Source organism: Abramis brama (assembly GCF_963993115.1).
Source record: "Abramis brama genome assembly, chromosome: 25".
Taxonomy (NCBI): domain Eukaryota; kingdom Metazoa; phylum Chordata; class Actinopteri; order Cypriniformes; family Leuciscidae; genus Abramis; species Abramis brama.
This window is the reverse complement of record NC_139987.1, coordinates 7,259,498-7,331,586: the sequence shown is the minus strand read 5'-3', so window position 1 is coordinate 7,331,586 and position 72,089 is coordinate 7,259,498. Positions and strand designations below refer to the sequence as shown.

Here is a 72,089-nt window from a genome sequence, read left to right as displayed (position 1 = left end):
AGAGTAACGTGTAGCATTGTTGAATAAAATTAATTTGTAATTGTGTATTTGATGTATGTGTTGGCGCGGTAGCCGTTTGAATAATCTCACTCGTTTTTTTTTTTTCATGCTTGCTAATGCTAACGTCGCCGCCTGAAGAATCAGACATTTAAGCGGGCCGATTCGAAAGTTTTATTCATGACTCGTGGAAGCATAATAATATACTCGCATTGTATTAAGATTTTTCGAGATCTTACTAGTTAATTTATTTACCATTTATTGTACTTGTGATTTTTAAAAGGTTTTTTTTTCTGTTTATTTTGTGTTACAGGAAACTTCCACCCAAGCAGACGTTGAGGCCCAGATTTCCCTGCCAAGCACTCCAAGGCTCATCATGCTCGGTAAGATCCCAGCACTAGACATACACAGATCCCAATTTTAAGTGTATAAGTATATTAAGTGTTAAGTATATTTGTATCGATTCACTGTGTGTGAACAAAGTTTTACGTGTCCAAAGTGTTAAAGTGGCGTAATAATATCCAGAATGGACGCGTATAAGAGACATGAGACTGAACGCACTGAAAAGCCTTTGCACTGCTCATATGCTGAGAGAGAGATTAGACAATAGAGCTGCACGATTCATCTTCAAAGACTGTGATCTCGGTCATCGAGACCTTTCAATTCGTCTGTCTATTAAACTTTGACAAAATCATATCGCAACATTAAAATCTGTGTTGGCTATTCCGTTGACCCAGAGAGAGAAACGTTAGTCATGAAACAGCTTCACAAACAGTCTTTTAAATAAATATCATACATTAGAATTTATCCAGAGGTAAGCACTTATTTGTTGTTGATATATTTTTGACTAGGAATAGGAACAAATATTTGAGTAGTCATTCTTTAACCACCTACCCGACTAGTAAAATAATTCTCAAAGTGTTTATTTGGGTTTATATGAACTGTTGTGTAATTGTTAAACATCAAACTTTTATTTTTTATTATTAACTTTTCTACCATTTGCATGGTGAGTTAAAATAAAAGTTTGATGTTTAACAATTATTTAAAAATATATTCCATTTTAAATATTTATTTAAAAGACTGTTTGTGAAGCTGTTTCATGACTAACGTTTCTCTCTCCGGGTCAATGGCAGCGCCAACACAGATTTGAATGTTGTGATATGATTTTGTCAAAGTTTAATAGACGAATTGAAAGGTCTCGATGACCGAGATCACAGTCTTTGAAGATGAATCGTGCAGCTCTATTGTCTAATCTCTCTCTCAGCATATGAGCAGTGCAAAGGCTTTTCAGTGCGTTCAGTCTCATGTCTCTTATACGCGTCCATTCTGGATATTACGCCACTTTAACACTCATAGATAACGACAAATTTCATCATCTCTTGGAACGAAAGTGGCTAACTTCTGTCAACCTCATCTACAAGCAAAAATAAAGCAATTGAATTTAAGAAAAATTTGAATAAATCCATCTGTCTTGCTTATAAACTTTTCAATTAATAATTAATTTCTTCCACTGCAGGGTAGAAGACTCCAGCCCAGGACGTTGACTAGTTCAGGCCTCGTTTTTGAATGAAAATACAGTTCTGGGAGAAAAACAACATTCAGGGACCAAATTCTACTGTTTGAAATCCTGCTGTTTTTAAATCATTTAATTTGTCTTTTATACACTCTAATTTTAACCAAACATTTTAATACATTTGAACAGGATTGATTTGTATGTTCAGAAAAGTGTTGTTGTATACAAAACGAAATTAAATGTTAAAGGGATACTCTACCGAAAAATGAAAATTCTGTCATCATATACTCACCCTCATGTTGTTTCAAACCTGTATGAATTTCTTTCTTCTGCTGAACAGAAAGGAAGATATTTAGAAGAATGTCAGTAACCAGACAGTTTTAGATACCATTGACTTCCATAATAGGAAAAAAATATACTATGGAAGTCAATGGTATCTAAAACTGTCTGGTTACTGACATTCTTCTAAATATCTTCCTTTCTGTTCAGCAAAGGAAAGAAATTCATACAGGTTTGAAACAACATGAGGGTGAGTATATGATGACAGAATTTTCATTTTTCGGTAGAGTATCCCTTTAACAGAAAAATGTTTACCTATTGAAAAAAATGTTTTTTTGCTATTTATTTTATGAATTTTGAAATTTAAAGTGTGAAAAGTTGTCAATAAATGGCATTTTTGTGAAAAAAAAGTGTCTTCATTTTACAGTACACAAAATTAATGCAGTAATCCCTATTACAGTAGTAAAATATGTGAGGTGATGAAACACAGTACTGTGATTATTACTGTAAAAAAGTTTACAGTATTTTTAAAGTTACTGCAATTAAGTTTACAGTAAGTTTCTTGGACGGACGGACGGACGTATTGTAGTTCCTTCCTTCCTTCCTTCCTTCCTTCCTCATCTGGTAATTCTGTTCCCTGGTTTTGTTATGTTAATTTTGTTATTAAACTATTTCTGCATTTGGATCCAACTCTTCTTTTGTTTTTTTAGTTCACCCAGCGTTACAATGAAATGATTGCCTGACCTCTGATGATCATAAATATTCTCTTTATAGACTCTTGGTGTGAATAGGCACATCTCAATCCTTCCTGTCTTGGCAACTTGAATGTCACATGATTCACTTCAGTTTGATCATGAGTTTATTTCTGACTTATTTATTTCCGTTTATTTTCCGACAGGCTGATGAAATGCAAAGCACTGTAGCCTAAACAATCTGAAGCTAGAACAACCGCAGCATTAACCATTAACACAGTGTTATAATGAATGACATTAAGAGATCAGAGATAACTGAAGTTATATATGATGATGTGATGTTGATGACTGAGACTGTGGAAATGGACAGAGGAGAAAGAGTGGAGATGATGGTGGATATCTATGAAAGCGCAGATACTGAGAGACATCATGATCTGAGGACAAACACAGAGAGACATCAGCCACTTCAACACACTGGTAATGTAATTCATCTGATACATATTATAACAGAGAGACAGAAGTATTGTAGTATCTCTTGTGTTTTTCTCAGTTACTTTGGTTTATTTTTTTAAACCGTCTTAACATTCTCCAAACTCAATTGTCACAACTGTTTTATGGGACATCATGTCTGCAAAATGTAGTTACTCACCTAAAACATTTCATTATTTTTTTTTTGTCATGAAGTGAGATGTGAAACATGCCGTAAATATTTATAGAAATGACTCGTATGTCTGACAGATTTTGATAACTGAATGGCTCACATGATGAAAGACTGTTTAGATGTGTTGAATAGTATGACAATTTTACAGAGAATCAACTCGTCAGTTTTGATCAGCAGGCCATGTGTGTATTAAGATATTATGTAGTACTTACTCTTTTGCACCAAAACACTTGTACTAAAACAGGTGGAATTTGCTTAAATAAAAAAGTTCAATTTTGGTTGAACAAGAAATGAATTGTTCAGAGATCTGAAGTTATTGTTTTGAGAGATCTTGTTTGAGAATTGAGCCAAAGCGATTGAGAAAAAAATGTAAGAGTAAAGTTCATTATAATGAAGTATAGAAGTGTGATGACTAATTTAATCTTGTCTGTCGTCTTCAGGAAGTGTCTCAGTGAAGAACAGAAAGCACAGAGCAGTTGAAGTGTGTTTGTGTCTGCTGTGTGTTCTTCTGCTGACTGCTGTAATGATGCTCTGTGTGTATTTCACCACCGAGAGAAACCAGTTACGAACCCACATCAATAATCTGACTGAGGAAAGACATCAAATACTTACCAAATATGAGCAGATACTGAACTACAGTAATAATCTGACTGAGGAAAGAGAGCAGATAAAAAACAAGAATGATGAACTCCAACGTGTCCTTTACGAACAAGGTAATTTTGTGTTTTCCTCATTAAATCATTAAAATTTATCTTTTTTTCTATCATTCCACTCCAATAAAAATAAGCATCGACATAAACATCAAGTGTCTGTTCATCAATTCGGCTTTAATAAATTTGATCGTGGACAAAGCTAAACTGTGTAAACTAATATCTAAACTGGTGTATTAATAGATCAGCGTGCTGACAACTTCAAATGGATTTACTACAACTTCTGTTTTTATTATTTTTCATCTGAGTATAAGATGTGGAGTGACAGCAGACGAGACTGTCAACAGAGAGGAGCAGATCTAGCAGATTTTTAGGCTATGTGTTGGTGGGTATTATCACAAAAGAAAAAAAGTAGAAGGAAAAATAAGGAATATTTATTGGGGGAAAATATGATGTCTTTAAAGGAACTGTCAATTTGTATAATTGTGTTAAATGTGTTTGAATTGAAAGACATAATAAAGTACATTTTATATATATATATATATATATATATATATATATATATATATATATATGCTAAAATATTTGTTATTTGGACATTAGATGTGCCTTATTTAGAATTTTAAACCTACAAGTGTATTTTTATGATAGCAATAACTGTAAAGGGACTATTGTAATGGGGTAAATCAAATGTAGGCTAATATACTGTCAATTACTAAGCTCAGATTCATCTTACCAGTTAAAATTCATACTGTGCTTTTGTAATTATTTATTTTTAATTTTGTGATTTTAACTTCTGCTTTACAAAGCTTTTTTTTAGATTGTGTTCTAATGTTCTTCTAATCATAAACATGTACTACAGCTGCCAAACAAAACCAGAGAGAAATGTATTCATAAATCTTTAAAACAATCTAATTAAATATTGGGCACAAAACATTCAGCCAGTAAAAAAAGAAAACCTGTAGTATATATATTGTATTTAGGCCTATCTATCTATATATCTATATACAGTATATATATATATATATATATATATATATATATATATGTCTATATTGTCTAATTGATCACTGTAGCCTTATTTAAGTTGATTTTCTGTATACTGTGCATTTATTTTTGGACTAATAATGGTTAATAAAGTCCAGTAATGGTGAGAGAGTGTCAGTGGTAATGTCGGTCAGTGTTAGAGGATCTGTGTAACAGCTGAGGCTTAGCCTGACAGTTAGCCTGCCCTGGACCAGGCTAGTTTCCCAGCATAAGTTGCCAGGGTAACTGAGTTTGAACTATTTTAAGTTTGCTTTATGAAACAGAAATCACCGACAATAAGTGTGACTAACCAAAATAAGCCTGGCTTGTATTCTAATCTTGTTTTATGGAACAACCCTCTGCTCCCGACCAGGTTAGGTTCACAGAGTAAGTTACCATGGTAACTGATGCACTGATGAGTTACCTCTCTTTCAGAAACGGGCTTGACTTACTCTGCTTTCTCAGGTTTGACATACCTCCCATTCTGAAACAGAAAACCCAGAGTTTCCCTCATATCAGGGTTAACATACTCAGAGTTTTCACTTAACCTCCTTTCTGAAACAGGCCCCTGGTTGCAGTGGTTATGTTATGTTTATTTTGTTTATTTTGTTATTAAACTATTTCTGCATTTGAATCCAACTCTTCTTTTGTTTTTTAGTTCACCCAGCATTACAATGATATGATTGCCTGACCTCTTATGATCATAAATGTTCTGTTTATAGACTCTTGGTGTGAATAGGCACATCTCAATCCTTCCTGTCTTGGCAACTTGAATGTCACGTGATTCACACCAGTTTGATCATGAGTTTATTTCTGACTGATTTATTTCCGTTTATTTTCTGACAGGCTGATGAAATGCAAAGCATTGTAGCCTAAACAATCTGAAGCTAGAACAACTGCAGCATTAACCATTAACACAGTGTTATAATGAATGACATTAAGAGATCAGAGATAACTGAAGTTATATATGATGATGTGATGTTGATGACTGAGACTGTGGAAATGGACAGAGGAGAAAGAGTGGAGATGATGGTGGATATCTATGAAAGCGCAGATACTGAGAGACATCATGATCTGAGGACAAACACAGAGAGACATCAGCCACTTCAACACACTGGTAATGTAATTCATCTGATACATATTATAACAGAGAGACAGAAGTATTGTAGTATCTCTTGTGTTTTTCTCAGTTACTTTGGTTTATTTTGTTTAAACCGTCTTAACATTCTCCAAACTCAATTGTCACAACTGTTTTATGGGACATCATGTCTGCAAAATGTAGTTACTCACCCAAAACATTTCATTATTTATTTTTTTTGTCATCAAGTGAGATGTGAAACATGCCATGTCGTAAATATTTTTTAGAAATAACACGTATGTCTGACAGATTTTGATGAATGGCTGAATGGCTCACACGATGAAAGACTGTTTAGATGTGTTGAATAGTATGACAATTTTACAGAGAATCAACTCGTCAGTTTTCATCAGCAGGCCATGTGTGTATTAAGATATTATGTAGTACTTACTCTTTTGCACCAAAACACTTGTACTAAAACAGGTGGAATTTGCTTAAATAAAAAAGTTCAATTTTGGTTGAACAAGAAATGAATTGTTCAGAGATCTGAACTTATTTGCGAGATCTCATTTGAGAATTGAGACAAAGCGATTGAGCAAAACTGTAATATATATTCATAATAATATAGTAGAAGTGTGACGACTAATTTAATCTTGTCTGTCGTCTTCAGGAAGTGTCTCAGTGAAGAACAGAAAGCACAGAGCAGTTGAAGTGTGTTTGTGTCTGCTGTGTGTTCTTCTGCTGACTGCTGTAATGATGCTCTGTGTGTATTTCACCACCGAGAGAAACCAGTTACGAACCCACATCAATAATCTGACTGAGGAAAGACATCAAATACTTACCAAATATGAGCAGATACTGAACTACAGTAATAATCTGACTGAGGAAAGAGAGCAGATAAAAAACAAGAATGATGAACTCCAACGTGTCCTTTACGAACAAGGTAATTTTGTGTTTTCCTCATTTAATCATTATAAATTTAACTTTTTTCTAACATTCCACATCAATAAAAATAAGCATTGACTTTTCATTAAATAAATTTCAGCACGGACAAAGCTAAACTGTGTAAACTAATATCTAAACTGGTGTATTAATAGATCAGCGTGCTGACAACTTCAAATGGATTTACTACAACTTCAGTTTTTATTATATTTCATCTGAGTATAAGATATGGAGTCACAGCAGACGAGACTGTCAACAGAGAGGAGCAGATCTAGTGATCATAAACAGCAAAGAGGAACAAGTGAGTGAGAAAGAAAACGATTTTGTGTTTGTTTGTGCACATTGACACATGGGTTGGTCTGTTTTAACAGATGAGAGAAAGGTGTATTACTGTTATTGTAATTATTACTACTACATATAATATATTACTGTTCTATCACAACAGGAGTTTTTGCAGAAGGTTGCAGGTAATGATCAGTTTTGGATTGGTCTGAGTAAAACAGAGGGAGTGTGGAAATGGATCGATGGCTCCACAATAACAAATGAGTAAGAAATCACTGAATTTAACTGATCATTAGCCAGAATTTCTCTACTGTAAATATGTTATCATACTCATAACTGACTCTACTGGAAATCAAACAGTCTTCTTTGTTGTTTCAGGTATTGGAGATTTCAGAATCAGTATGTATATAGTGATTATTGTGCTGTAATTATTTCATCAGGTTGGGAATATATGTCATGTTATAATTCAATAAAATGGATCTGCAAGAGAACAATTTTAAAACCACTCATTAGATAAAATATATAAGAACTCACAGAGAAATAAACCCATCATGTTTTTGGAAATCAGTGGTTCTGCTTTGTAATTGTAATTATATCATTGAACAGTTCAAGTTATTTTGAAATGAAATATTTTTACGTGATTCATCAGCTTTTTAAATATGCAGCTTAATTGGAAATCCGAGTGCTATGTTATATAACTAAATCATAATAGCAATTAAGATAAATGGATCCACTCATTAAAGTCTGTGGATATTGCTCATGAGAAAGGGTCAGTGGTCTGGTGTCTCGTCCAGAAGAGGGTCTTCAGCAGTTTTTCCTCCCTGTTGGTGATATCAAGAGCAATCAAAGCCAGCAGACAAACTGATGGACCCTCGTTCTCCTCTGTGACTCTAGTGATGGATGGATCTCCACGGATGTGTATTTAACTTTCCTCATCAAAGCCTCAGACTCTTTACCACTGAAACTCAATTACAGAAGCTTTCATCTACTTCCTTTTCCACAAACAGTGAAATCAGCGATATCATGTAGCCCAAAACGTAGGCCTACATGATGCAGAGGGATGCATAATGTGACAAACTTAGTAAATAAATAAAGCTAACAATATATAAAACTAGATCTAATGTGTTTTTGTTCATCTATTAGATTTCATGTATGTTTAAAGCAGATGCTACAGTTCAGCTAAAATTATGCATCCAGTGGATCAGCACAATAAAATACAGATTCAATGTAAAGCTCTTTATGTCCTGTAATTTTATCTGTGTGAATCACATGTTGTGCTGCAGAAATAGTGTGAACAACACTATCAACTGATCTCTTGAGTAAACTAATGTGTCATTAACACAAAGCACTGAGCTAACGGCCTCTTGAAAAGCAAAACAACACACTAAAGGAGATGAGCCATTTATTTCACAATATATTCTCTGAGTAATAAACATTATTATATCACATTCACTGATGGGCAGGTCCTGCCTCAGAAGCAAAAGCCAACAGAACACATTTGATGCAACACAATTAATCTGTAAATAACACTATATAGTATATGCATGTGCAGTCTGTCCACATTTAACACCATAGTTGAAATTCATCTTTTGAATTCAGTTCTTGCCAGTGTTGTATTTGAGACCGGTCTAAAGTTCTTGGTCTTCTCCCGGTCTCGACAGCATTTGTACTCGGTCTTGTCTCGGTCTCAGACTAAGAGGACTCAGGATTTTATCTCAAGACCAGTAAAGGCCAGGATATCACTAAATTGCTGGTGTATTGTCTGATTTATTTGTTAACATCATTAATGTAATTTTATGTAAAACTTACTGCTTAAAATGCAATCAATAACTTATTTCCAATGTGATTATCTTTTGTTACTCTGGTGTCGGGTTCAAAATCAACGCAGGATTGTCAAAAAAAAGAAAAGAAAAAAAAAGCCAAAAATGAATACGAACACCCTCAAAATTCAAAGATCGCAAAAAAAGGTATTTGTATGAGATTTTTACATTACAACATATAATAAAGCAATATCACAAGAGCAAAAGAGCTATTTTTACAAATATGAGCACGATTGCACATGTGATATCCCCACATGTGAGACCCAGAAAAAACGCATACCTTCACTCTAGGGGTCAAACAACTAAACATCAAGTCAGGAATCTCGGTGTGACACTAGAGTCAGACCTTAGTTTCAGTAGTCATGTCAAAGCAATAACTAAACCAGCATACTGTCATCTGAAAAATATTGCAAGAATTAGATGCTTTGTTTCCAGACAAGACTTAGAGAAACTTGTTCATGCTTTCATCACTAGCAGGGTGGATTATTGTAATGGACTCCTCACTGGCCTTCCCAAAAAGACCATAAGACAGTTGCAGCTCATACAGAACGCTGCCGCCAGGATTCTGAGCAGAACCAGAAAATACGAACATATCACACCAGTCCTCAGGTCTTTACACTGGCTCCCAGTTAAATTTAGGAATGATTTTAAAGTATTATTACTAGTATATATATCATTCAATGGCCTAGGACCTCAATATATTGCAGATATGCTCACTGAATATAAACCCAACAGATCACTCAGATCATTAGGATCATATCAGCTAGAAATACCAAGGGTTCACTCTAAGCATGGTGAGTCTGCTTTTAGCTATTATGCCGGAACCAGCTTCCAGAGGAGATCAGACGTGCTCCTACAGTAGTCACTTTCAAATCCAGACTCAAAACACATCTGTTTAGCTATGCATTTACTGAATGAGCACTGTGCCGCTGTTTGTCTGACTGTTTGTACTGTACTGTATTTTATTTTATTTTTCTAAACTGTTTTAATTATTCTTATTTCTTTTTATTATTTTAATTTCTTCTATGTAAAGCACTTTGAATTGCCATTGTGTATGAAATGTGCTATATAAATAAACTTGCCTTGCCTTGCCTTGTCTTGCCTTATCACATTGAGTTGAAGACTCAACTCAATTGACACTGTATAGAATTTGTATATGTGTGGACTTGCCAAACCTAAACAAATGGGTCAAGAGAGAGCACCACATTCTTCCGGCTGTCGATCAATCTTTAGCCATGCTGTCAGACGCCACAATCTTCACAAAACCTGATCAGGCTTTTGACAGATTCCCTTGACCTAAGAGTCGAGACCACTCACCACATTCATTAATCCATTCAGGAGATACCTTTTCAATAGACTTTCATTTGGAATTGGCGAATGTCTCAACTACTGGAGGATGTCAGTGGTGTTAAACATCATGCAGATGCCATTCTTGTCTTTGGCTGAAACAAACTTGAACACGACCAGCATCTGAAAAATGTCTTGAAAAAACTCACACTGAACGAAAAACGTGAGTTTGCTAAGACTGAAATGCTTTTCGTTGGTCACAAGATCCCAGAAAGAGGCCTGGAGGCAGACCCAAGCAAGGTCAGGGCTATTCTACACATGCCAGAACCAAAGGCAGATGTAAGCAAAGTACTAGGAATGGCAAACTACCTCGCTAAATCTCTACCACAACTTGCTTCATTCACCACCCCACTGAAGGAACTGCTCAGATAAAGAAACTAATAGGTGTGGGATGAGCCACAGAGACAAACTTTTCACAGATTTAAAAAGACATTGAGTTCACCAAGAGTGCTGGAATCATATTCACCTGAAAGACAGACAGAAGTTGCTGCACATGCGTCATCCTACGGCATAGGCGCCGTGTTGTCACAGAAACAAAAAGATGGAACATGAAAACCTGTGACATAAATATCCAGCAGTCTAAAGGATACTGAGAAGCGCTATGTGCAGATTGTAAAAGAAGCACTAGCAGTGATGTGGACGTGTGAGAGGGCAAAATAAAACGTACCTGCTCATTGTAGACTATTTTTCCAGAGGTTGCACATCTGAACGTCACATCTTCTGAGGTCACAGTCAGAGCAGTCAAAGATGTTTTTGCACATCATGACATTCTGGAGGAGGTCATTTCCCACAACGGGCCGCAGTTCGTATCACATAAATTCCAACAGTTGCAATCTCAAACACACTACGAGCAGCCCTCATTATCCCCAAGCGAACGGAGAGGCTGAAAGAGCTGTACAGTCACAATTAAATGATTGTGGACTAAAGAAACAGACTAAAACAAAGCCTAGCTGACTTACAGAGCAACACCTTTGGAGCACAGGTTTTCCCTTCTCAACTGCTTATGGGCAGATGTATCCGGACCACTTTACCTTAACTACCAAGAAACCTTGATCCTGAGTTGCCGGACTTGCAAGAATTCAGGGTAAAAAATGAGGAAACAAGAAAACGATTAAATAACACCATTTTCAGCACAGTCTAGTGAAGGTTGAACCATTTGTCATCATCTAACAGTTAAGCTCAACAACAATAACACCATTGAGGTCAAAAGTTTGGGGTCTGTAATTAAATAAAACATTTACAATATTTTATAACTTACTCCATTTTAAAAAGTGAATCTCTACACTTCCTGTAGGGGAGAGCCGGGACGATTGAAACGCGGGACGGATGAACCATTGAGATTTCCTTGAAAACCACTCACGTCATGTACGTCAAATTTCGTCACCACGTACAGCACGCAATGCCTACCAGACCCGCGAAAACATTTCTTCTTTACGTCATGCCGTTTTGGAGTTAAAGCTGGAAAGCTGTTTTTGAGTGCGGTAAGTGAATTCTTTTGTGCGGTACTTTTATTTTTGACTGACAAATTGTAATGATAATACGGCAGGTGTATTAGTACTGCAACACACCCTTAAGTGTGCAATATCAGAGTTTTTTAGTTTAAGGGCAAAACAAGTTTAACTGGCTGGAGGAGCTGTCAGTTGAACCTGGTCATAAGAAAACCACTGTTAATGTGGTCACACTATGTGTTTAAGCATTTAATAAAAAAGGGTTTTGCAATAAATAATGAAAACATTTGTAATGCATAAGATGTATTTTCGATGTTTAATAGTTATTTAATCATATGAACCTACAGAAGTAGGTCTTTAGCCTATACTGTTCATAGATTCATATACTGTTCCTAGACTTGTGTTTCTTTTAATACAAATTTATTTTCAATTACGCAACACGTTATCTCTTTAATAATCATCAATTGTCCAATCTTCAATCTTCAATTTATTTCATCTATTGTCTTCCGGTTGACCTCGTTTTCTTCATAATAACAGGCTATTCAACTAGCAAACACTCAATATGACTCAAGGAAGAAATGTAAGAAAATTTATTGTAAACGGATTTGTCTGTCTTCGTCACCTAATAGTCTATTAGAAAGATTACGCAAAATGCACATAGGCTTATTGCCTATAGTTAAACTGTTATGTTTCATCTGTCCGAACCCTGTGTTTCAATCGCTTCAATCGCTTCAACTACTGTTCAAAGTCAATTTTTACTTAAATCATTCTATATTTGTACCGAATAACACATGATACTAAGAGAATACATATGTGAATTGTTGATCACAAAAAAAAGCAATCTATCTGTAACCTTATCTTAGAAAACGACGTTTATCTGAAAAGTGTTTCAACTGTCCCAGCTCTCCCCTACTCATTTTCGTTGTCTAAAGACGGGACCAGTCTGATTACCAACCAATGGAAGACAGGGGGATTGTTTGAGGAAACATGTTTGAAAACAATAATTTTTGCAAATCCATCTGGTGATGGTTTAATGGAGCCCAAAATCCAGCTTTAGAGAAAAGATTATGAGTGTCATGATTCCTGTCTTGTGTTCCTCTTGTCTTTTGTGCTGGACTTTTATGTTATTTCCTGTTCTGTGCCAAGTTTTGTAGTTTTTTGTAGTTTTTCTCATTGATTAGTTCCTGATTGTTCCCAGGTGTGACTTGTTTGCCAATCTCCCCTTGAGTGTATTTATACCCAAGTGTTTCTTGGATGGATGGATGGATGGATGGATGGATGGATGGATGGATGGATGGATGGATGGATGGATGGATGGATGGATGGATGGATGGATGGATGGATGGATGGATGGATGGATGGATGGATGGATGGATGGATGGATGGATGGATGGATGGATGGATGGATGGATGTTCGTTCGTTCGTTCGTTCGTTCCTTCGTTCCTTCCTCATCTGGTAATTCTGTTCCCTGGTTTTGTTATGTTAATTTTGTTATTAAACTATTTCTGCATTTGGATCCAACTCTTCTTTTGTTTTTTTAGTTCACCCAGCGTTACAATGAAATGATTGCCTGACCTCTGATGATCATAAATATTCTCTTTATAGACTCTTGGTGTGAATAGGCACATCTCAATCCTTCCTGTCTTGGCAACTTGAATGTCACATGATTCACTTCAGTTTGATCATGAGTTTATTTCTGACTGATTTATTTCCGTTTATTTTTCGACAGGTTGATGAAATGCAAAGCATTGCAGCCTAAACAATCTGAAGCTAGAACAACCGCAGCATTAACCATTATCACAGTGTTATAATGAATGACATTAAGAGATCAGAGAAAACTGAAGTTATATATGAAGATGTGACGTTGATGACTGAGACTGTGGAAATGGACAGAGGAGAAAGAGTGGAGATGATGGTGGATATCTATGAAAGCGCAGATACTGAGAGACATCATGATCTGAGGACAAACACAGAGAGACATCAGCCACTTCAACACACTGGTAATATAATTCATCTGATACACATTATAACAGAGAGACAGAAGTATTGTAGTATCTCTTGTGTTTTTCTCAGTTACTTTGGTTTATTTTTTTAAACCGTCTTAACATTCTCCAAACTCAATTGTCACAACTGTTTTATGGGACATCATGTCTGCAAAATGTAGTTACTCACCCAAAACATTTCATTAATTTTTTATTTTTTTTGACTCGTATGTCTGACAGATTTTGATAACTGAATGGCTCACACAATGAAAGACTGTTTAGATGTGTTGAATAGTATGACAATTTTACAGAGAATCAGCTCGTCAGTTTTCATCAGCAGGCCATGTGTGTATTAAGATATTATGTAGTACTTACTCTTTTGCACCAAAACACTTGTACAAAACACGTGCAATTTGCTTAAATAAAAAAGTTCAATTTTGGTTGAACAAGAAATGAATTGTTCAGAGATCTGAAGTTATTGTTTTGAGAGATCTTGTTTGAGAATTGAGCCAAAGCGATTGAGAAAAAAATGTAAGAGTAAAGTTCATTATAATGAAGTATAGAAGTGTGACGACTAATTTAATCTTGTCTGTCGTCTTCAGGAAGTGTCTCAGTGAAGAACAGAAAGCACAGAGCAGTTGAAGTGTGTTTGTGTCTGCTGTGTGTTCTTCTGCTGACTGCTGTAATGATGCTCTGTGTGTATTTCACCACCGAGAGAAACCAGTTACGAACCCACATCAATAATCTGACTGAGGAAAGAGAGCAGATAAAAAACAAGAATGATGAACTCCAACGTGTCCTTTACGAACAAGGTAATTTTGTGTTTTCCTCATTAAATCATTAAAATGTATCTTTTTTTATCATTCCACTCCAATAAAAATAAGCATCGACATAAACATCAAGTGTCTGTTCATCAATTCGGCTTTAATAAATTTCATCGTGGACAAAGCTAAACTGTGTAAACTAATATCTAAACTGGTGTATTAATAGATCAGCGTGCTGACAACTTCAAATGGATTTTCTACAACTTCAGTTTTTATTATATTTCATCTGAGTATAAGATATGGAGTGACAGCAGACGAGACTGTCAACAGAGAGGAGCAGATCTAGTGATCATAAACAGCAAAGAGGAACAAGTGAGTGAGAAAGAAAACGATTTTGTGTTTGTTTGTGCACATTGACACATGGGTTGGTCTGTTTTAACTAATGAGAGAAAGGTGTATTGCTGTCATTGTAATTATTACTACTATATATATATTATACAATATATTACTGTTCTTTCATAACAGGAGTTTTTGCAGAAGGTTGCAGGAAATTATCATTTTTGGATTGGTCTGAGTAAAACAGAGGGAGTGTGGAAATGGATCGATGGCTCCACAATAACAAAAGGGTGAGAGATTACTGAATTTAACTGATCATTAACCAGAATTTCTCTACTGTAAATATGTTATCATACTCATAACTGACTCTACTGGAAATTAAACAGTCTTGTTTGTTTTTTCAGGTATTGGAGAAATCAGAATTTCTATAATTATTATTGTGCTGTGACTTCATCAGGTTGGGTAGATAAGTCATTTTATAATTCAATGAAATTGATCTGCAAGAGAACAATTTTAAAACCACTCATTAGATAAAATATATAAGAACACACAGAGAAATAAACCCATCGTGTTTTTGGAAATCAGTGGTTCTGCTTTGTAATTGTAATTATATCATTGAACAGTTCAAGTTATTTTGAAGTGAAATACAACAATATACTGCCCATAACACCAGAACTCTCAAAGAAAAAAATAGATCTCTTGAAGAAGACATTCTGAGACAAAGTAACCATGGTGACTCTGTTGATTCCATTGAGAGGAATACATTTCTTCTAAAGACTTTGTTGGAGGAGCAAGGAAAAGCAGCCCTCTTAAGGACTAGATATTCTCAATTAAATGAAATGATTGGAGAGGACTTGTATGCAGTCTTTCTGGAAAGTTTTAACCGAGGGAAACTTCCAACGAGTTGTCGGAGGGCAATCATAACGTTGATTCCAAAAAAAGGGGATCTTGGGTTCCTTATAAACTGGCGACCTGTGTCACTGATCTGTTTTAAGATTTTATCTAAAACATTAACTAATAGACTTAAAAAATATATGACAAATGTAATCCATAAAGATCAGTCATTTTGTGTCCCTAAACGTACAATTTTTGATAATCTGTTTCTCGTAAGAGACATTATTACAGTTGCACAAAGACACAAATTGGACATTGGATTTCTATCCTTGGATCAGGAAAAAGCTTTCGACAGGGTGGACCATCATTATTTGTTTAAGACCCTTGAAGCTTTTGGTTTTGATACACAATTTTTCTCTTGTCAAGCTACTGTACAGTGACATTTACAGTATGATACGAATTAATGGGTCTTTAACTAGGCCTTTCTCTGTGACCAGGGGAATAAGACAAGGATGTCCTCTGTCTGGTCTTCTGTACTCTATTTCTATTGAACCTCTGTTAGTTATGCTGAGGAAACAGCTGTGTGGTATTGGTGTCCCAGGTTTTCCAGAAATAGTCCCGGTGAAACTAACAGCTTACGCAGATGATGTGACAGTAATAATTAAGAGCACTGATGATGTTACTAAACTTATTTACTGTTTGAACAAGTATCAGAAAGCTACATCTGCTCGTATTAACTGGGATAAATGTACATCCTTGTTGCTGGGAGACTGGCTGGATATAGGACCTCCTCGATTACCACAACAGTGTAAATGGGTTCAAGATGGATTTAAAGTACTTGGTGTGTTTTTTGGGACAGCTCAATACACTGAAAAGAACTGGGAGGGATTAGCAAATCGGGTGATCGGCAGATTACAAAAATGGCAATGGCTTCTCCCACAGCTCTCCTTCAGAGGGAAGTGCTTGATTATCAATAATCTGGCTGCCTCAATGCTATGGCATAGAGTAACTGTTTTAAATCCTCCTAAGGAATTGCTTACCATCATCCAAAAAGCTTTTGTGGATTTTTTTTTGGAACGGTCACCATTGGCTTATTCCTGGTATACTTTACCTTCCTGTGGCTGAGGGAGGTCAAGGACTAATACATATAGAGTCAAAAATATTAGGAATGAGATTACAAACTTTACAGAGGATTATGTATTGTTCTGCTCCTTTACGATGGGTTTCATTTGGGTTGTCTATATTAACAGATTTAGGTGGGATAGGCCTTGATAAACAGTTGTTTTTAATGGAAAAGCCCTTTGAGGAAAAGGCATGTTGTTTCTTTCCTAACTTTTACATGTCAGTAATTAAATCATGGAAATATTTAAACTTTACAAGAACAGAAGATGTGCACTATGGGGTTTCAGAACCCTTGTTTTTTAATCCCCTTATAAAACTACCATCTAATTTGTCTTGTTTTGTTCCACAGTTTTTAAATGCTGGGGTCAGTAAAGTTATGGATTTAATTGATTTGACACAATGTCAGTGGCGAACTGTGTTATCACTTGCTGCACAGGTTAAAATTAAATCTCTGAGAACTATGGATAGGATAATCAAGTGTATTAGGGATGCTTTTCCCCCTGCATTAATGTCCTTTATAAACTCAGCCCTGGTAGATGGTTTTACACCTCAGAACTTCCCTGAGCTGAAGGTGACCCCTAAAGATGAGAGAGTTGGGGGTAATATAAACCAGAATACATTGTTGAAGGGATATGGGGATTTGTTTTTTCATGATGTGGCAAAGAAAAATCTTTATTATATTTGTGTCAAATCTGTGCATGTTGGACATTTGCAAGGAAAAACAGATACTAAATGGAGGGCTAAGATTTCTATTTGTGAAGAAGTACATCCATCATGGAGAGTATTGTATAAACCTCCTATCTCGAAGCGATGTGGAGATCTTCAGTGGAGGGAGGCATTGTGCTATAGCCTCAATTAGCTTGGTTTCAAAATTTAATAAGATTGTTTTATTATGTCCCTTCTGTAATGCTCATGATACTGTTTTTCATATGCTTTTTGAATGTCCAAGACTTGGTCCTGTATTTATAATACTAGAAAAGTTTTTTATACAGCAATACCTTGTTTATACACACACACACACACACATGCAGAAACTGAATAAATACTTTGTATTTGGTATATGAGCTATTTTTAAAAATAACAACAAAAACACTAACAATAATATTATTAATGAAACACCCCAATTCCCGCGACCCGTCTAACCCGCTACCCCTTTTTTGGGGGGGTTTCAAAACTTGAGAGCCCTGTGTTCCTGCCCGTGAGAATCCTGAGTTTTGAGTCAAAGATTTTTGAGTTTGTTCAATAAAGGCCTGCTGCATATAGATCCTGCATCCTCTCTGCTTCAACCTGCATGTGACACATGGGAAATCTTGTTAACTTTAGACTAAACAAATATGAGAAAAAATGGCAATAATAGTCTTTGGCCTGCTTTTTACAGAAAATTTGCGAAACAAGAAGATTTGGATGAAGTCGTTTTATGCTTCCGTCTCCCATCAGCTCGCTTTCTGATTGGGTTTCGTTTCACGTGACAATCTACAGACTTTGTTTGTCCTCGGGGTTCCCACACACAACAGGATTTCTGATTGTTAATATTCAACATGGTGGCCCTGATGATTCAATCACTCTTAATAAACCTCCCACCACAGGAAAATCTGATAAGACAATCTGTAGAACCATCAAGATAATCGGGACTTTACCTAGGATTGTCGGAAGGGGAGGATTGGGCCCAGAATCTTCCTGATTATCCTGTAGTGTGTGGGTTCTTTAAGTCACATCAGCTAACCGCTGGTGTACCTCAGGGCTCAGTGCTCGGCCCTTTTCTCACTGATTGTACTGCCACTCTTATAGCAGTGACACACAGCTCTGATGTCCCCACAGTACCTGGAAAATTTTCAATTTGCCTTTTGGACAGATTGACCTGAATGAACTAACACCATTTTCAGCACAGCTTAGTGAAGGTTGAACCATTTGTCATTATCTAACAGCTAAGCTCAACAACAATAACACCATTCAAAAGTTTGGAGTCTGTAAGATTTATTTTCTTTTTTGAAATAAATTAATACTTTTATTCGGCAAAAATACATTCAATTAATTAAAAGTGACAGAAATGTCTTTTATAATGTTACAAACGATTTCTATTTCAAATAAATGCTGTTCTTTTGAACTTTCTTTTCATCAAAGAATCATGAAAAAAATGTATGATGTTTCCAAAATAAATTAAGCAGCACAACGGATTCAACATTGATAATAATAAGAAATGTTTCTTGAGCATCAAATCATTATAATAATTTCTGAAGGATCATGTGACACTGAAGATGTAAATTCAGCTGTCCACTAGAATAAATAACAATTTAAAATATATTACAATAGAAAACAGTTATTATAAATTTGTGTATTTTTGATTATATAAACGCAGCTTTTGATGACCATAAGATACTTTTAAAATCTTATCGGCCCAGATCTTCAAATGGTGGTATACACTAAAAATAACCTATAGGACAAGATGGATAAAAAATAATAATTTATTGAATACTCGGTTTTGTTGTGTTGTATGTAATGCAATGACATTAATACATTTTTAAGTGTCCAGATAGTTTCTGGGCCATCTGTACATCTATGTACTAGCTTGTACAACTTTAGAATTTTGTATTGCAGCACTTCGAATGTAGCACTTCCTGTTTGTGCTGTAGAATTCCTAATTAGAAGTCCCTTTGATTAAAAGCCTCAGCCAAATGAATAAATGTGTAAATGTAAATGTTTCTAATGGCCACAGACTGTAATCACACCTAGGCAAACTGCCACACCCTAATGAGTGCTTGCAATGAATACACATTATAACACAGTTTGACTTTGGACCATGCTTAAGTATTCATACGTGCTGTTGATGTAGCACAGCTAAAGCTATTGCAGTAGATGCTTGGTCAATGAGTAGATGCTGTTTTGCATTGTGGCCATTTTGCCACTCCACCCTAAATGTGCAATCACATTAGCGAATTTCAGCAAAATTTGGCGTGCAAAAATAGGACCATTGTCTATTGTCAGTGTAGCGATGTATAAAGCAAAGCTCACAAAAAAGTCACTTTCAAACCAAGCAGTTTTCTGGTGGACAGTGCAGTAAATTCATGTGACCAACCAGCACAAGTGAAATTTGTGTGGGGTACTTTTTCACCCTCACGTGAAACTCCATTCAGTGAATTCAGTGAAATTCCATAGCAAAAAGGTCAACTGTCTATTGTCAATAATGTATCAATGTATGACACAGAACAGAAAAAAGTCACGTTCAAATCAGTCACTTTTCTGTTGGTCAGTGTGGTGAATTCACGTGACCAACAAGAACATGACCGAAATCTGAACTTTTTTGTCCTCATGCAAAACTCCTGATCGCACACGCTCCTTTTGGAATGACTGGATTTTGCCCGCGAAATTTCTCAGAGCAACGGTAAAAGTGACCTCACCTTTAGAAAAAGGGAAAGACCCATTCAAGACAGAAACCATTATAAATCAAGGCAGCATAGCAGGCAAAAATAACTCTTGAGGAAACGTGTGTGGATTTACTGGGCCAGAACAATGGGACGAGAGGGTGGCTCAAGTTTGGATACAGTAGAGGGAAACTAGCGATGACCCCCAAGGAGCTTGTGGAAGACTCGTGGCTTCCTGTCCTGGCTCACGCCTCCCGCACTCCCTCCAGCGTGGGGGGATGGGCTCTAGTGCACAGGACGGGGTCACGGGGCCAAAGAAGGTTGGGGGTCCGACGAGGGAAAGGTTCCTGTCCAGGGAAATCCTGTCTTTCAACAGCATCACATCGAGGTTCAGGACCCTCGCTGTGTCTTCAGGCCGCTTAGGGACTGTTAGCTCAAAACTGCAGCTCTGCCAATTGTCTGACAAAGCAGGCCACACTTCCTCAGCGCTTTATGATTGAACCCGAGGTCACGGAGAACGTACGCCAGGAGTTTCCAAATTGCAGAAGCAGGCCAAAGATCATCAACACCTTCAGCATTAGCGGCGTCTTCAGACACCTGAGGTTCTTCCTGCATGAGAAGCGATACTAAAGACTGAATATAGTGGGTTGTACAGGCACGTCGGCGGTATGCATGATGCGATTGCACCGGATCTATGGGTGTGAGACCAGGAGGGCTCATCCTCCCTGATGCACAAAGCATCCCTTCATGAGCAGCTCTATTCTCTCCTTTGTGAGCACTGGTTTTAGAGCAGTCTCAAGCTCTCGCTCTCGCTCTCTCAGGCCTGTCACTGGAGCTAAATGACTTCCCTGTCATCAGCTGAGCCCACAGCCGGTTCAGCTGCAGGCATTCAGGCGAGCCGAGCTGACAGCTCTCTCCTGATCACAGAGGCTCACAGAGCCACGTCTTAAATGGTATGCAGTAAATTAAATGAGGCTGAGCGACATTATGTGGCCTAAATGGGAAAACATTACCTGTCTGTCAAAACTAGAATGCAACCTTGTCTGCAAACAATGACAAACTGAATATGCACAAAGTGTGTGTGTGTGTGTGTGTGTGTGTGTGAGAGAGAGTTCTTTTGAACGATTAATCAAATTCACTCATCATCCATTCATGATAAATGTTTCTTGAGCATCAAATCATCATATCAGAATGATTTCTGAAGGATCATGTGACACTGAAGACTGGAGTAATGATGCTGAAAATTCAGCTTTGATCACTGGAATAAATTACATTTTAGAATATATTCAAATAGAAAACAGTTATTTGAAATTGTAATAATATTTAACAATAGTTACTTTTTACTATATTTTTGTCAAATTAATGCAGTCTTGGTGAGCATTAGTGAATTCTTAAAATGTAAAAAAGATCATACCAAAACCAAATATAGTTTTTTTTTAATTAGTTATAATTTATGGTAAAAACAAAACAAAAAACATACTGTATCAGAAGGGGTGGCTTAGAGCTTAAAGGTTGACAAACCCTGTATTAAAGGACCAAAAGAGGCAAACAGTCATCAATACTTAAATACAAATGGCATCAGGCATGAACTTAATAGTCCACAACTAATGACACACTTTGTAAAGTGATCAATATTTTGTTGATGGTAAAAGAAACCACCCAGATGCAGCGTGTACTGAGAAAAGACCTGCTATAAAAGGTCCTTTTGCTGCTTTTCAACAGTTGGATACTGTTGGTGTAAAGCATCTCTTGTCTGCAAAAACAACTAGATGCCACACACAGACAAACACACACGTTCTTCCAGACAGGTGTTCATCTGGTGTCAAATCCAACAGCAACATGCCTCATTATATGAGTGCATTGACAAGAACAACTGCTTAATTTAGATCTAAATGCTTCTCTTTTTACAACATTTTTAGCACTTCATAAATCTGACTTGTATCTGAGTCTAATCCAGAAGTAGCCATTAGGCCCCCTGTTGAAAAAAATCAGTTTGTAAATGGGTAAATCTGCTTTTGGATGGTAGCTGGCATTTATTGGTCGAAGATTTGTTATTACCCAGCTACCATGTTACAAAAACCATCCTGACCACCTTGAGATAGTATGACCAGATTGTAGCTGTTTGCTGCTGGTTCAGAATGGACAATATTGGACCAGCTAGAAAATTCTGTCATCATTTACTACACTTACACAAAAGAAGGTAGGCTGTTTTAAAAATAAATAAATAATCAGTTTTTTTGTCCATGCAATGAAAGTCCATGGGGTCCAGTGTTGTTCGGACCCCAGCAGCATTCAGGATTATGCAGGTTTGGAAAGACACGAGGGTGAGTAAATTTGTGAACTATCCCTTTAAACTTGATTTCCCACCAGGGTTGTTAGCGTGTACTAAGCCTTCGGTAAGAAAATAAAGATCGAGATGCAAATATAATCCAGGGTCTAAATTGCAAATCAAGTATTAATTTACCGTCTTGTCCAGATTATCAGTGATTCAATATTATAGTTTGTGAAAAGTCACTTCCGGACACTTTTGTCTTCCATGACTGGGTTAACATGTTATGAAACAGCGCCACCTGCTGGTCCACCTAAACTTTAACTGTATGCCGTTTATGATATAAACTGTTGAACTGAAGGGCATTTGTAAGCTTAGCTTTCTCTGTCCGTGTTCTAGACATTTGTATACTTTTCCCCAGTATTATTTCTGTCTGATTACTATGGATGCCAGCTGGTCTTATCGCGCATTCAAGTCAGCCTATTATTACTCTGATCCGCATCAGTTCTTTTAGCCTGTGTTTTACTTTTACTTTTATTTGCCCATCTCTACTCTTTCTTGGCCCTTCTCTGTTTTAAAGAAAACATTTATTAACTGGAGTCCATACTGTCACATCTTTATAAAAGCTTATTTCTTTTGAAATATAATAGCTCACTTGTAAACATGATACTAGTATGGAATGATGCATTTATGTGTTAGAAGAAATTATGTAATAAATAATTCAAATAAGTAAGTAAATAAATAAACATGTATTTTATTCGTTTTAATATTTTTTTACAGTCTATGTTTTTTTTATTTTTTTTTATTAAACATTTACTTACAAAATACAAAAGTGAAAAGTCATAAACCAGAGAAGAAAGCCAGAGGTTCAGGGACTGATAAATATTACATCACATTTGAATTCAGAAAAAGAAAGAAAGAAAAACAAAATAAATAAATAAATGCAAGAAAATAAATTAAATTAAATTACAAAATGAGGAAGTATCAATTAAAAATTAAATAAATAAATAAATAGTTCTCCCCACAAAACATAAAATAATAATAATAGAATAATAATAGATTTATACAAAAACGCCAAAAAATGAGCATACATTCAAAGTTTTAGTTGCCTTTTTGTTACAAGAGGTAGATAAGGATTTTATATAAATCTTAACATCTTCTTGAAAGTGAGAAAAATTGGGGGTTACTTTCATAGTTTTACACTTGTGGATTAAAAATTTTGCAAGCAAATAAAACATCCTTGAAATAAAGCTCAAAGTCTTTATATATAGTTTACAATGAACTGGCAGATGTCTTGCCAAAAGTTTTCTTGTATGATCGCAATGCCAAATTTTTTTAAAGATTTCAAAGATAAAGCAAAGATTTTATAATCACAATTTAAAAGACTAATCGGATGCCAATTATCAATTAATAATAAGTCTTTTTTAGGCATGGGGATAAGAGTTATTAAACTTTGTGTTAAGGTAGAGGGAAGAGATCCCACACTAATCTGGTTCTGAATAGCCTACAATTTGCATCTCAGATGATGTCACCAACGTCTCCTCACTGACGTCACTCACTTCTAAAACTTGTCTGCCGCCATCTTGAGTACCTGATTCACGTCAGTCGCAAAGGAACTAGCTAGCTATGCGGTCAATATGTTTTGCGGTGGGGTGCAACAACAAAAAAGGAGACCCCAAAATATCCTTTTACAGGCTACCTCAGGACGAAAAAAGACGCCGTAATTTGCGGGTGGGACATGTCCCCACCACTTTTGAAACATCTCGCGGCACGAATGTACCAATACAAATAAACAAAACATCTCCAGTTAACTAGCAGAGCATTCATTTCGTTCGTTTGTTAAATAAGAGGCGATCTAGCGCTGAAATGTGTTGTTTATGCAATCAAGTGATCAAAGTGCTCGTTGCCGCTGCGATCAGTGGCGCGGATACTGTGTTTGTTTGTGGCTCGCGCACAGGCTTCACTCGGACGCGCACTTCAATGTGGAGAGACTCTCTATTCGTTCCGGTGAAATTACAAAACAAACTGCACACAAACGTGTCCCTGCCTGATATACAACCACTGATAAACATAATTGGTTTTGATGAACAAAAAAAAAGAGCCCAGAACCTCTGACACGCTTGGCAAAAGTTCTGCCCCTGGACCATTTAAATACAAGCTTAAAATAGTCGGATCAACATATAATATCATTGAATGCCAGGATTGGTAGTTCGGTAGCAGCGGACAGAGGCTGGACCTTAATTACCAATAGGTACTTGTTAGGGAGAGTCCAAACCTTCTTCCATGAAATATTTTCCACTTATGCGTTCCATTTTGTAACAACATGAGAAGTGGAAACAGAATCATTGAGAAAAAGAAAAAGAATATCTCAATTATTTTTTAATGTAGATTTAAAACATATCCTGCCTACATACGTGTCAGCTGGGTCTGGGAGAGGAATTTCAGAACTTGTCAAAAAACTATTATGGCCCTTAAATAGCATAATGACACCATTAGGGATAGCACCAAATACCGTGGCAAACTGTTTTGGAGTAACAGGAATATTATAGTGAGAGAGAAATTCTTGATAAGTAAATAAGATGGGTTAGCCATCCTGATTAAACAATTGGCTAACCCGATTGATCCCATTCTTAAACCAGTTTTCGAAAAATAAGAACTTATGTTTATAACAAATACTCTTATTATTCCCAATGAAGTAATTGGTTGGAGAAAAATTGTGTTTGAAAATCATGCACGCTAATAGTGCTTGTTTGTGGAAATTAGAGAGAGCAACAGGGATCTTCTCAATGCTGAAGTTACACATCAATAGAAAATTCAAACCTCCCAACTGAGAAAAGACATATTCCGGTATAATATTCCAAATACTGATTGGATTTCTCAAGTAATTCCTCAACCAGTTGATTTTAAAAGTATTATTTAACGTTGCAAAATCAACTAAATTGAGACCACCATTACTGAAGCTGTTGGACAAAACAGATTTTTTTATATAATGCGTCTTATTTTTCCATACAAAATTACATAGTAGTTGATCAATCTTTTTACACATTACTCTATCAAGGTCTAATGAGATGGCTGCATATGTCAGACGTGAGATGCCTTCTGCCTTGGAGAGAAGAATCCTTCCTTTCAAAGATAAATCTTTCCGGAGCCACTGATTAAATCTTTTTTTTAGCCTTCTCTACACTGTAAAAATAAAAGGTGGAGGAACCTTTTGGGGTTCTTCACTTTGCCACACTGGCGGAACCGTCTGTAGATCCTCTAGGCACCCTTTAAAAAGGGGTGGTTCTCTGAAGAACCCACACAAGTTTCCTGAGGAACTCTTATATTAGGCACTGTGTGGAACCACTTTGGGTGCCTCCAGGAACCAAATTTCATTTTTTTTAAATATTTAATTTCATGTTGTTACTATGGTTACCTTTGACTTCTATTATAATAAACAAATTGAACCAAATACAAAATAAGAATTGTTTATTACATATTTGATATTCATTTTTATACATACACTTCCATGCACATGGAAAAAAAAGCTAACTATAGATTAATATCAATGAATACACAAAAAAATAGTATAATACATAAGCAACATGAATAATCAACCATGTATATACAATAGATAAACAAGAAAATACATCTCAACAAAATGCATGGAAACGCATATGTTTCACGAAATAAATCAATATAAAAAAATTACATTTTGATTAATTAAAAATGTCCATCTTTACTTAACTTTAAAACATTTGTGTTTCAGTCCTGTGACGATGAGGCAGGAATAAAGCGGAGAGAATCCAAATGCAAGTACTAAATTTAATGAAAACAAACAGGGCGAACAACAGAACTCAGAACAAGGAACTCAGGAACAGTTACAAAGAACAGCAAACAACTTCAGCGACCGACAAACCACAACTGAAATGCAAAGGTATAAATACACAAGCAGACAAGCTAAACAAGATAACAAGGGGGCGTGGTAAATCCGAGACACCTGTAGACAATGAGCAAACAATTAACAAAATGACAAGACACATTGCAGGATCACATGACAAACAGGGAATCACGTGACAGACAAGACAAAACCCACACCGTGACAAGTCCCCCCCTATGGGCGGCTCCCAACGCCCCTTAGTACAAAACAACAAAAAACACAATAGTTCAGGAGGGTGGTGACGCGGAGGTGGTTTTGGGGGCGGGATGGAGGGCCAGGCCCGTGGAACGGAAGAGGGGCTGGAGACTGTGACAGGACGACAGGCCAGGGCGTAGCAGGCTGTGCAGGCGACCAGGGCGTAGCAGGCTGTGCAGGCGACCAGGGCGTAGCAGGCTGTGCAGGCGACCAGGGCGGAGCAGGCTGTGCAGGCGACCAGGGCGGAGCAGGCTGTGCAGGCGACCAGGGCGGAGCAGGCTGTGCAGGCGACCAGGGCGGAGCAGGCTGTGCAGGCGACCAGGGCGGAGCAGGCTGTGCAGGCGACCAGGGCGAAGACCCCTCGGGCGGCCACGGCGGTGAAGACCCCTCGGGCGGCCACGGCGGAGAAGACCCCTCGGGCGGCCACGGCGGAGACGACCACTCGGGAGGCGACGACCCTTCGGGAGGCCAGGGAGGAGACGACCCTTCAGGTGGCCATGGCTCAGGAACAGTAGCGGATACCGGCTTAGGGACAGACACCGGCTCAACGGCGGTCATCTTGTCCAAAGACACTGGCTCGGCGGGGACCATTTTGTCCGGACACTCTGGGCTGGACGGGACCAGCATCTTGTGAAACTCTGGACTGGACGGAACCAGCATCTTGTGAAACTCTGGGCTGGACGGGACCAGCATCTTGTGAAACTCTGGGCTGGACGGGACCAGCATCTTGTGAAACTCTGGGTCAGCGGGCATGACGCTCACAGACTCCTGCTCAGGCTCGGCGGGCATGACGCTCTCAGTCTCAGGCTCAGGCTCGGCGGGCATGACGCTCTCAGTCCCAGGCTCGGCTGGACTGGCGTGAAGTGCAGGCTCGGCACGCGTGACATGAACAGTCTCTGGATCGGCAGACGTGACGTGAACAGTCTCTGGATCGGCAGACGTGACGTGAACAGTCTCTGGATCGGCAGACGTGACGTGAACAGTCTCTGGATCGGCAGACGTGACGTGAACAGTCTCTGGCTCAGGATCAGCGCGCTCTGAGCTTGACGGGACCAGCGGCGGCGAGGGCTTTGAGCTGGGTAGGACCAGCGGCGAAGAGGGCTCAGCGCTGGGCAGGACCAGCGGCGAAGAGGGCTCTGAACTGGACGGGATCAGCGATGAAGGCTCAGTGCTGGATGGGACCAGTGGTGAAGGTTCGGCAGGACTGGACGGGACGTGAAGATCAGGTAGGGAAGGACCAGCGGCGAAGAGGTAACACATCTTAATTGCCTTGTCACCCAGAGAGCAAGAGGCAGCAAGAGGAACAAACCCCCAGGTGTACTGGAACAGATAGAGGCTATCCAAGGCCAAGGCCGCGATCTGTCCAGCGAACTCCCAGCTCATGCTGTGAAGATCAGGCGAGATCCGTACTGCTGGATTCATGATTTTGGTCGGTCGTTCTGTGACGATGAGGCAGGAATAAAGCGGAGAGAATCCAAATGCAAGTACTAAATTTAATGAAAACAAACAGGGCGAACAACAGAACTCAGAACAAGGAACTCAGGAACAGTTACAAAGAACAGCAAACAACTTCAGCGACCGACAAACCACAACTGAATACACAAGCAAACAAGCTAAACAAGATAACAAGGGGGCGTGGTAAATCTGAGACACCTGTAGACAATGAGCAAACAATTAACAAAATGACAAGACACATGGCAGGATCACATGACAAACAGGGAATCACGTGACAGACAAGATAAAACCCACACCGTGACAAGTCCGATGGTAAGTCTGACATCACTGTTTCCAAGTACAAAAGCTCTATCAGATGCCAAAAACAAACAGTGCTAATATACGCTCATTGTGCTGTAATATTCCTGAAAATTATGATCCTAACCTTTATCTCTATACCGAAATCTTAGATGGTTAGTTATTCAGCTATTTTGAATCATAAAATGTTGAAGTCTGGGATGCCGTGAGACTGGAGACTGTAATATACACTATGGCTTTTGAAAAGCTTAAATGTGTGACTTGAATCAGCAGTGTTCATAAATGGTTGTTGAGTATTCTCATGAAACAAGATAGAGGAAGTAGAAGTAGAGGCTTCGATCCGGAAACAGTATTCCTTATGTCACAACAAGCAGAAAACATTTTCCATTATAACAGAGTTAAGGTGCAGTAAAATTATCTGTTGTTCTGTGAATGTTCAATGGTGAATTCCAGTCATTTCAATAAGAATTTACATGGTCAGCAATTTCGTTTGTGGTCAAAAATGTCACTATGGGACCAAGTTGGTGTGAGGTACTTAAAGAGTTAGAAAAGTGAAGAGGTGCCGCAGCTTCGATTTCCATGTGTTTTTCCTCTGTTCTGGTGGATGGTCCAGGCACTTCAGTGATTTTCAGGTCTACAGGAGGATTTTTATTCTTGTTCAAACTTGTATTTCAGCTTACCGAGATCCCTGCAAAGTACAAAATTTACTGTTAGTAAGGTTATTAAAGTGATAGTTGTGAAATTTAAATAATTTCCTCAGCCTTGTGACGTTCCAAACCTGTTTGACTTTCTGTCTGTGGAACCCAAAAGCAGATCTCAGGCATAATGCAACCCCAGTCACCGATCGCTTACCGATCACTGCATGAAACAAGCAGAAAAAAATAGTGTAAATCATTCATGAAACCATTCTTATGTACACTTGTCTAGTTCAATTCAATGCAACAATTTATGTAAAATGGTTAAGCTCCAAAAATGTCCCAGAAAAGATCCTAAAAATAATCAATGAGTTCACAACTCATGTGCAATGGGTTGTTGTAAGTCTTCTGAAGCCATAATAGCTTTTTCCTTTTTTGTTGTCGAAAAAGACTAAACTTGAAGTTATAATTCAGAATTAAAATGTCTTATATTCAAATGCAAATGATAAAGATATAAGAAAAAAATGCATAGCATTATTTGTGAACCAAACCTAATATTATTTTTCTGAGTAACATGAATGAGATTTGAGAGCATGAGGGAAGATTTTCCGAGAATAACTGATTAAAAAAACACTAGTACACAGTCAGACAAAACAATTTCACACAGAGAAAGTTCATAGTAATAAAGTACTTGCATGTGGTGCAGGTAACTTACTGCAATTCAATGTTGCCACTGAAATGTTCAGATTATTTTATAAATGTAATGGTTGTTCTGGGGATACAAAAGAAAAAAAGCTGATTATTCACAACATAATATTTATTGACCAGTAAATGGCTTTAAAATTGTAACGTATTTGAGAGAATGAGAGCACATGTAGTAAGTAAAGTTAGGCTAAACAAAAACAGACCAAACTATATTAACCTGCTTTTGTTATTCATAACAAACGCCAATGACAGCAGGAATCAGCTAAATTATAGGCTATATCAGCATTTTGACGACACAGTTGTACAGAATATGTTGAATTGAATGACTAAATCAATCTAAGACAATAAGTCAATAATTTCCATTTGTTCATTGCATTAGATCAATGTAACGTTAGTTAGCATCGCGGCTAAAACCTTCATACCAGATACTGTGCAATAAACGAGTGGTAAACACTGTAAAAACGTAGTAATGTATAATAAATTTAATTTATATATGTGTGTGTTTGAATATATAGTGAGTAGACTCTGTATTTATATTTATTTGCGAGTTTACAAACCTTGTAACGGAGAGCCGAACAAACGGCGGAAGCTTTGATGAGAGGAGCCGTTACTTTCAAACCCGATGACGTCAGTGGATACTATTGTTGTTGCGCGCGAGCAGCGCGAGCATCACTGAAGTGACGACAGCAGAGGAATAGCAGCAGTTTCGTGACAGAATACAACTTTTCTCCTCCTGGTTCTTCTTCTTCATATTATTATTATTTAGTGTTGTTTTTTAAGGTTTAAATTAGCTACTTAATAAAATAGCCTAGGCCTATACTAATGTAACCCAAGTGAAAAAGACGTAGGCTACTGTTAAATGTATTAAAATGCATTAAAGTATATTTGTATTGTAGTAGGTCTACTAAAAACACACTCAAGTACATTTTTAATACATTTAATAGTACGTCTTTTTCACCTGGGTATGTATACTGAATCAAACTTAAGTAGCCTAATAATAATAATAATAATAATAGGATAATAATAATCTTATTATGGCCTCACTGAACCATTGGGTTCCTCCAGATGCTGGCTTTAACATAAGAGATCTTCCAGGAACCACTTAAATGTTAAAAGATCTTCCAATAAACCTTTTATCGCATTCAGGTTCCTCTATTTTCCCCCAAAGCACTTCGAGGTCTCGTGGTAATGAAAAGGTGACTCCAGAACCTCTGAACTAAATACAAAGTGCTTAAAGGATCCCATAAGTTCCAGCAAGAACCTCAAAGATTGTCAATGCTCCTCCAGTAACCCTACTATAGGAGAAAGATCTTAGAGGCACCTAAATTACATTTTGAAGTTCCTTGAGTATCCAACAGGATATTTGAGGCTCCTTTAGTTTTTACAGTGTATAATGGGCAAAAAGTTTAAATAACATCTAAGTTTTGAGTTTTTGGAGATTACTATTCCAAGGTAGGTTATTGTCTCTTTGACTTGGATATTACATATACTGGAAACAGAGAATTCTTTGATTGGCATTAATTCACATTTGAGCACATTGAGATGAAGCCCAGAAGCATCGGAGAATGTTTTAATAGTATCAAGAGCCAAGGGAATCTGGTCTGAATTTTTTAAGGAAAAGGGTAGTATCATCAGCCAATTGACTGATGATGATCTCCTTTCCCATGATACCGACTCCTTGCAAGGCACTATTCTTAATGTAATTGGCTAATAATTGAGTAGTCAATATAAACAAGTATGGCGAAATGGGGCAACCCTGACGTATTCCCCGCTGCAATTCGAATCTTGGAGAGGTACCGTGTTTAAGCTTATGGAAGAATTCCCATTGACATATAAAGTTTTAACTGCTCTAGGCTAATGAACAGGTTCCCAAAACCAAATTTTTCTAAAGTTTTGAATATAAACCATGTTCAATAGAATCGAAGGCTTTATAAAAGTCCAGAAAAAGCATATAACTATCATCCCTCACTAACTGTGAATAGTCTAACAGGTCAAGAACCAGCCGGATATTGTTTGAAATGTGTCTGTTTTTTAGAAAGCCTGATTGCGTTTCATCTATTATGTCCTCTAAAATAGTTTTTAAACGTTTTGCAAAAATTGTAGCAAAGATTTTATAATCACAATTTAAAAGACTAATCGGACGCCAATTATCAATTAATAAGAAGTCTTGTTTAGGCTTGGGGATAAGAGTTATTAAACTTTGTGTTAAGGTAGAGGGAAGAGATCCCACACTAATACTTTCATAAATTACTTCTAATAAAAAAGGGGCCAAATCTTTTGCAAATCTTTGATCAAATTCTGAAGTGAGGCCATCTACACTTGGCGATTTATTAACCTTTAAGTTTTTGATAGATTCGAGGACCTCAACTAATGTGATGGGGCGATCACAAAAATCTTTATTTACAGTCTATTGTTTTAATCAATGTTGATGGCTGGAGTGACGTCATCTGCTCTATGCTTCCCCCATTGGGCGAATCTGGAACTGCATGTTCCCTTCATGAAGAACCGCTGCTAAACTGCTGGACACTCTTGAACAAATTACCTTTAGTTTTACAGCAGTCTTGTGTTCAGGACAGGTTCCTCATTTTTTTGGTATTTTAGTAGGGTAATAAGAGCATAAACAAAATAATGCCGTTTTTTTACAGGCCCTATTTTATTTTTATTAAATTAAATTAGAGATAATAAACCCAATAAACCTGATGGCCTAATTTGTAGTAAATCTTTTTTTTTTCACCACTATTAATTAGGGTGGTTTGCATCACGTGACAGTAAGCATAGGCTCCAGGTTTTTATGATTTTCTCATTCCTCCAAAAGTAGGTTAAATGTTATCACACGTCACGTGATAATGACGTAAGAGATCTCACAAAAATAAAATACTGCCACTACCACATTCCTAATAGAAATGAACACAGTGAACTATTTGTTAGCTTCTTTCTTAGAATAATAATAAGATAAGATAATGCAAATGACAGCTCACCTCTACCAATCAGCGTCCAGAAGAGAGACTTCCTGCGAAGGGAGGCAAGACTGAACAAGTGAAACTAAAACAAGATTTTTCGTCATGGAATTTCTTCCAGCTCACGAGGGAAACTCCATTTTACTCCAATTTAGGAAGTGTAGAAGTTTTTTTGTGTGTTTATATACTATAAAATCCTAGCCTATAGGCTAAATGTAATTTCATCTGTAGCCTACATCTACATTAAATTTTGACTGGTTAAATTATCTAATTTTGTGTCTGAAAAAAATTAATGATCCATGATATTGTATATGGCAAATATCAGAGTGTGTGTATCTATTTGTTAATAATGGACGTTTTTAGATTTGTGGATTTGTGGAGTAAAAAATATTGGTTTTATTTTTAAGTAAAAAAGATAGTGTTTTTTTTTTTTTTTTTTTTTTTTTTTTTAGATTATTTTACATTTTTTAGATGTTATAAAGCGTTATTCTTTTTCAGGGGTTATCTTCAATAATTCCATGAGTTTGATGTACATTTCAGATATATTTGTGATTCATTAAAACCTATTTGAGTTAAATCATTCAGTTTGAATTCATAATCTTGCAATATGACATCTTCAATTAAAAAATGTGCATTATGTAGCCTAAATATTAATATGTCATAGAATACATACGTTTTAGAAGAATATTTATGGTATTCTGCATGCTTTGTCATTGGTTATTCAATTATTCAACTAAATTGTCTAAACGCATTTTAAAATAGCACAGTCTTTTACACAAATGACACTTTAAAAAAACATATTAATAAGAATATTAAAAGTCATATTCTGTAAAAGTTCAGCTGTCTCGATAATTAGATTAGTGATGCATTAACATAGGCTACATGATAAACTTATAGGCTATCTAAATATGTTACAATTTAAAATAGGCTGAATAAACATTGTTCTTAAACTTACCCATCTTCCCCATTTTATAGTCTTTATAAGGTCATGTTATCGTGTTATTGCGGTTCAGTGATGGTTTCTAAAAAACAAGTAGCCTATAGGCTATAGGTTATACAGATTCAGTAGAACTTACAGTCTCTGTTATTGTTCTCACAATGTACACAGTGTACAGTAGGCTAGGCTACTGCTTATGTAAGTGCATAAGGTGGTCATTTTATCAGTTCAATGGGACAGCCTTCATCTGATCTGATGAAGAACAGGTAGATGCATGCAATGTAAAAACACGGAAACTGGACATGCAAATACCACGTCGACGGGAATTCTTGGTCACGTTGTTTACACGTCACTAGTCAGCTATTTAAGCGCAAAGGCTTCTAACAATAATTCAGAGAAGTGATATCACTGCAGTCAGCCGCTTATGAAGGAACGAGCGCTTGATCATTCATCCAGTCTGAGTCTTTGAACACACTGCCGAAAACAAACCCACGGTCTGAAATGGCAAAGAAAGGTAAATCAATATGTTTCAAACAAGCATTATATTTAAAAATACCTATGATTACAACTTGAAACGTAACGAGTTTCACTTCTTGCCCATACAGAGCAAGCCGCTGTTGTCGAGTGCGCGCAGCAGTTGCGCAAAATTGGAGATCTCTTAGATTGGAAATACAAGTTACTGGAGCTCATAATCGCACTCCAGAGGATGCAGAACGACGGGAAAAGCTGAAAAAGAAGGAATCCGAACCAACGTAGCCTACACCTGACATCTGAAGAGGATTCAATTCTGAAGACGAGGTGCGTCGTCTTCCAAAAACCACAACAACAAAAAGTTGAACAGGAATGGATTTCCGGGACGAAGACATGGAGATGATGGCCCGCGAGGACATCGACACACTGTGGACCATTTCTGTGCTATTCTGAGACCTTAACTGTCTCTTGACTGTTTCTCTGAGGGGATTTGAATTGGAGGAGTTTTCATTCATCGGGTCGAATCGCAGAGCTCGTTTACAACTGGACTTCTTTTCTTAACAATTCTGAATTTAGTAAACAATAGGCTACTCAATGATGTGTAGGCTAGAGATAGTGCGAAATGGATGTCCTGATTTACAGCCTGGTGCTTAGGCCTAGTCTAATGATAATAAAGTGTAGCCTATTTCATACTGGGGGGAACTGACTTCGAGTCCAGAATAAAAATAAAAAAAATAGCCTAATTAAAAAAAAAACTTAGCTCAGAAAAGGTATTTCTGGGTAAAAGTTGAGTTATGCCACTTGCTTGATCTAATGCAGTAATTGTTTTAAGTGTCCAAATATTTGTTAGGAAGCACTGTATATTTTATTCTGGGGACCTGCAATTGTATTTGGCTTATTCTTTTGCGAATAATTCCCAGTATAGCCTACACACGTTCAGGAATTTTTAAAGCACTTAATTGTAAATGTAGCCTACAATTTCGGGTTGTCTTGTGAAACATTGGTATAGCTAATATCTAACTTTTTTGACAAAACTATTTTTTTATTGATATAGCCTAGGCTATTTGTAATATGTAAATCTATTGACAGGTAACATGACGTTACTTATCATGTGATAGCGTGACAATCGACCTACGTAGGCCTTAAACAACTTCCTGTATTTAAGCAAATGAAATGTTTACTTTCTGTTTCTGACTGTTAGGTGTTTTCTGAAACTGAATAAATATAACAAAGACTACAAAATAAACTGCTTGCATGTGTGTGATTGGTTCCTCAAATGTATTTATAAGATTTTTATTTTTATTTATTTTTATTCAGGAAAATGTATAGGCCTATTTAATGAGGTGGTGATTTTGAATGAAATTTTAGTGCTGCCAAATAGATTAATCACGATTAATTGCATCTAACATAGAGATTGTGTGTTTACATAATATATGTGTAGGCCTATATATTATATTATATATATAGCCATGTCTGCGTGTGTGCATATTTGTGTAACCTACCAGGGGTTCCCAAACTTTTCCATGACAAGGCCCCCCAAATACCACTAGGTTCTGGCCAAGGCCCCCCTTGATGTGTTATTGAACCCATCGACAATACTACGGCAAATGATACCTGATACATCTACCTGAAATAAATAAATAAAAAGTGAACATCATATTATGTGATGGTGTTTGATACCAGCCAATCAGAAAGATTATAGAGATGCACCGATTACAATTTTCTATGCCGATTCCGATTTGTCATTGAGTTTGACCTGTCCATACAGATTTTAGCCGATTCCGATTTCATTTTTTCTAACCACTTTACAGCACAAATATTTATTTTCTATACACAAATCCGCCGCGAACTCTATGGGCGCCGCAATCTTGCCTGCCGCCATTACTGCGTGCCTGCGAAGTGTGAGGGTGTGACACTTGCCGGTGTCCTCTAATGATATTTCAATGAAAGCGGATCCTGGGGCTTAAATATTGTGATTGTCAAAACATTTTAGTTACTAAACTGAATTTTATTAGGTTTAGTGACAACATGTTGCAATGTTTATATTATATGGTACAATTTCTGGTAGCCTACGTTTTTTTTTTATTATTGCTTGAAACAATTTCAGGATTTCAATTCAGTTCAATTCTTGTGATTTGTTTTAATATTGACTAATTTGGATAAAAATTAGGTACACAAGATAGGCGTTATTTTTTCTCAAGAAAAAAAATTCTCACCTAATGCTGTAAGTTAAACATGAGAGCCTTATCAGCTGGCAGTATTATTTAAGGTTAAAAACAACTCAAATTAAATATAATGCGCTTTTTTTTTATTATAATAACAACTTTATTTAATGATATAAGAAAACATATAATAAATATGTAATATAGTAGGCCTACACATATTTAGCAAAATACTCTCTATAGCTTTTTTTCTTTCCTGAGGTAAATGTTACTGTATGTGACATAATTGTTCTCCAGCTGTTTTATTGACCCTTTCCGCGGTTAAAAAAACACTGATTGATCGATATTATGTATGATGAATATATATTTCGGTAGGTTATGCTACTGTTTCTTTTAACATTGTTCATTCGTGTTTATTTACTATTAAGTTATGATCGGTTCACGTGCCATAGGGATCTGTCACGTCACATTTACAAACGCCAAAATATTTATTGTTTGAATTTCATAATAAAATTGACAGAATCTGAGAGCTGAGCTTTTTTTTTTATATCATAACTAACCTGCTCTGTCTAGTCTGTCGGTCTGCGTGTCCTCTTTGCTTCTCGATTTTTATGTGCGTGAAAAGTGTCAATTGCGTGTGTCTCACAGTGAAAGCGTGAGAGTTGGCAGCTTACAGGTATTCAACATTATTTTATTAATCATCTGGCATGCCAGCTTCAGAACCTAAAAGTACAGGGCATTGATTGAAGGTCAGAATTACATGAGCTCTGGAGGGATTGGTCAGATACTGCATACCTTCGCAGATGAGCTCACATTAAAAGGTGTCGTGCGGTTTTCACAGGCAGTGTACCATAATGTGTCAGTATAGAGAGAAAACTGCAAAGTTCTCGAAGTAGTGTGTGACTGCATGGCCGGCCGAGGGAAGTGTTGTAGCCATACAGCAGGGCGACTGTACAAAATTAAAGATGAATAGATAAAAATAACATTTCGTACAGCTACATCTGCTACAGCCGCCTATGGGACCAACGCTACTTCCTTAGCAGCAAGGCACGCAGTAATGGCTGCGCTGCTTTACTTCCGTGTTTCGCCGGATTTGTCTATATATAGCCTATTTCTTTTATAAAACACCACTTTTACCCAAACTGTCGTTTTCAATGACGTCATTGCAGATATCTGTAATTCAGTTTTGCCTAGTCAAAACTGAATTACAGATATCTCTATCTGTCATTTCGACTAGTTACAATACGTTACAGATATCTTGAATGACAATTCCACCTATCCAAAATGTAATTACGACTAGTCAGAAAGACATTGTTGATATCTACAATGTTAATTCCGGATAGTCAAAATTAGCTTTTAAATGTTAAAAGGGCTTGCCATACCGGCTCTCCCCTACAATTCAATTGCAGACATCCGTAATTCACATAGTGGATATCTGCAACTGAATTGTGGATATCTGTAATTATAAACCCCATACAAATGAATGGCAAAGGTGACGTCATTTGTCCTAGGAAGAATGTCTTTGTGGATAACTGAAATGACAATTATGGATAGGAAGAATGTATTTGCGGATATCTGAAATGTTCTTTTTGACTAGGCAAAACTATATTACAGATATCTGCAACACATATCCAGTCTAGCTGTTAAATGTTAAAATGGCTTGCCATACACGCGACGCTCACGCTCCTGCTTGACGCTCACGCGCTGCTCCCGCTCGCGGTGTGAAAGCAATCATTGAACATGCACGCCGATAAAAATTCGCGCTGCTCACGCGCCGCTCGCGCTTGCGGTCTGAAATGGCCGTAATTCACAAGGTTTCCTACATGTGCATTCCGTGTGCACTTGTGATGCTGATGCTGCGCGATGTCATGCGGCGCCCGAGTGCATTTGACCGGCATAAAATCGGCATATGTCTGGCTGAAAATCACGTGAAAATCGGCCAATTCCGGTCACCAGCCGATCAATCAGTTCATCTCTAAAAGATTAGCATTAAAATTCTAATGTTCAGATAGGCTATGCAACAAACTATTATAATGCTATTTCATAACAATACTCATATTAACAAACATTTGTACGTTTAACTTTTTTTCCCAACTTGCTGCGGCCCCCCTAGTGGCCCCCACTTTGAAAACCCCGGGCCTATACTACACATAGTGTATATATTCAAAATGTGTTTATATACAGTACACACACAAACATATATAATATATATATAAATAAATATAGCCTACACAAACACAAATATTATGTAAACAAACTTGTTAGATGCGATTAATCAATTTGACAGCACTATATGACGTAAACTGCAAGCTCCACCCCTCAACAGCAGTCACTGGAGCATAGCCTACAGCAAATCTTACAAAAAAAATACAAATGAGATCGTACAGATTCATATAAATAGCCAATTCGCCAAAATGTACAACTTACCAATTGACATGAGATTGTTTTGGCGACTTTTATGAGCCATTTTAAAAGTGAATCAAAAATATACATAGCAACCAGTGAGTAAAGTCTGCTCACGAACAATCGACTCTTAGTCGGCCATTTATTGTGAATCAAGAACATACAGCAAAACCATCAGATCAGTTTCTGAATCAACATTAATTTACTGAACTGGTTGAACTTGTTCAATCTTGTCTGAACTGCATTATGCGTTTGGAGGAAAAACCTCACTGCAGTGCTTTACCTTCTAGCGCAAGCATTCACGAGGTTATGGTCTCCATGTGTGCTCTATGTATCATCATGGCTTGGTAATCCCCTGTACATGTTCAAGCATTCAACATACAACAAACCAGATTTGACTGCATCATTACACCAGAACCATACAGTCACAGCACTGAAACTAAGTGCAATGTACATAACTTAAAGAATGAGGACAGCTAATATTCATATCCCTTTCAGGCACTTAAAGATATTCCTTTATTATATGATAAAAAGCAGATGTACAAATCAGGGCATCCATTTCACACCATCTCTATTTTTTACAGCTCATTACGTATTTTTTACTAACAGAAAATAAACATGTCAAACACCTGCTTCTTTCACTGGAAGGGCATATCCCTACCCCGTTCATTACCAGTCCTCTTTCGGGACAGAAGACAACCAAAAACATGACAATTGACTCTGGCAAATATTGTGCTAACAGCTAAAGGAAGGAACAAAATAAAAATGATTAAAAACATAGTATAAAAATTGGAAATATAGCAAGAGGAGATATTATGACATGAATGAAACCATACATATGAGACGAGACGGCTACATCAATGCGGTGATCACTATGGACAGGCCTCGGGAATGAAAGCCTTCCTTGATGTCGGGGCTCTGCTAGTGTTTGACTGGCATTTGCATGAAATGGATTAAAGTTACGAGGCAACTTAAACCCAGATGTTTGACTTGGTATCTACGTGAGCTCAATGCTTCCTTGACCTGTTTGTGGTGCATTACAGTACAAAACCCATCATAAGTTTGAATTAATATAGCTGTGAATCTTGGGCTGAATAGATGAACTGGATTTCCTGATCAGCTAAACAAAAAGGCTGTGAGTAAAAGAACAATCACTATCAGGTTTTAGTCACTTTATACACAGGCTGATGGGAATCACCAGCAAATTGTCTTTGAATTTAAACCAATATTATTAGCACACATTTGAACATTTTATTCTTCGAGCATTCAGAAAGAGTGGATTTCTGGAAAGAAGACTTGCAAGGAAGAAGGGTCATTTTATCTTTAAAGCACCGGAGAAAAACTGATGCTTGCATTTCAGTCTTTTTAAATGTGAAATGGTTTATTTTCTGTTAATTCAAGACCCAATTCAGGTATCAGAAGCTCACGGAACATTTCCTGCTGAATATGGAAAAGCAACTGAAACCATGACAAGGATCATCAAGCCCGTGTATTCAGAAGTAGTGGCTCCTTATTCAAAGATACATGGAGATTGAGATTACTGCAGAATTATACCAGGATCTGAATTAGGATTAGAGTCACGGCCTAGTTTAGTACAGGGAAACAGACCCTTTACAAAACACCTCCTTCAATGCGCTCACTTTCATTCTTCTTACATGAACTTTATGATCTAAGTGCATGAACTACAAGAAGCCTCACAGTGAATTGCAATCATGTAGCAACTATTGGCCATTAGACGTAGACAGGGCAACACCTTTGTGAAGGTCAGAGTCAGATCTGTGACAATGAGAAAAAGCCGTCCCTTTCCAAGTGTCATCATCATCTCCTTCAAAAATTGTATTTCCATCATCACCATCACCAATATCAGTCCGAATCAACCAAGCTTGGGGCCAGTGGTCCGAGTCCAATGCCATGAGCACAAAGTCGAGTCCCTTTCTCTCTACTCTGGAGGTTCATTTGGTGAAAGCGGCCACCACCGCCCACAGCAGCTCGTTGGCGCCCGACTTGGCAGCCTCGGCCTCCGGCTCGAGGTCCAGGAGCAGACGCACCCTCTTCATGGCCAGATCGTACTGGTCGTCCAGCAGAGGAGCGAAGGCGTTCTCCAGGACATCAGAGGAATGTGCCAGGAACAGCAGAGCCAGCAGACGCTTATCCATCCGTTGGGGCTCGTTGACCCATTTCTCCAGGACGGCCTCCTGGACTTTGCGCACCAGCCGCTGTTTGATGTTGTTGTTGGTGAGCGGGTGGGTGGTCATGTCGAAAAGCAGGAAGTTTTGCTTCTCCGTGGTGAGGACGCCCTTCTCCACCAAGTTCTTAGCCAAACGCTCTCGGACATTTCGCAACTGGTAGTGCAGCTTCAACGGGTTCCAAGTTTCACCTAAAGAATGTAAAAAGGGCCTTTGAAATTGACTAGAATTGGAATGATCCATCTCTAGTACTTTTTGATGTTTGCAGCATATTTGAATCAACAAAGCTTAAAGTCAACATGACATCTAAAATAGCCCACTATATCAAAATAACTCTTTCATTTTGGATGGTGCCACAAATTCCTCTTATTTTTCCAACACCTCCAACCATTGGGCTTCATTCTGTTATGCAACACCCACTTTTGATTATCCAATTAATTCCCAGCAGATAAAATCAAGTACCGCCCTTAGGGATGCTCATAATTAATTTTTAGATAAATACTATTGGTTAAATGGTTTAAACGCAATTCATCAAGATATTTTGAAAACGTTTGCTGCATGGTTAAAAAAAAACTCTACACATATAAAATTAAGCTTTTGAGAGAATAAAAAAACTAAAAAAGTTGAATTTTTTTATTACATTAATGCAAAAAATACCGGTACTATATTTTGTACTGTTTACAAATATTAAAAACACTATAAACATACATATAGGCTATTTCAGTTTCCCTCACTCCATATTAAATCCTTTAAATTTAACAGTATATAGAACAGAACAAAAATTAACTATAAAAGTTAATGGTTTCAACCATTCAAGCGGAAACAACTTAAAAAACTCCCATTATGGTAATGCAGATAAGAGTAAGACATCATTAGAAACTGTTTACATTTATTTCTGTACACTTACAATAAAAACAAAACATTGTGCTTTTGTAAATTAAAGAAAACAAACAGGATGCGCTTTGTGCCGTCTCGGTTTTCTTGTTTTTGGAGTCACAAAAATGAACCGAGACTCATCATATAGGCTCCTACTTGTCACGTTTTTTTTCTTTTCTTTTGTTAATCTGTTAATATTTAAGTGAAATCTATTTTGCGTATTTATTCCTTTTATAAATATGCTTTTATTCTGTTTTTCTCTGTTCACAGAAGCGCTGCAGGTGCGTGATGTGACGATGAATCCTCGTGTTCTGTTGTTTATTCTGCTATTTGCGCATGTAAAACTAAACCCTGGAAAACAAATTTTGTTATTTTTAAATGGGTCACACACACTTAACCATTCTAATTAAATTTAATTCTAATTGAACAAACTTATCGGTTAACGAGTTTCGGTGGTCGGTTAGGAAAATAAAATAAAATAAAATAAAATAAACGAATATCCCTAACCGCACTTTTTTATTTTATTTTGTATGAAATGAATCAGATCACAAAAGTATTTTGTTTGCATTGTTTCACACTGACTTTAAGGCAAAAAAAATATAAAAAATTATATATATATATATATATATATAATTATGCCATCATTTACATGTCGTTCCAAAAGTTTATGAAGAATATTTCTACTTTTTTGATTAAACAACAAAAGTCAGAGGGGATTGAAACAACACTGAATCATTCTTCATTTTATGAAAAAAATAAAATAAAATCCCAATGAAACATTTTTACAAATATCTTTGTGTTTCACAGAAGAAAGCAAGTCATACAGGTTTGGAACTGTGAATTTACCCCTAAAAATAAGTAACTTTGCGTCAAATATATTCACAACTCACCACTTAACAACTCAACCCAACTCTGGACTGTCTCTGGAGGTTGAGTCTCTTTAATATGTTTCAATGCCTCATCCAGCAACATGTCTCCAGTGGGGGCATCAGATTTACACAAAACCTGATGAACAATCAAGTATAAAGAGTCAAGTGTATTAAGTGTAAATAGCAATAAATAAATAAATAAATTCACACACACACACACACCTTTCTGGACAGAAGGCTTTTCCTCCTCATTCCAGATGCCTCCAGTTGCAGGCGTCCTCTTATGGCCAGCTCGATGAGCATACACCCTCTCAGACCAGATGATATGCAATCATTCCAGAACGACGTGTAACCCTAAGACAGACAGAAGTTATTCAATTATTATTCTAAGAACAACATCGGCAGATATCACATGAAAATACATAAATGGTCCGGACGGCATTAGCTTTATATGACATCAACAAGAATTGCCTATCATGTTGCAACTGTTCTGTGCAGGGTTACGTTAGTTATAAAGAGTTACATAACTCACATTTACGACAGAACACTTAGAGGCCTACGCTTTCTTGCTATATTTTACTCGAAAAGCACGACTGGGACCCTGCTAACAGGCTAAATGTCGAAGGTCTCCAAACAGCTGTTCTTAAGACACTTAATCTGTGTCGTTTAACAGGATTTATCTAGTCCTCATTTTAACTAGCCGCGTCCTGGCGACCATTTGACTAACAAAGACACATATGTCACGTCGAACCTCTCGATCCTTCAGTCCGAGCAGTAACACCTCTTCCATCAAGGTCAGCCGTGTTTCTTTGGAGTCTCCCTTGTCTTCTTCCTCCTCCTCTCCGCGGCGGGACTCGTCCTCATCCTCTCCGGGGATTTTCTCCTTGTCCGCGGCGGCGGCGTTACGCGAGGCCTCGGTCCGTCTCTGCACCAGGCCCGAGCTTCTCTGCGTTAGCGAAGTCATTGTTTTGCAGAAGCCTAAAAACACCAGTGTGTTTAACAGTCTTTTAATTATACATCCGACAGGTAATGTCTATATTCACGCTGTTCCGTGCCCCTATAACCGTTTCATTAATATACTTTCTGTTGACGTGGATGTTTACATGCATCCGGGACGTTCCGCCTCTTCCACTCTTATTTCCTTATTCAATATGGCGGACGTTGATGACGCGATGACGCATGTAATGTGACGTCTGCGTGAACGTTTGCGCGAAGACGCTCGCTGATCCTATTTCTGTGGGTGACAAATTCATATTTATAGATGACACTTTTTTAGCATTATCATTATAAAATAGTTTTCTCTGTGTTATGACCAAATAAATTAAACAGTGTTCCGACAGTAAATAAAAATAGGCTTATAGAAATCAATGAAATCTTAGTTTTAAGTCACGAATTCAGATAAACACAGAATGTTCCCTTAACGTTAACATAATACTCCCTTATGGTTATTTTTGGGAAACAAAATAATAACGTTCTAGGAACGTTAGTTAGGCCTATACAACCTTAAATAACAAACGTTCTCTAATGGTTCATGTTAGGCTTCATTTTCATAACCATAATTTAACGTTTCAAGTTGCATGTGTTTCTTTCTTTTTGTGTGACAACCTAATACACATGATAATTTTAGGCTACACAACTATGATCAGATAAATAAGTAAATCAAACTTTATTTTATTTTATTCATTTATATATTCCAGAATGGAACCAGGATTGAGCAAACAAATACATCTTTATTGGTAACCAGGAAAGGTAATTCAAAACGTCTGGGGAGCCTTATGAAATTTGTAAAGGCCCACTGAAGTGCCTTGACACCATAGACTGTAAAAAAAAAAAATTGAGACCAGCAGCATTATTCAATGTGTTGACCTAATTACACTTAAACGGGAAGACAAGGCGGGACATATCGAACAGCTCCTCCCCTTTTTTTAAAATAAACTTAAATTTAAAAAACTTAAAATTACATTAAACTGACTTTAAAAAATGAATTGAATCTTGTATTATTATTATTTTTTTAAATAGCCTATAGAAAATTTCTAAACCTTTTTCGATGAGTTAAAGCAATGCAAAAAAAATGCAACATTATTGTTATGTTATGTTGTCATAACTTATTGATCATATAGCTTATATTTTTATTTATTTAAAGTGCCACAGCCAGGTTTTTTTTAAGTAAGACTTACATATTCATAAAAGCCAAAATAAACTTAAATTTTGATTTCATGGGGACTTTAAGAAGTGAAATTTGGAAATACAAATATAATGCTTACAACACTGCTAATATCATTACAAAAACATATTTGTTAGAAGTGAATAGAACTTCAATAGTCAAATCATTCTATTTAAATCTATCATCAGTTTTCTTTAATATGTCAATATTTTAGTTAGATAGCCTATACAACCCATGAAATATAATTACGAAGTAAGCAGCAATTATCCTCTATACTTATTTCTTTGTTAATATATAGGCTAGAACATCATCAGGTACCTGATGTGTTGTACCTGTTGTGGGCGTGTCTAAGTGTTAGAGGGCGGGGATTCCGGTGGCGGGTGAGCGCCTGATTGGTGCTCCTGCATCCACGTCACATCAAATAAATAAAGAGGAGCGAGCCAGACTTACATTAGTGGCCCTGTAGATGTGTAGTTCATTCTCTTTAGTGTTTAATAGGCTAGGCTATCATTTAGAAGATAACGGCGCTGTTACATTTGCTTCCTGACATGATGGGAGATCCACAGAACAGTAAGTTGTCATTCAAAAGTTCAACTTAATTATAGGCCAGCGTAAGATGAGATGCGTATTTGTATTTTGAAATGTCACCACAATTAAAAGATTAGAAATATAAATAATGTAGGCTTATACTTGTTATTAAAGGAAATGAGCTGATTTCATCCTGCGTGGGTTGTGGGCATCAGATCCTGGATCGCTTCATCCTGCGGGTTTCTCCTGATCTGGAGTGGCACGCGCAGTGTCTGAGGTGCGCGGAGTGCCATCAGTGTCTGGACGAGTCCCGCACCTGCTTCATCAGAGACGGGAAAACCTTCTGTAAAGACCACAGGTACAGCAAAGAAAAGCTTTGCTCATCACAACTAGGCATACTTATTACAGCTTCTGTCCCACTTGTCTTTAACTACAACATTTAAATTAATCAGTTGATACAATGCACGTGTTGTACGATTTTACGTGTATACTGGCTGTGGCACTTTAAATAATACAAAATTATATGATCAATATGTTATGACGACATATGTTTTGTTTTTTTAACATTGCTTTAACTGGAAAATTTAAAATCTATTTAAAAAAAAAAAAAAAATATATATATATATATATACATGATTCAACTTTTCAAATCAGTTTAATGTAATTCAAGTTGAAATGACTTAAACATCCGAGTTGATTGAACTTAAAATTTTAAGGCAGCAACTTTTTTACAGTAAACTCACACCTTATCCTACCCTTACCCTTAAACCTACCCATATACCATCAAACCTACCCTAACCTTACTCGTATCCCACCTCAATAGCAGCAAAAGTGTTTTGTGATACATGAACACAAAACATGCAAAGCAGGACAAGTACATTGTCTAACAATTTATTTTAAATGTAAGTATAAATACATGCACCTAATATAAAGTGTGACCCCGTTTTCTAACTAAATAAGGTACAGTTCATTGAAAGGACTTTTAAAAAACTTTTAAAATAGTGTTGGAAGAAAAATTCCAAAACATGTAAATATTTCATTCAGCAATTTTAATAGTATTACATATACATACATTTACATATACATTTGTGATATATATATATATATAAAGTAAAGTGCTATTTTATATGATAAATCCCCCCCTATATTCTCTGTCAGATTATGCAGCAGTAAATGTGCAAGATGCCGCAAAGCCTTCGTCAGAGAGGAGTATGTCATGCGAACACGAGTGAATATTTATCACATCCAGTGTTTTCGATGCGAGAGCTGCAATTGTCCGTTACTCCCTGGAGATGAGTATGTTCTGCGGGACGGTCAACTGCTCTGTACAGACCATCATGAGTGTTTTTACCAGTTAAAGTGTGCATCTAATAACCAACAGAAGGAGACTGCTGATCCATCCGGTAAGTCTACAGAGTTTCTGGACAAGCTTCTCAATCCCAGCCAGCATTTAAATGTTCATTCACATGTGAATCTATATCACACCTCGAGGTTGAATCACTGTTGAATTTCGTTTTGCAAATTGAATCAGTGTTGATCCCAGCTGACAAATATATATATTTTGCATTCCAATTTAAGGAATAGGTCACCAGATATGAAAATTCTGTCATCATTTACTCACCCATATGTTGTTCCAAATCTGTATGAGTTTCCTTCTTCTGTTGAACACAAAAGAAGATATTTTGAAAAATGTCTGTAACCAAACAGTTTGCGGTAGCCATTGACTTCCATAGTATTTTTTTTTCCCTACTATGGAAGTCAACGGCTGCAGTCAACTAATGACATTCTTCAAAATATCTTCCTTTGTGTTCAGCAGAATAAAGAAATTCATACAGGTTTTGCAACAACTTGAAGGTGAGTAAATGATGACAGAATTTTCATTTTTAAGTGAACTATTCATTTAAGGAAACATTCAATTTTACAAAGTTATAAACATACTGCTACTTTTGGAAGTTCTAAAAACATTCTGAAACATTTAAAAAATGCTAGAACTAAAGCGCTTTAGAAAAAACCCCTTTCATGATTGATGTAAAAATAATACATCAACGTTTTGAGAACATCATTAAAGACCAGATAACTTTGAACGAACATTTTATTAATGTTACTGGAAGAACGTCTGCTCATAACTTTGTGAGAATCTGGCCAGAACTTTCCCTGATAGCTGCGCTATGGTGTTGTTTCAATGTCTTAAATTTAAAATAAATTGATTTATACATTTTTGTTAACCTTTTTACAGCCATTTAGCATTAGATGTTATTTCATGTTATGTTGAAACAACAACTGACATTATTTCAACCACATTTCAACATTGAAGCGTTTGCTGGGGGTCAGCCCTATGTTCCCACGGTCCTATGTTCCCACATTTCTAAGAATTTTTTTTTTACGATTTGTCTAAACCCCAGTTACGGGTAGGTTTAGGGGTGGGGTCAGGGGTAGGCCATTTGTGGGAACATAGGGCTGTGGGAACATAGGCATGATCACGTTTGCTGTTCGTAAACGAGTGATGTTGGTAAAATGTCTCCTTATATATGTGTCTATCACAGAGGGCATGAAATCCTCAGCGTCCTGGTCCTCGAGGTCCGAGAGAGCCACTCGCGTGAGGACGGTTCTCAGCGAGTCCCAGCTCCGCATGCTCCAGACCTGTTACAGTGCCAATCCCAGACCCGACGCCCTCATGAAAGAGCAGCTTGTGGAAATGACGGGCCTCAGTCCTCGGGTCATTCGCGTCTGGTTCCAGAACAAGAGATGCAAAGATAAGAAAAGAAGTGTGATGATGAGACACACACAGACGCAGCTCGAGGGCCGTCTGACGAGTGAGCAGGTACAGGACTTACACATAGCAGGCCCGGTTAAAGGATTTTTTTTCCAGGAAAAAAAGGATTTATTTTTTTTATTTTTTTCTCAATGTGTCTTGAGCAAGAAAAATAAACTTTTTAGGATTGTTTATTGCACCAAAGGTAATTTGAAAGGCAATATTAAATATATGCACAGCTAAAGTCACAAGTTTACTCTTACAATGTTAATCATTTTCAGATAAGAGGGATTTCTCAATAGACTACTGTGTGTTGTTACCTTGATGATCGAAAGCTGATGTTCAAGGCAATACACTACATTCACTTTTGGATGATTGGTGGAAATTGTTGTTATTTTGATTAAAGATCTTAATTTTTTAGTACTGGGGTCTCATGAGCAACCATCAAGTAAAAAAAACAAAAACAGTTGTGGATCATCCAGGTAACGACAGTGTTAAGAATCAAGTGTAAACTTTTGAACAGGGTCACTTTGTCTTGACTACATGTAAACTACTTTTATGTGAAATATCTTATTCAAGGCAGAACTAAATAAAAACAAAATGCAATTTTTATGATCCCAGGTGGAGCCGAGGAAAAGAGGAGTAATATTGTGAAATATTATTACAATTTAAAATAGAGGTTTTCTGTTTTAATATATTTTAAAACATAATTTATTCCTGTGATCAAAGCTGAATTTTCAGCATCATTACTCTAGTCTTCAGTGTCACAGTCTTCAGAAATCATTCTGATATGATGATTTGATGCTCAACAAACATTTACTATTATATTATCAATGTTGAAAAAGGTTGTGCTGCTTAATATTTTTGTGGAAACTGTAATACACTACCAAAAGTGTAAGTAAAAAAAAAAAAAAATTAAGAAAGCTATTTTAAATTGTAATAAAATTTCACAATGTTACTGTTTTTACTGTATTTTTCATCAAATAAATGCAGCCTTGGTGAGCAGAAGAGACTTCTTTCAAAAACATTAAAAATCATAATTATTCCAAACTTTTGACCGGTAGTGTATATCAGTACAATGACAAATTTGAATGCATTTTATTGTATTTTTTTACTGGAATCAAGAGCGATGAGAGATCCTGTAACAGAGAACAGTTTGCAGTAAAAAACTGAAGTGGTGTTTGTTGTTTGGTCTTGATGAAAGGTTTCAGAGGATCTAATGCTGGCCGGTCCCGAGAGCCAGGACAGTGACATGAGGATAAGCCCCCCATGGAAACTTCTGACCGACTTTATTCTGCAAAAGAATGCTGAACACAGATCATACCAGCAATTGGTAAATATCAGGATACACAAAAGATGACTTACTAACATTGCGTAATGGATACATCATTTTTGCACTATTGTTCATTTGTTTGGATTTGGTTTTCAGCTTTCTTTATCAAAGGAAGGCCATTGTTCTGCTGGAAGTGAAGCTGTGTCAATATCGGCTCACTATCCAGACACACCCAACAGCCTGACAACAAGTGCCACGGACATCAGCGAGTAAACAGACTACTCCTGCAATACCGGAGGCTGCAGTTTCAGGACCAACAGGAATATAGTATTGACTAAACAGCCAATGACTGACAGTTAACTGTGAAAACGATGAAGGACTTCTTTATATACAGTACCATTCACAAGTTTGGGGTTGGTAAGGCTTTTGAAATATATACTATATATACTGTATTATTTGTATTACTGTATTATATTTTCCATTGTAATATATTTTAACCCTTGTGCATTGTTTAAATTTACAACCTTTCGTTATGTTTGTGGCTGAAAACAGCCACTACTTTAAACTGCTGTAAAAATGTATCAGATAAATATTTTTTTCAAATTTTTTTGCATAAATCTATTAATCAACCTCAGTCCTGCTCAAAAATACTAAATGTTTAAAAAAAAATCAGGATTTTAACTCTTTAATTGCCAAATTTGTAAATGATGTCACTGATTTGGAAAAAAAACCCCACAAAATGACTAATTTTCAATATAAAATGTGATTGTAGACTGGATTTTTTTTAACCTTTTATCACAGTCTTGGACATGTCAAAGATTAGAAACAACATTGGTTTTGATGCATTGTTAGTTTTTGTGCAGCATCAGATTTTAACTTTTTCTCCCTCATTTACTGTTCGTGGCTGTTTTTGCCCCATTGACTTCCATTATAACCACATTTTTTGATTGCAAAGCCATGACACCATATAATCATGCATTTTTGATTGTTGGTGGTTTTCCCTGTTGGGAAGAGGTAAAATTTGTAATTTTTACTGTTGATAACCAGGTGGCACCATTAACCCTTTAGATAGGCCTGTGCAAAAAAAAGCTTAGTTTCTGGCTTTTACATGGAGTTATATGCAGTTTATATGGATTATAATAGCATAATAAAGTGTGTGTGTGTGTGTGTGTGTGTGTGTGTGTGTGTGTGAACTCACCTTGATGCGTCTGAGATAATCAAAATATGCACCTCAGCTCTCAGAACTACATGGAGTAAACAAAAACAAAGTAAGTGTATTTATGCATCTGCTGCCTTTTGATGGTGAGAAATGCAGACTAAACAAACACAAAGCATGTGGATTTAAACGCGTGCATGCAAGCCTGCTGGTCATTTGATGGTGAGAAGAGCAGCAAGCAACATGAGAAAGGGCTTGACTTGTAGTGAAGTTTCAGAGATGATTATGCAGCCTGACCCCTCCAGCGAGCTGCATGATGTATCGTCTTCCCCCTCTGACACCACAGACTCAGGAGAGTCAGATCCTGATTTGGATGTGGCACCCTCATCATCCTCTCTAGCTTCCACTGAAGGTGAGGAGGATTCGGAGGATCCTGGATCTGGGTGGATTGGGAGAAACGGCGAAGTGTGGTTTTCCACTAACGCGGAGACAACTCCCTTTCTTCAGCCTGCCAGAGCGCGTCGGCCCTGGAGTCCCACCTCTGGCAGGCTGAAGAAAGAGAGTTGTCTCCGCGTTAGTGGAAAACCACACTTCGCCGTTTCTCCCAATCCACCCAGATCCAGGATCCTCCGAATCCTCCTCGCCTTCAGTGGAAGCTAGAGAGGATGATGAGGGTGCCACATCCAAATCAGGATCTGACTCTCCTGAGTCTGTGGTGTCAGAGGGAGAAGACGATACATCCTGCAGCTCGCTGGAGGGGTCAGGCTGCATAATCATCTCTGAAACTTCACTACAAGTCAAGCCCTTTCTCATGTTGCTTGCTGCTCTTCTCACCATCAAATGACCAGCAGGCTTGCATGCACGCATTTAAATCCACATGCTTTGTGTTTGTTTAGTCTGCATTTCTCACCATCAAAAGGCAGCAGATGCATAAATACACTTACTTTGTTTTTGTTTACTCCATGTAGTTCTGAGAGCTGAGGTGCATATTTTGATTATCTCAGACGCATCAAGGTGAGTACACACACACACACACACACACACACACACACACACACACACACTTTATTATGCTATTATAATCCATATAAACTGCATATAACTCCATGTAAAAGCCAGAAACTAAGCTTTTTTTTGCACAGGCCTATCTAAAGGGTTAATGGTGCCACCTGGTTATCAACAGTAAAAATTACAAATTTTACCTCTTCCCAACAGGGAAAACCACCAACAATCAAAAATGCATGATTATATGGTGTCATGGCTTTGCAATCAAAAAAATGTGGTTATAATGGAAGTCAATGGGGCAAAAACAGCCACGAACAGTAAATGAGGGAGAAAAAGTTAAAATCTGATGCTGCACAAAAACTAACAATGCATCAAAACCAATGTTGTTTCTAATCTTTGACATGTCCAAGACTGTGATAAAAGGTAAAAAAAAATCCAGTCCACAATCACATTTTATATTGAAAATGAGTCATTTTGTGTGTTTTTTTTCCCAAATCAGTGACATCATTTACGAATTTGGCAATTAAAGAGTTAAAATCCTGATTTTTTTTTTAACATTTAGTATTTTTGAGCAGGACTGAGGTTGATTAATAGATTTATGCAAAAAAAATTGAAAAAAATATTTATCTGCTATATTTTTACAGCAGTTTAAAGTAGTGGCTGTTTTCAGCCACAAACATAACGAAAGGGTAGTAAATTTGCCCACAGTGTACTTTTGAGTTTTTGAAAAATTTCAAAGCATTTTCCCAAAATATGTGTCAAAATAAGATTTGTCACCAAAATTCATTCCATTTGCTGAAACACAGAGAAAGTTATGGCCAAATTTAGACTAAAAAATACCCCGTAGTGGATGAAAACATCCCCAACAGCACATAAGGGTTAAAATGTAATTTATTCCTTTGATTAATTCCTTACTCCATACCTTCAGTAATCATTCTAATATGATGTAATGGTGCAAGAAACAATATTATTATTATCAATGCTGAAAACAGTTGTGCTGTTTCATATTTTTGTGCAAATCATGATATTTTTTTTCATGACTTTTTTTAATCAATAGACAGTTCAAAGTGTTTATTTAAAATAGAAATGTATTTGAACAATTAATGTTTTAATTTAAAATTAAACGTTATAAATGTGTTTACTGTAAATTTTGACCAATGGAATGCATCCTTGCTGAATACAATAATAAAAGTATTCCATTTATTTAAAATAATATATTATTGATCCAAAACTTGTGAACGTTAGTAGAAGCACACAAGTCTTGTATGTTATTAAGATAATATTCAATTATTGTGTTTAAAGCTCATAATCTCAGGATTTTCATCCCAGGACAGAATGTGACAAAGTATTAGTGCTCTGGTTATTATTATTTTCCAATGTATTGGAAATGTGGTTTTATGAACATGTGTGTCTCTTTTTGTGTTTCTAACTTAGAAATTAAACTATGAATTGTCCAAATTCATGTATTTTATATATTATTATGTAGAATTACTGTATTTATTTCTTGAAATCTAATGTAATAATATTGTAAACCCACCTGCTGTTCAGCTATCATTGTGGCCTAATAGACATCTTGCAATATATATATATATATATATATATATATATATATATTGCAAGATGTCTATAATTATCAGGTACTTTTTCAAATTTTTTGTTTCTCTGACCAAAATTTAATCTAAATAATGTCAGACCACAACGGTCAGTCCATTGTCAGAGAGAGAGACATTCATTTCTGAAAACCAATCAGCTATTAAGAAACTGTATGCAAAATTTTAAACCGGCTGAAATCAGAATGCCTTGTTGGTCTAAAAGTCCTAAAGATGTTTTGTTCTTGAGTAAGGGAGGTTTCCATATTTAGGACTGTTCCTCTTTGCAGTGTGGGTTCATTTGAAGGACCTCTTTCTTATGTAGGAGCGGTGTTTTGAACTGAATATAATCAAATCAATGCATCTACTATTTCGCCCCACTTCTCTGCTGTTGAGCATGTAAGTGAATTGAAAAGATGTTGTTTGGAGATGCTGCTTTATACCATTGGTCTGGGCTCTCAACCTTTTGTGTTCTAGATCAAATAATGAAAGAGCTCCTGCACTTCAACGGGGCAATTCATCCTCACAGAAAGAGATGAATTAATGGATCAAATCTCTGCTTTTTGCTCTCACAGCTTTCATCTTTGCCCCCACCTATTTATTGTTAACTTACAAAACTGAGTGAGAAATATCAAGCCTCAACCGTAATTATCCACGTCTTTGAGAAGCTTTTATTAAAATGCTAATTTAGCAAATGTGCGGAAACAAGGAAAGTAAAAAGAGGTATTAGCATGACATACTATATGTTGAAATATTGATCAACCATTTACTTTTATTCTTAATATTTTATAATATTTTAATATTTATCAAATAATTGTAATTTGTTGTGTTTTGTTTGTAAACTGTACTTTATAAGTCTCTTTTGTTTATTATGAATAATATAAATGAGTTTTCATTGGATTGCCATTTGTAGATTTTCATTGTTTATTCAAAATTCTGTCCCTTAGTACTTTTTCAGTTTGGTAATAGCACTGGCTATTATTTCATTGTGAATTTCAAAATTTTCCATCACAAGCCTGGAATTTTTTATTTTTTATATAAAGACAAATTTGAGCAGTCGTTCATTACTATTTGCTCATTTCACCTGCCAAATAGAAAGCAGTGAGACAAATATTTAATGGGTTGATGTTAAAATGCAACTTCAATTACAGACACAGAAAATCATGAAGTACATTAATGTGCATTGGCCATAGTACAAATTATTAATTAGAAATTATATATTTTAATTATAAAGATATCTTTCTTTGAAGTGATTTCTATGATAGATTATTTATTTATTTATTTTTACATTTATTTTAGTTAGTCTACATGTCATAATTTCCACATGGGCAGACGAAATTGCATGCTTATAACAAAATGTTTTTTAACTACGAGACATGGGTAATATAATCAGATCAGTGCATTCACTATTTCGCCACATTACTCGGTTATTAGACTCGATGTAGGTGAAATGAAAAGATCTTGTATGCTTTATACTGTTGCTCGGCTCTAAACCCCATACAGACACCTTTGTGCTCTAGATCAAATAATGAAAGAAGTGCTGCACATCAACAGGGCAATTCATCCTCACAGAAAGAGATTAATTAATGGATCAAATCTGTTTTTTGCTCTCAAAGCTTTCATCTTTGCCCTGATCTTTTTCTTCTCATCAAGTTACAAAAAAAGAGTGAGAATTTTGAGACCTCTAACATACTTATTTACTAAATGTTACTGAAATTAATATTCTTTGTTTATAGTTCGCTCAAACATGAAAATTCTGTAATCATTTACTCCCTCATATTATTCCAAATCTGAATGGCTTTCTTTCTTCTGTGGAACATAAAATAAGATATTTGAAAGATATTCTGAAGAATCTCTCAGTGTATTCTTTTGTCCATCATATACAATTTTATTGCATCATAACTACATCTAGTTATTATTACAGTGAAATTAAATAGATTGTGGTTATTTTCATGTTTGAATGTTTTAAAATTACCCCTTGTTTTCCCTTCAATTTTTAAATATGTTCCTATGACTTATAGTTCGACATGATACTTCAGGTGTAATGGTACACTATGTAACGTCTAGGTTACTAATATAACTCCCGTTCCCTGAAGGAGGGAACATAGACGTTATGTCGACTGACGTATCGGGGTCTCGCCTGGGAGCCCAATCGCCTTCAAGTGGAAACTAAACGAGCCAATGGGCATTGGCCAATGAGATTTTCATGCCGAGCCATTCCTACCCGGAGTTCTCATTCATGTTTTGCTGAGGAGCCGAGACAGGGATCCCGGCCATTCTGCGGTGGTTCAGGGCTGTGGCAGGAGAGACGTAACATCTCCATTCCCTCCTTCAGGGAACGGGGGTTACATTAGTAACCCATTCAGCCAGCATGTTCAGCGTATACGAGATGAGGCACGGTCTGGGAGGATTTAACCTCCTGGCGCCTCTCAGTAAACTGATGACCAGGTCGTGCTTTCCAAGTGATATGTCATCAACTGCATTGTGATGTGCTGCGATGGTGACAACCTATAATGTATAGCCTATACATTCAAGGTGGAGGGGGACAGCCTCCGCTCCAACCTCTCTTGCAAGAAGGAAAGCTCAGAGGTGATCGGCATTTCCGGGGGTCTTCCCGCCACCAAGAACACCACTCAGCGAACAGACTCCACTTTAAAGCATAAGTGCGCTTGGTAGAGGGGGCTCTAGCTTGAGAGATAGTGTCTAACACCGCCAGTGGTAGGCCATTTAAGTCCTCCACGTCCCATCCAGAGACCACACGTAGAGGTTCCAGAGGTCTGGACGCGACTGCCATAGGGTGCCCTGTCCCTGAGAAAGCAGGTCATTCCTCAGAGGAATCCGTCAGGGAGGGGCTGTCATGAGGAGCATCAGGTCCGATAACCAGGTCTGGGTGGACCAGTAGGGCACAACCATCAAGTTCTGCTCCTCATCCTTGCATAGGGCCCAGGGCCAGCTGTGTGACAGTGCATCCATGCCGAGGGACCCGTCCCCGAATTGACTCCAGATCAGCTGGATCTCTTGGAGTCTCCATTCTCCTGCATGTGAACATGAGCTGTCCTGAGAGCACGTCGGCCGCACGATTGAGCTTGTCTGAGATGTGAACAGCGCCTAGCGACTTGAGCCATTGCTGACTCCAGAGGAGGAGTTGGCGGGCGAGTTGTGACATGCGACGTGAGCGTACCCTGCCTTGCCGGTTGATTTACACAACAGTTGCAGTGTTGTTTGTACTGACCAACACGTGCTTTCCTTGAAGAAACTGTCGAAATCGGCACAGGGTGAACAGCACTGCCAGCAACTCCAGGCAATTGGAATGCCAGTGCAGTCAGGGTCCCATCCAGGAGCCCGGAGCTGCACGCCCATTGCACACAGCGCATCTGTTTTAACAACAACATGCCTGGACACCTGTTCTAAGGGCACATTGGCCAGTAGAAAGGCAAGGTCTGACAAGAGGGGCTGAATGTTTGGCAGCAGCTCGGTGTGATGGCCACACAGAGCATGCCGCGGCTGCACTTTGCGTGCATTCAGTCATGCCAAACCATGCACGCAGTAGCCTGCTTGTTTTATGTTAAATTAACAGTGGTTTGTGAATGTTAATGTTTTAATAACAAATAATTTATCGGGAGTGTGTATGCTGATATGCCCCCACCCCCCCTGGTGGCTGGTGAGAACAATGTTCTGATGGCCCACCTCGGCTTGGTTAGTGAGAGTGCTTCTTTCAGGCATGTAAAGGTGGTAGACCCCATGTTCATAAAGAACTGTCTGGTGAGTCTTCACTCCGCAGGTGAGTTGAGTTGGTCCTCTTTAAGAGTAATTTTTGTGTGCAACTAACACTAAAATGTATCTCTCTACAGACCTCTTTCCCTGTATAGAGTTATGGGGTCATGTCAATGTCAATGTCATAAAGTAAGGTAAGGTAAACATTTTTGGTTATTAGGTCCCTGAAGTTCCCCTGTTAGGTGGCTAGAATGACAGAGAGAAGAACCAGTTGTATGGGCTTCTTTTGTGAGTATGTGATGGCTTCCCTTGTTGTCATATGTAAGATAAAGCTAGGTGTGCCACTGCTCATTCTAGTTGTAAAACTATGTTTATAGCTTAGGCTTCCTCTCATGGTGAGAGCATTTGAGGCCGCCGCTCATTCATATGAAATATGTTATCAGCGGAGAGTTAAGTGGCAGAATGTCATTCTAGAAAGAAGAATGGGAATGTTTATGCTACCACTTGTTTTTTCTACACACATTTGTGTTAGCCCTCGGGCCACCTCAGGGTAGAGTAGTTGCTCTCTCTCTCTCTCAAAAAAAAAATTTGTTTTGGAGTATGGACTGACGCTAGAGCTTCAGATAGATCTTATGTCTAGCCCACAGGACCGTCTGACATTTTTTGGTCCTGAGTACATCGCCCCCTTGAGCTCTGTTTGGGTTTTCAGTAGGCTGAGTGGTTCTGCAGCCCCTCATATGAAAAAAAAACAAAAAAAACTGTGGCTCCTCCGAGCCCTCAGGTAGATCTATGCTTACAGATGGCCCTCATCAGGGCTGGCTCTGTTGCTGGCCTAGGCTATGCTAGGGATAGTGGAGGCGTTCTGCTAAAGCATTTCTGCCTCTGGCCCTTCACTTTGTGAATGTAGGTTTTTAGCATCCCTATATGACAGCCTCCTCCCATGGGAGTCGTTAGGCCAAGGCCCGCCCCCTTTCTGCGTTCTGGGGCGAGAAGAGTAATGCAGGTTGGTGCAGAGGCATGATTTATAAAGAACCTGGGTTAGGCCTCAATAAGGCCTCCCTGGTACAATGGGTCTTTCTTGAGCAGGGTTAGGCCGTCTTTCGCCTCACAAAGAGACTGGGTTTTGTCTACCCGACCCCGCTGTGCAGAACTAGCATAAAATTCTGTCACCTCTAGAGCCGCTGGCTGGCCCGCACCCTGTTAAATCTCAGGGTTAGGTGGTGGTATTCCCCTGTGATACAGGGTAGGTCTGAGTGCTTCACTTTCAGTTCTGTATTATCCTACCTCACACCATTATGGCTTGGGTCGAGTCGGAAAGTTCTAACCTTCACTTCTTTTTGGTTTTTGAAGTACGTTCAGATCATACTTATCTGACCGCTACCATTTTGTCTATTTAAATGGAGAAAAATCGATCATAACTCCAGTAAACTATGGAGTGCCGCAGGGATCTGTGTTAGGCCCTCTGTTATTCTCAATATATATGCTGCCACTTGGAAACATTATAAGGAAACATGGAATTAGTTTCCATTGTTATGCTGATGACACTCAAATCTATATTTCATCACGGCCAGATGAAAACGCTAAATTATCCAAATTGACAGAGTGTGTTAAAGATATAAAAGATTGGATGACGCGCAATTTTCTTTCATTAAATCCAGACAAGACAGAGGTACTAATCAGCGGTTCAAAAAAACGCCCAGAAAACCTCTCACAATACAACTTTAACATAGTTGGATGTCCTGTTACTTTATCCTCTAGAGTAAAAGACCTTGGTGTTATACTAGACTGCAACCTGTCTTTTGAAAATCATATTTCATATGTTACAAGAACAGCCTTTTTCCACCTTAGAAACATTGCTAAGCTACGTAACATGCTATCAGTTTCTGATGCAGAAAAGTTAGTTCATGCATTCATGACCTCGAGACTAGATTACTGTAATGCTTTATTAGCTGGTTGTCCTGCATCCTCAATAAACAAGCTACAGTTAGTCCAAAATGCCGCCGCTAGAGTTCTAACTAGATCAAGAAAATATGATCATATAACACCAATTTTATCATCACTACATTGGTTACCTATAAAGTTCCGTATTAATTACAAGGTATTGCTACTGACTTATAAAGCCCTAAACGGCTTAGCTCCAGTCTATTTAACCGATCTTCTATCGCCCTATAATCCATCGCGCTCTTTAAGATCACTAAATTCAAGGCTTTTGGTCATACCTAGGATATCCAGGTCCACCAAAGGAGGGAGAGCATTTTCACATTTAGCTCCAAAACTCTGGAATAGTCTTCCTGATACTGTTCGTTGCTCAGACTCGCTCTCCCAGTTTAAAACTAGATTAAAAACGCATCTCTTCAGCCAGGCATTCATATAATACTTTTAATCTTACAGTTAAATCCGACCTCTGGTTCATAAATGCCAGAGGAGAACTGGCCCCCGACTGAGCCTGGGTTCTCCCAAGGTTTTTTTTTTCCATTAGGTCACCTGATGGAGTTTTTCGGTTCCTTGCCACTGTTGCGTTTGGCTTGCTCAGTTGGGGATATTTGGGGATATTTAATTTAATTAATCAATCAACAATACTATTGATTAGCATTACCAAATGTGGACGTTTTCCAGAAACAAACATTGATGTATTGTTTTAATTTAATACTGTGAAGCTGCTTTGATACAATCTGTATTGTGAAAAGCGCTATATAAATAAACTTGACTTGACTTGACTACGCTCCCGTGAAGCCAGAGCATTACCATGAGCTGACGCCCATGCGTACAGATGGTAGGCTCCTGACTCTGGGGTCTCTGTTGAGGCAGAGTGGTGTATGTTGTACTCCCCTTGCTTAAAGAGTGCTGCGTTTTTTGCTGAGTGCACTGCCATGGGCAATATGATTAGGTACCAGGATGCTGTAGGCGCTGTGTAAACAGCTTATCTACCAACGAAGGCTGCGCTGTTAGGTAGTAGGCCTCAGCAGGCCTCCTTGACTGGGCAGCCCCCAAGAGGGCACTGTAGGCCAGCTTACCTCAGGTGATTGGCCTTAGTATTTTGGGCAGTAGACTCACTGATAGGTAGTAGGCCTTAAACAGGCCTCCTCAGAAAGGAGTCCTAACATTGTGGGACATACATTATAGCAGCGACCAGGTAGCTAGCCTTATTAGGCCTCCTGTGGGTGGCCTCAATATTTGTGTTGGTGTAGTATGGTTCCCAACGGTATATGTTTGTAGCAGAATAGACTGGCTATCAGCTAGTAGGCCCAACTAGGCCTCCCTGATGGCGAGTCCCTGGCAGTATGAATTTGGCTGACAGCACTGACTTGCTTCAGGCCTAGTAAGCCTCTCAAATCTTCTAAGTGAGACGGGGTATACAAACAGTGGTGTTGATGGTCAGGCGTTGACCTTAGCAAGGCCTCCCTGACCTTGAGCCCCATCATGGGGTGTTCGACTGTTAATTCGCTGGCCAACCAATTGGTTTCAGTGGGCCTCTCTGGTGATTATCATGTTTGAAAGGCACCCTTATATACTTCCAGGTCGCACGCTAATGATTCATGGGCTGTCGCCGGTCAATAGGATTGCCGTGATTTGATAGTAATTTCAGACACCTGTCACGCCTAAGGCGTTCCCCCTTAACGTCAATCAACGCAGTGTCTCGTTCCCTGTTCTCAGGGAACAGAGGTTACAGTCGAAACCTAGACGTTTTCAGTCACTTTTCAGGTTTCATCATGAATGTTTGTCCAATAAATCGCAATATACACGTATAGGCTAAATCAGCGTCTTCACAGCAAGGGAAATGTTTGGAATAACAAGTAGGACTGTGTGCGGCACAGCTTGCCCTTTATATTGTACAGCAGACCAATTAAATTAGGCAGAATAACTTTTTATATGTTTGGTTGACTGTGTTTCATTTTGATAATGAACAGTCTGCGATATGAAGCAACGCCAGAACTGATAGCCTACTATGTTGTGTGAGAGCGCGATGCGGGAGCGCCATCACTTGGATTTGTTCCACTGCTGGGAAATAACTTAATACTCTGTGTTATTTATAGTCATACAGATAATATGACATCATCCGAAACAGTAAAATGTATATTTTTATTTGTGTACATTCAAAATGACTACAAAATATCATGTCATTGAAAAATAAATAAAACAACATGATGCGCTGCTTTAGTGCGTCTCGGTCTCTTTAGATCTTTCTGGCGCTCACCAAAAATGAACCAAAATACAGAGAATAGCCTTCTTGGCGCGCCTACTTTTGAAAGTCAACATTTAGATTATTTAACGTTAAATGCATTATATATGCCTGAGTCACTTTGGAATAAATCACAGCGTGTTTCATGATAAAACGTGACTTAGCCTACAGTCCAGAAAATAGGCTATAGGTTATAGCAAATTCAGACCAACTGCTGGTCTACACAGAGAAAAAGCCCTTTCTAGGCTCTTCTGTTGTACCGAGCCATTCGTTAGTCTAGTTGTTTGATGAGGAAATTAAATGTAGCTTATAGTTGCAATACACGCGTTTTGTAAGCTCCGTGCAACTGCTGCAGTGGATTATTATTACTAGAATATTAGAAATCTAATACTCAAGCTGTTTTCTCATTTTTCTACTCTTAATATTAAATAAAAAAACGACTGAACAAAAGATACACGGATTCTCTTGAACCACCACCGCGTTTGCGGCAGAAAACTACTGCAGTTCAGCCAAAATGCTCTGTTCGACTTATCTGAGATCCTTTACTCTTCCCCGTGGATGACCTGTGACCTACTTTCTGTAAGATCTGAATTTTTGAACTTGAATTTTTGAGATTGAATTTTAGAAAACTGAATTTGAAGTTCCGAATTTCTTCATCTTGAAAACTTGAATCTGTATTTTTTTAAACTGAATATTTGCAGTATACGAATTCAGAACAAAAAAACTAGCTGTTTGAAAATACATGTCTATAAAATTCAGCCATAAAAACATTTCAATTTGTTAAATTTCAAATGTTCAATATTCATTTAAAAAAAATCAAATTCAGAACTATTTAAACTACCACCTAAAATTCAATTTTGTTAGATTTCACTTGTAAATAATTCAAATTTACACAATTCAAATTCATATCATATTGTCATATTTTAAGCTCCATAGTTAAGCAGCTGGTTTTGCTCGAAATGAAGCAGACACTAAACGGCCTGCTGTGTAAAAACATTAGCGGCCACTAGATGGCAGACTAAACACTTGCTATTTTTACACTGAACTCCATAGATGGAACATGCCTGTTGCATCACATTTAACTTTTCTGCTGAATAAAAAAAAAAAATAAAAAAAAAAATTAATGTTCTCCCAGAACAGCTGGTCTATTTAGTTGTTTTAGAGTGCCACCAGCTAAACAGTTGATGGGACAACTGCAAAACCAATTTAAACTAGACCAGCAGAATCAGTCTGTTTTTTGTTTTTTTTTCTCAGAACTGAAGAAAAAAGGAGACAGGAAGAGGAAGGACAAATAAGAAGCAATGCACATCTCACACATGTGTTCCCACAGTGGGCAGAAAGCTCGGCCTTTGCCCCTCGTGGCCGACAGTGTAACTGATATCTACAGCAGTTGTGTGAGAACTACAGATATGTATACTATTAAACTATTCCACTTCCAGCTGCACTCATTATCGATGATGATAGTTTTGATGATTGCTGACTGTTCAGAGGAAGGACGGGCCTTTCAGGGACGTTTTGTTTAGCTTGTTCTGCAGTAATGGGACAGCATGATTCCTGTGCGCTGCAGACTGCTCTGATGAGGGGTTTTACAGCCTAATCTGATTTGGCCAAAGTCTGTGAGTGAGACAGAAAGAAACTGAGAGGAAAGGAGAGGTTGGATGATTCAGAGGTTGCATCTCCACAATCCCCTTGAGGAACTATCCCCAAAAGGTATTGAAATATGTCCTGTGTAAACAAGGTCCTGAATAAACAGTCACATCCAAATGCCTTGCCTCCCTGACCATTTTGGTAACATATTTGTGTGTTATCCAAGAAGACGAAGCGTGAAGACCTTTAAAAGATGATAATGCTCTATGTTTCCAATATGCTGACTCTGAGCTATCACACTATAGACAGATTAACATTAAAAAACTAACATTAGTTGCATTAAAATGACATTTAAAAAAATAATAATTATTCATTTCAAAATCATGTATTTTTCCTTCATTTCAAAAGCATGTATTTAATGTCAATTTTATTGTTTGTCTTATATGAAAAATATGAATTGTTAATGTATTAAACTTGAATAACAAAACAAAATAAAATGAATATAACTCATTTCAATATAACAACAGTAATTTCCACCACAAAGACTGTTAATACTGTAAAATACATTATTTCACATGTGATGGAAATTACACTGTGGTGGAAATGACTTCCAGGAAAAAAAAAAAAGACAGATGCATGTATACACTGTTGGACAGATTAAATAAACTAGTAGAGTGTAAAATGTATTTTAAGGGAGATTAGTCTATTTATAAACGTGCACAAGCCCATGCCAAACAGCTGAAGAAACACCCATATTGACTAGAACATGAACGGCTCATCTAAAACATCAGTATTTCATTCACTATGCTCATTACAGAGTAATGAGAGTATCATAACTGGTGATGAGCCTAAGCGGAAACTTGAAACGCAAATGCAGACGAGTAAATCAATGATAATTGCTGTAATAACTCTCAATGAAAAGTTTACGTTTTTCTTTATTTAGTTTCTAGCTCCTGCTGCTCACATCAAAGAAAACGGATCATTTCAATAATGGAAGTAGAGAAACCAATTAACAGGCCTTAAAAAGAGAAATAAACATTCGCTTGCTGGATTTTCACACATCGAACAGCTTGAGCTGCGCTGACAGGAGCTTTAAATCATTCCAGAAAGGTCAGCTGTGAAGACCTCCACTCCAGCCCATATTGGAGCCATTTCCTGGCTCATGCGTTAGCCATAAAGATCCTCATGTGAGCCTTTAGCCAGCGCCACTCTTTAAGACAACACACCCACATGCTGAGAGATTCTCCTACCCCAAACACTGCTGCCCACTTCTATGGCAAGCTGCTTTAGCTTAAGCCTTAAATGCATGGGTTTCGCCAATTATCATCACATATTCAGGTCTTTAGCGACCCGGATCTACAACTAACATGGATGGATCTTTACCTGACGCAATAATATAAAACTCTCCTGATATTAGAGTAACAATTACAGAAGAATAAAATAAAGCATATTTTGTTATCTTTTGGAGCTTGGAAGGGTAGATGTTTGAGCAGATGTTTTATACCATCATACTGTCCTCCTACTGCAATCTCCAACATATTCTCAAAACAATATTTTTCATGATCTTCAAGATCTTCTGGTCGCTGACAGCTTCTTCACCAGATCCACCATCAAGTGACAGTGACACTAATATGTGATTGCGTTCAGTACTTGCTCTGCAGTAAATCACTGAGCCATTTCAAGTTTTGCTGATGATCCTTCCTATTCTTTTGTTTTCTGTCTGCGGTGACTATGAGGGAAATATCACTTCATCATTTTGTATCAGACATTGCCACCGTGTGGAATAAAGGTGATTTGAAGGTGAATTGTGAAATGAACTTTTGCAGTCATCAAAGATTACATTTGTGTTGTGCAGAAAAATATATACTTACACTGTTGCACACCATGGGTCGTTAGCGACCCTATACAATTTTTACAAAAAATTAATGGGAAAACAGGCATTCTTTTATCATTTTATTATTATTTCTCGTTATATTGTTTATACACTGTAAAATGTATAAACAATATATATATATATATATATATATATATATATATATATATTATATATATATATATATAATGTATGAATTAATTAATGATGTGTATAATGTATGAATGAATTAATGATGTATAACATAACAATATTTCATGTCAATTAATGATCTTTTATAATTTTGTTGCTAACACTTATGTCCTAAACACCTTGTGAAACTTTTAATTGGGTTTATATAATCCCTCTACACAGACTTCAACATTCAGCCTGCAAAACACAACAATGGTAACAATTATATTTTATTTAAAGCAAATTATCAAGTAATCTCTACAGTTCTTTTTTAGTTAGAACTCTTGTGTAAGTGAACTATACTAACTAAGCATTTGTCAGTACCACATACTATTCCCATTTCACTTGTTTTTTTTTAAAGACAATCGGTTTGCATGCTTTTGTTTTAAGTAAGTCTAACTAATTCGATTTTACAGTGTAATGAATTGATTGAGGAACACTAAGGTTGATGTTTAACTTTAAAAAATGAATATGGAGGTTAGTGAATGACATTCCATTTTTACTAGTAAGAATTAAATTAAGAGCTCTACAATTCTTACTAATTCTAGTTCTTACTAGTAACCATTACAACTAGAGATCTCTTATTCAATTTTTACTAGTAAAAATGCAATTGCAGATCTCTCTAATTGTCACGGGTGGTTGCAGGAAGTCACGGGTGGTTGCACACACACTAAATGTAACAGAGATTAGACAAAGACTGACTGAACAGACGAAACTTAAATACAAACACAGATGACACTGATTAACGGAACACAGGTGATACAGCTGAATTAAATGACAGTAACCACAGAAACGAGGGAGTGGCGGGAAAAGAACAAAGGAAAACAGGAACCAATCAAAACACAAACTTAAAGCCCAAACAAGCACTGACACCTGACACTAATTCAATTAGAGAGGTCTCTAATTAAATTCTTACTAGTATCAATTGAATTTGAGAGCTCTTTAATAATAATTGTTAATAGTAAGAATTGAATTAGACAGCTCTCTAATTTAATTCTTACTAGTAAAAATGCAATTATGACAAGTAACGCTGAGAACATTTTAAGCTAAAACGGCTTGCCATAGGCTACAGGCGGCTCATTCCCTGACTGTGCACATCAGATACATCAGCAGCTTAGGTAAGTGTGCAGTGGTCCATAATGGTATGCTATGTCGCTCCATGCTACAAAAACTCTTGTGGATTAGTTATGAGCGGAGGGGACAGCAAATGCAGATGATGGGCAGCTTTTTAAAAAGCTTTTTCCTTGCTCTGCATCATAAGTGAGCTGCATGTAGACTAATCTCATTTAGAAGATCTATAAAGAGGCTGAAAGACAATATTACCATCGGCGCAAAGATCTGGATCTAATAATTTATTCAGAAATACATTTAAAATGTAATTCAGTCTTACAATGACATATGCTCCTCTTATGTGATTAGCATGTTTTTAATTTCTGACTTTAAATAATTTTGACAGTTTTTGGGGGGCATAAAGTCAAAAGGCCAGAGTGATACAAATGTCCTGATATAATAATGAAGAAAAAAGGTATAAAAATAATTGCATTCTTGAAAAAAAGCCGTATTGAGTAGTTTGAAATAATGTTTTTGTGTGTGCTCTTTTTTATTATTAAATTGCTTCACTGCTTAAATAATACAATAAAATAAATATTGTTTGAAAAATTGTTTGAAAAATAAACATTTATTGTTTGCAAAAATCAAAGTTCTATAGATCTATATATGGTGCAAACAACATGCAAAAGAAACTTAACCGCAATTTAACAGTGTTTACAATCACTTTATTATAGAAAGCCAAGGACACATTCCTCGTAGTTCATAAACAAAACCAAGGCTAAATATCTAGCCAATGCCATGTTCTCCCAGAAGCTCACTGTGTAAAATGAGACCAAGCATAACAGGCTTGCAATTTTTTGAAAGCATTTCATATGTCATCTGTTCAAGTCGAGACAATTAGAGGAAGCTCGGTCTTTAGCTTTCGAAAACATGCAAGAACAATCATCGAGGCTTGATGGAACAACAATAACACTGATGCAATCTGAAGAGCTTGAATCAGTAGTCAGTGTTTGTGAGGAAGAGGGAATCAGACAGTGAGTGATATAGCGGGGGTGTGAGGCATTAAAACTTGCGACCTCACTCTCATGCTTTGACCTCTGCAGTCGCAGTGTCATAATCAGAAACACAAAAGTCAAAATAAATGCTAAGAGAAACATTCATTTTGTGCGTTTGATATTTAATAATATTGTAATACTGGGCCTTTAGGGAAGAAACATTCTACGCAAGTACGCAGTATTATATACATGATTTATTATTCCCCTTCAGTGACATCTCTTGATGACATACAGTATTTACTGAACCGAGGGCGGAACAACCTGTCACTCACATGTGATCGACCAATAGCAAACCTCAAACATCCAATCAATTCCTGACGGAAAAGTCCCTTCCTAGATTTTATCACAACTTCCGTTTCATGACAACTTTTAACGGTGTTATCATTCAGGTAAATTGCTATCAGCATATTGGCTGTATATTTACCTTCATTCACTATTCCTTACATAACTCCACTATGATAGTCCGCTGAATATGTGAATGAAAACCAGTGAACAAATTGAGAAACTGAGTGCTGAGGACGTTATCTTTTGGCGAGATACAGGAATTCATTTGGTGTGATGCTCACGGTGCATGGCTATTCTTTAGCTACTGTTGTACACGCGTTATTGAGGTGCATTGTGGGATTGAATGAGTGCACTCGATAATATCCACTTGGTTTCAGAAACCACTAAAAATGGCTGTCACCTCTAAAAGTGCACTATATAAGGGTATAGTCACGTGATTTTGCCAAGTAAGGCATGTTCCTGGGTCAACTATTGAACATACAGTATTTTGTTGATTCTGCAACAACATTTCTGTCCAAAAATGATCCATATCCCTACCCCTAAACCTAACCCTAACCAAAACCCTGAGTAAACCCTACCCATAACCCATAACTTATCCCTAAAATCAGAGGGAAATGATGGTGAACAACACTGATGTAGAAGAAGACTTTTATTCCAATCTCTATTATACTGGGAGAATGCAGTGCATGCTTACAGTCGGCTTAAGGCCTGTTCACTCTAAGACGAATATTCGGTAGAAAATCCGGTTGTGATAAACATTTAATTTGAATGAACATCTGAGTTCAGAGTGAAATGAACATTCACATGCCTTTAAATTTGACAGATTTTTTTTCAGAGAGTTAATCTAATCTCTTTTCCATCACACTGCGAAGAAAACTGACCAACCAATAAGAGTCATGCTTATGGACATGCATAAACATTGTTTTTTAGATAAACATAAGAATATTAATTAAAAAAATACAAATAGGACATATCAGCATTGTGATGAACAAATACACCTGCATTTCTGCTTTTCCATAAGTGCCACCTACTGCTAGAAAGATAAACTGCACTTTCATTCTGTCCTTCAGCTGAAAGATTTTTCATGCCGAACATTTCAGTTGGTGTGAACAGGTCTTCACCCAAAATAGTTTTATTTTATTATTATTATTTTTCATTACGATATCAGGACAGCTTTATCACTCAGACATTTCTGAAATGAGATGTACTAAATTACAATACCAAAATATTCAAATTAAAAACATGTTCATCATAGAAGACATGTGAGTTGCATTTTTAATGTACTTTTGAATAAATAAATGGGAAAATGAATGTCATGTCATTGGCCCTAATATTGTATGTGTTGAGCACAGTTTGGTGCAGTTCCTTTAGCATAGAAATGACACAACTTGCTGCAGAAATTTCAATGTTCTGATGAAATACGCCCAGATTAATTCCATTGATATGTTCTTGCGAGTGGCTGCCAAACCACGCAGTAACCTCCCTTTCCTCTTCCCTCCACAGAAGACGTGCAGGAAGTCAATAACAATAGGACCCCCCTCTGCTCATGACTTTCACTGCCTCAGCTTTGACAAAAGACCCGCAGGGGGGAGACTAACTAACCCAGGACTCTGTTTACCATTAATCTAAACCAGGTGAAGTGCAACCAAGGTCAAGAGAGAGCAGAAGTCATTGCCTGGTGGTCTGGCTCCAACCTGACCCAGTGATAGGTTCTGTCAAGTGAGTAAGTGGGGCCACATGGTCTCCCAGATGTGATGTAACAACATGTTGAATGGTGTGTCAAAAGCGGGAGTGAAAGAACATGAGACGCCCCACTGTGACGGATTTTTATCACAGTTCAGGGCATTGATCAGACGCAATGGGCTCACACATAACAGACCCTCCACAAAGATGCTGTGGTCACGGATGAAGACCAAAGTGAGCATTAGATTACAGCAATAAGGGTGACCTGAGTGTTAGAATCTCAATGAGAATATCACCATATCATCCCAGTTTCTCTCTGATGGCTAGACATTCAACATTTGAACTCAAGTGTCCTGGTGGACTAGGTAGCTGGTTTCTTCTCTCCTCTGGTTACATTACCCCCTTGCCCTCTTTCCTAAATCATACCAGACACATGGAACTCTCAAACTCCTAAACATGATCATTGAGGGGCCTCTGAACTCTTACGATTGGTGTTGATAGCTTGGGCACCTGCTGAGACCTGTCAAACAAGCTCATCAGAAAAGAGATATTCTGTTTCTGCCAAATCAGTGAACATGACAATGTAAATTAAAGTACAGAATCAAATGTTTTAAAACTGCCATGTTTTTGTATTTGGGCTCATCACAGACTAATAGATTCCGTTTTACTATATAATATAATAGCCTTTATAATATTTTGTTGAATAAAGAAAATTAAGCTTATTTTTAGGAACATTATGCATTGCGACAGTATTTTACATAGTAATTCATTTAGGCATTTTTAATTTTTTGGGTTTCAGTGGTCATTCTCATTAGGTTCTCTTACAAATAGCTGTACTTCAATGGAAAATGCAGCACTCTTTCATTTAAATCAGCATAATTTTAAGGAACTATCACAAATAGTACCACACATACTATGACGTATGCACCATAAACTTTACAGTTTAATTTAATTTAGGTTTTTTTTTTACATTGCAATAAGAAAAATAAATACATTATAATAATAATTAATGATAATAATTTTGTCGCAGTCACTGGTCACTGCATTATATAACTTCACATTGATTTATAATCACAGTCTGTGTTGTCTCTTCAGTTTACGAACTTCGAAAAAAAACCTGACATGCTCCAAATCACTCTAAATGCTGGAAATCTGCAGGATTTGTGGCCACAAATTGCAAACAGTGTGACGGCGGGAGGAAGGAAAAAATATTGGCATACATGGAATTCCATTAAGAAAGTTCACACAGATCTATGCCAAGCCAACACAGTTGCACAAAAACAAGCAGACGTGACCCTGCGGTGAAGGGCACTTTGGATCTTCATTAATGATCCATATCACTTTGTCCAAGACATTTCTACAGAATTATTACTTTGTCAAACAACAAGTGCTTGATTATTCAAGTGTAATGCAGTGATTCAGTAATTTCCAAATTAACTGTCATTAAATTAAATGGAAAGCCACTGCTCAGTTTTAAAAGCACATATGACTGTGTTTAAGTTTTCATCACACTGTTTACCAAAATGTTGCAAAATGTAGCAACATTTTTAAAGTGCTGCTGATGTTGCCAAATGACTGAGTGGGTGTGTATGGGGTAAACCACAGAGACACACAACACCAGTTCCCACATAATCATTAGTGATCCAAATGGGCAGAAGGTGAAATTACATTGATTTGAACTATGTGTGCCATGAGACCACACATCAGGTAGAAAGATGGCCTCATGCTTCCTAGCATTTGTCATGTTCCTCTTGTGAGCTGTCATGGATGTTTACTTTACAAATATGCTACTGTTGATGAAATACGATGAGTCATGATGAGTGATCTGGAATTGGTTATTTTTGAGTTCTACATTCTGAAATTACAACTATTTATCCAGAAAAGAATACAGAAAATGGGAGTTAAAAGAAAAGAACAGAACATAGGCTTAAAAACAGACATCTGACTGTCCTGGACACGACAAATCGGATTATGTTGTTGTAAGAGGACTCATTGTGCTCCATCAAACATCTTTTCCCCCACATTAAGACAACTTTATTATTTTAAACCAATCTGACAGGCATCTTCTGTAATAATGGCTCTTGTATGGCTGTCTGCTGAAAAGAAAATGACATCTTGAAAGCTTTCCTATTGTACCGAGATAACTAATCAAGATGATGCTGTGTCCAGAATAAACAGACTAGCCACAAAAGAAATTATGAAAGTTGTTTGTGTGTGTAAGGAAATTAATCATGTGGTTGCAAAGAAATTAACCCTTTTGTCAATAATGCATGCAAAATGACATGCCGGTGTCACGCTCAGTAGTAGGAAACTAGTGAAAACAAACCAAAAATCCATGATAATGAAACTAAGAATGAATGTTTGTAACATAACGTCCCCTCGCAGAAGGCGTGACCTTGAGCTGTAATCAAAACCAAAAAACAAACAGGAGATGAGGGAGGGTGAGGGCTTTGGAGGAGGTCGAGGAGTAGGTGAAGGGCTGGTGAAGAGAAGCTGGCAATAACAGGCAGGTAGACCGGCAGAGACTCCATGGAGGAACAGATGGTGGGAGCATCCATGGGGGCGATGACGGGAGGAGTGGCAAGATGGGACAGACCCAGAGCCCAGTTAGGATGATAGAGTTAGGAGCCAAGGTTGATGTGGCCGATGACATCCGTGGGACGGCTGAAGGAGACAAAGCCGATGTCAGGGGATCCCAGGGCGACAACAGAGAGCTGGGAACCGAGCAACACGCCTGGCACTGGAGACCTAGGCGGCAACGAGTGTCCGAGGACCAAGGCGAAGCCGGGGGAAGGGGGTGTCCGCTGAAGCCATAGGGCGGAGAGACAGAACGCAGTGGAAGGCTCACAGGACTGTGGCGCAGGCAGGGTGACGACTAACTAAGGTGGAGTCGGTGGGACGAGGGAACCTGGTGGAGCTGTAAGGGCGAGGGTCTCTGGTGGAGCCGAGGGTGGGAAGAGCCATGGTGGAGTTGACAGGTCGACGGGCCGAGGAGGAGCAAGGGGATCAGAGGCCGGAGACGGAGCCCCAGGATCCTTTCACCTTGGCGAGGCTGGTGAGTGCATGACCTGAGGCTTATCCACAGGACGGAACTTGGAAGACTTAAGTGGTCTATCACCAGCGGTGACCCATGAGGTGGGACTATGCTTTGAAGTGGAGTCTGTTCGAAAACTGGTGTGCTTTCTGAAGGATGTGCACAGAGACCCACAGAGATGCGCAGTCAGGTCAGTGGTTTCCTTCCTGCAGGAGAGGTTGGAGGCCTGGCTGTCCACTTCCACCTTGAAAGTGTATGTGGACACACTGGACACACTGGAAGGTTAAGTCTTTAGGGAACCATGACATGATCATCAAGTTCCTCAGAGGAGCCAGGTTGTTGAATCATCCTAGGTCATGCCTTATTCTGTCATGGGATCTCTCTGTAGACTTGCAGGCCAACAGAGAGCTCCTACGTACCCAAAGTTCCTTTAGCGAGACGAGGCAGACTAAGCCTTATTGTTGCTGTGTCCAGTACACGCCTTACACATTTTCTTGGACTGCACGCAGATCTTTAGAAGCTCT

General features: G+C 37.6%; 6 protein-coding genes and 1 long non-coding RNA gene across 8 annotated transcripts; 5 read left to right on the top strand and 2 right to left on the bottom strand.

Annotated features, from left to right (window-relative positions):
• The first annotated feature begins 2,692 nt into the window (after positions 1–2,692).
• Positions 2,693–4,296, top strand: LOC311076770 (uncharacterized protein). The gene is made up of 3 exons (XM_084105195.1): positions 2,693–2,958; positions 3,583–3,855; positions 4,036–4,296. The coding sequence occupies exons 1-3, from the start codon at positions 2,769–2,771 to the stop codon at positions 4,164–4,166; spliced, it is 594 nt and encodes a 197-aa protein (XP_083961321.1). The 5' UTR covers positions 2,693–2,768; the 3' UTR covers positions 4,167–4,296.
• A 646-nt stretch (positions 4,297–4,942) lies between these two features.
• LOC311076695 (uncharacterized protein) lies at positions 4,943–8,331 on the top strand. 2 transcript variants are annotated; one of them, XM_084105085.1, is made up of 5 exons: positions 4,943–5,935; positions 6,564–6,836; positions 6,991–7,136; positions 7,281–7,381; positions 7,496–8,331. In XM_084105085.1, the coding sequence occupies exons 1-5, from the start codon at positions 5,746–5,748 to the stop codon at positions 7,632–7,634; spliced, it is 849 nt and encodes a 282-aa protein (XP_083961211.1). In that variant the 5' UTR covers positions 4,943–5,745; the 3' UTR covers positions 7,635–8,331. The 2 variants fall into 2 exon arrangements, with proteins under 2 accessions (XP_083961211.1, XP_083961212.1); XM_084105086.1 differs by having other exon boundaries at positions 7,281–7,625.
• A 5,164-nt stretch (positions 8,332–13,495) lies between these two features.
• On the top strand, positions 13,496–20,760 carry LOC311076610 (uncharacterized protein; the record flags this gene model as incomplete). The annotated part of the gene is made up of 6 exons (XM_084104945.1): positions 13,496–13,733; positions 14,318–14,527; positions 14,706–14,851; positions 15,005–15,105; positions 15,220–15,277; positions 20,602–20,760. Exons 1-6 carry the CDS (start codon positions 13,544–13,546, stop codon positions 20,758–20,760), a joined length of 864 nt encoding a protein of 287 aa, XP_083961071.1. The 5' UTR covers positions 13,496–13,543.
• A 7,921-nt stretch (positions 20,761–28,681) lies between these two features.
• LOC311075975 lies at positions 28,682–30,343 on the bottom strand. Its single transcript, XR_014604603.1, has 4 exons — positions 30,163–30,343; positions 29,616–29,672; positions 29,044–29,123; positions 28,682–28,953 (listed from the first exon to the last, which is right to left on the bottom strand). It is a non-coding gene; the product is annotated as an uncharacterized lncRNA (long non-coding RNA).
• A 3,657-nt stretch (positions 30,344–34,000) lies between these two features.
• pmaip1 (phorbol-12-myristate-13-acetate-induced protein 1) lies at positions 34,001–35,202 on the top strand (the record flags this gene model as incomplete). Its single annotated transcript, XM_084104944.1, has 2 exons — positions 34,001–34,013; positions 34,105–35,202. 2 exons carry the CDS (start codon positions 34,001–34,003, stop codon positions 34,227–34,229), a joined length of 138 nt encoding a protein of 45 aa, XP_083961070.1. The 3' UTR covers positions 34,230–35,202.
• Positions 35,203–39,023: 3,821 nt separating this feature from the next.
• Positions 39,024–43,637, bottom strand: golph3b (golgi phosphoprotein 3b). The gene is made up of 4 exons (XM_084104399.1): positions 43,218–43,637; positions 42,689–42,820; positions 42,488–42,602; positions 39,024–40,912 (listed from the first exon to the last, which is right to left on the bottom strand). The coding sequence occupies exons 1-4, from the start codon at positions 43,428–43,430 to the stop codon at positions 40,488–40,490; spliced, it is 885 nt and encodes a 294-aa protein (XP_083960525.1). The 5' UTR covers positions 43,431–43,637; the 3' UTR covers positions 39,024–40,487.
• A 1,053-nt stretch (positions 43,638–44,690) lies between these two features.
• On the top strand, positions 44,691–49,660 carry isl1b (ISL LIM homeobox 1b). Its single transcript, XM_084105205.1, has 6 exons — positions 44,691–45,200; positions 45,333–45,516; positions 46,317–46,561; positions 47,702–47,979; positions 49,115–49,243; positions 49,340–49,660. Exons 1-6 carry the CDS (start codon positions 45,179–45,181, stop codon positions 49,454–49,456), a joined length of 975 nt encoding a protein of 324 aa, XP_083961331.1. The 5' UTR covers positions 44,691–45,178; the 3' UTR covers positions 49,457–49,660.
• The last annotated feature ends 22,429 nt before the right edge of the window (positions 49,661–72,089 follow it).

Excerpts from the sequence above, each read along its gene's own strand:
- LOC311076695 (XM_084105085.1), top strand. The coding sequence starts at position 5,746 with ATGAATGACATTAAGAGATCAGAGATAACTGAAGTTATATATGATGAT. Across the intron at positions 5,936-6,563 it reads TCAGCCACTTCAACACACTG|GAAGTGTCTCAGTGAAGAAC; the intron begins GTAATGTAATTC and ends TGTCGTCTTCAG. Across the intron at positions 6,837-6,990 it reads ACGTGTCCTTTACGAACAAG|ATCAGCGTGCTGACAACTTC; the intron begins GTAATTTTGTGT and ends GTGTATTAATAG.
- golph3b (XM_084104399.1), bottom strand. The coding sequence starts at position 43,430 with ATGACTTCGCTAACGCAGAGAAGCTCGGGCCTGGTGCAGAGACGGACC. Across the intron at positions 42,821-43,217 it reads TCGGACTGAAGGATCGAGAG|GGTTACACGTCGTTCTGGAA; the intron begins GTTCGACGTGAC and ends TGTCTGTCTTAG. Across the intron at positions 40,913-42,487 it reads TTGGGTTGAGTTGTTAAGTG|GTGAAACTTGGAACCCGTTG; the intron begins GTGAGTTGTGAA and ends TACATTCTTTAG.
- LOC311076770 (XM_084105195.1), top strand. The coding sequence starts at position 2,769 with ATGAATGACATTAAGAGATCAGAGATAACTGAAGTTATATATGATGAT. Across the intron at positions 2,959-3,582 it reads TCAGCCACTTCAACACACTG|GAAGTGTCTCAGTGAAGAAC; the intron begins GTAATGTAATTC and ends TGTCGTCTTCAG. Across the intron at positions 3,856-4,035 it reads ACGTGTCCTTTACGAACAAG|ATCAGCGTGCTGACAACTTC; the intron begins GTAATTTTGTGT and ends GTGTATTAATAG.
- isl1b (XM_084105205.1), top strand. The coding sequence starts at position 45,179 with ATGATGGGAGATCCACAGAACA. Across the intron at positions 46,562-47,701 it reads GGAGACTGCTGATCCATCCG|AGGGCATGAAATCCTCAGCG; the intron begins GTAAGTCTACAG and ends TGTCTATCACAG. Across the intron at positions 47,980-49,114 it reads GCCGTCTGACGAGTGAGCAG|GTTTCAGAGGATCTAATGCT; the intron begins GTACAGGACTTA and ends TCTTGATGAAAG.